Source organism: Microcaecilia unicolor, chromosome 11 (assembly GCF_901765095.1).
Source record: "Microcaecilia unicolor chromosome 11, aMicUni1.1, whole genome shotgun sequence".
Lineage (NCBI taxonomy): Eukaryota > Metazoa > Chordata > Amphibia > Gymnophiona > Siphonopidae > Microcaecilia > Microcaecilia unicolor.
In genome coordinates, this window is record NC_044041.1 from 69003168 (window position 1) to 69075256 (window position 72089).

The following is a 72089-nucleotide window of genomic DNA, read 5'->3' on the forward strand; positions in this document are numbered from 1 at the left end:
TCTTAGAATGGAGCCTTGAGGAACAGAATAACAGAACATGATGGAACAACTTTCATGTGCTGGCCCTTCCGGAAGGATCCGAAAGACAGGACATGTCTGCGATTTTCGTCAAGTTTTTGCCGCAACTTTTAAACTTGCAACTGGATCAGCCCTTGGAAATAGAGTGGGCTCACAAATCTGCTCCACACGCACCATACATTCAGTGATACCTACAACCAGCTATCATTAAGCTATTCCGATACCCTCAAGTGTGGCAAATCTTTCAAGCCACCAAGGCCAAAGCCCCCTTACAATATCAAGGGCATAGAACTTTGATTTTTTTTCCCCTAACTTTAGCCCTGCGACTCAAGAGCACAGGCAACAATTGCTGGCATTCGAGATCAGCTTAAGGCGGCCAGTGCAAAGTACGTTTTTTCTACCCAGCCAGACTCCGTGACAATTTGCACAACTGCAGCAAAAAAAAAATTGAAGATCTTGAGGCAGTCCGCTGGTTTCTCAAGAAATCCATTGGTGAGACTATAGACTATAGAAACTGCCAAGTGAGTATCACATAAACTGAATTGAACCCTCTGGGGATTATTACTGCTGTTATGGCTTAAATCCATCTTAACATCAGAATTATTTATCTTCTTCAATATGATACTTTCACAATATATTGGTGACCTCAGTGGTGCTCATTGCTAAAGTTTAAGTATATAAGTCCACTAATAGCAAATTGATCTCTCCTGTGATACTTATGTATTCTTATATGTATCGAGGAAAAGGCTTCAGATACTCGGTTTAGGTAACACTGTTTAGTCCCTTAAACCGTGACGCTCAGCGCTTACTTTGGAATAATCCTATTCCTTTAGTTAAACCTGCTGGCGAGTATCCTCATGAGTCTGAAAAACCTCGGTATACTTTTTTCATTTAGAATGTTATTAATAATGTAGAATAACTGGTACTTAGCTTCTGTGTAGCCACGAATTTGCTGGGAACGCCCGACAGTGAGCTCCTGTTTTGCAGATCCTTCTTAAGGAGCTGAACCCAACCATTCTCTACATTATCTTGAAATTAAATCAATATCAAACATTAAGTTTTTCTGAGAGATTGGAGAGACCATGGGACTGGCTGCTATACTGTAAAGTTAGTATTTCTACCTAATTCGTGAGTCAGCTTGAAGTGTGTCTGACTTCAGAAAAAAATGGTGGCAGCGTTTTTAAGTATAACGCCATTAAAGCCAACCAATCAGGCTGAACAATTTTCTTAATTTTCTTAATATGTTAGTATTACAAAAAGCTTTGTGCATTGGTGTTACAAAAAAACTTTCCACTCTACTCGGTTGTTTAACCCTGTCGGGGCTAGAGATTTCAATCTGTATATCCATCGTTGTTCCTTTTGTACTAATTGTCTATCTCTATCACCTCCTCTTAATGCTTCAGGATGTGGTCAATCACTAAGCATTTATAATGCTCAAATTTATGTATTTTTTCAATACTGTGAGCGACTACCGGGGCTTCTAAACGTGAGTTCTTGAGGTTATGTCTTTGTTTAAGAGGTCTTGCCGTTTTTCCTACATAGATCTTTGGGCAAGTGCACATCAAAATATACACTACATGTGTAGTCGTGCAGTCAGTGTTAAATCTGAGTTGGTATTCCTTTGTATCTGCCGGATTGATGAATGATCTTTTTGTCATCATCGTCGGGCAAAAATTGCATTTCATACATTGTCCATGTCCTTGGATCTGGTCTGTCTGTGTGGACTGTGGCTTTTCTCGAAGGATTTTCTTTAGATTTTGATTACGGGTATAAGCTATTCTGAGTCTCTGATTCTGGAACACAGGGTGCAATTGCAACATCTTCCAGTGTTTTTTGATTATCTTCACTGCACGTGCTGTACCTTGTGTGTACCGTATTATACAGGTCTGCACAGCTTCTACATTAACCCTCTTATTATTTACGTTTAGTAATTGATCCCGGTGGTTATATTGGGCACGTGTGTATGCTGTTTTTACTATGTTATCTGGATATCCTCGGGATTTAAACTTTTGTATTACTGATCTTGATTGATTTTTAAACAAAGCTGTATCGTTGCAGATCCTACGATATCTTATGAGTTGGTTTGTGAGAGTATCGCTCTGCTTGATATTGTACGAAGGCAAGCAGATCTCCGTGCACCCTGACTGGATAGTACGATGGCGCAGCATATTGCTTCCAGCCTACAGCCGTATGCATTGTGCTACACTTCGTGACCCCTGAGGCAGGCGCTGTGCGCCGAAACACGGACCATGACGGGCCCATTCTAGGATTGTGTCATCCAACTTTTGATTAAAGTTTTTACCCCCTTTTTTTGAAGGCTCCTGGTACTTTTTGTTTTGTGGTTTGGACTTTCGTTTGGACTTTGCTCCCTCTCTTTGCTATACTGTGGGTTCTCAGGTGATGGCATGAGATAAAACTATTGCTTTCTTTTTATAGGGGAATATCCTTGAGACAGCTCGCTTCTGAGCGAAACATGCATGTCGGACCCATCATTCTCGGTGGGGATTTTAATTTGGTACAAGACTCGCTTCTAGGCTGCGGGACCATGTATGCTGCACTGCTTTATATTCGTTGCTTAAGACTTTGAGAGTAGAAGACCCCTGGCGATTGCTCCACCTGACAGATAAAAATTATACCTTCTAATTGCTATCACATGACTCACACTCCAGACTAGATTATTTCCTTGCCTCCAAAAGTCTTCTGCTCTGTTCTTAACTGGTGGGATGCCTTTAACACTGTCCTTAGAGAGCAGATTTTGGCTTATTCCATCCAACAATGTAAAACATGGGATGAAGAATTACAGCAACTAGAAGCTGAAATCTCTTCCCTGAAACAGAATCGTAGATGTCTTGATGCCATGTCCCTCCTTCAATTACAGGAATTGAGATACTGATATGGGACATTTGGAGGGTCTGGAGCCCAAAGTGGGAGGGCACAGTTTGGCCCGCCTCCTTGCCGCAACCCCTGCCCCACCACAACCCCACATAGCTTGGCTGGTGGGGGTCCCCAACCCCCACCAACTGAAGCCTTTCTCCAGCGCTGTTCTCTGCACATTGCCTGCCCTGCTTCCTCTCACGTCACGTGCATGCTCAGTTTCACTAAAGCCGAGCATGCATGTGACGTGAGAAGAAGTAGGGAAGGCAATGCGCAGAGAACAGCGCTGGAGAAAGGCTTCAGCTGGTGGGGGTTGGGGACCCCTGCCAGTCAAACCAGAGGCCCCAGATCCAATTTGGGGGGCACAGGCCCCTCTGTAACTACGCCACTGACTGATACAACCAGCACTGCAGCATGATCTTCGTTATGTACACAATCAGCCTCCTATGAGAACTCCAACAGAGCAGGTCACTTGCTGGTCCAATATCTACAACATAATAAGTACCAATGTATTCCTTTTATTTTGATAGCTGAGGGGGTATCGATGACATCTGACCCTGACATATTAGCACAGTTTTGGATCTATTCTTCTACTTTGTATAACTCTACAGCAAGTGCCCCTCCTTCTCACCTGGAAATCTTGCTCCAGATTATACTGCACTCAGCCCTCTCTGCAGGAACTCTTGGAGGGCCCCATCACTGAGGATGAGGTGTTGGCTGCCATGAAACGCTTAGCCCTAAATAAGTCCCCAGGTTCAGATGGCATCCCAGTGGAATTTTATAGGCCCCTTGAGCCCCTTTTGCTGACGATCAAGGCGAGTTCGACCATTAAGGGAGTAAATACATGACGTACACAGATGATTTGTTAATATTACTGGAAAAAGACTCGGTCTCAGCTTTGATGCAGCATATTCAATTGTTCAGCGTGCACTCCAGCTATGCAATCAACTGGCAGAAATCAGAGATAATGCCACATCATAAATATACATATCTTGATAATACTTATTTACAATCCTTTTGGGTAAAACATTACAGCATTTCAAATATTTTGGTATCTGGTTATCACCAAATTTGGAAGCTACCATATCCAGTAACATAACATAGTTAAAAAAAATGCTTGGTCACCCCTATTCCTCTCCTGGTGGGGAAGACTGGAGACGATCTGCATGGCACTGACACCTAGGATTTTATATATATTGCAGATGCTCACAGTTCTACAGCCTGACTCTTTTTACAAATTCCTAGTGTGCTTATTGACACACATTGCACTAAACCCCATGAAATTGCCTAGGTAGCAAGGAAACCTTAACTTCCCAGATTTACACATTATCACATGGCTTTTCTCAGGGGCGTAGCCAGGCAACAGATTTTGGGTGGGCCTGGGCAAGAAGTGGGAGGGCACCAAGTGTTCTCCCTCCCCCACCACCACGAAAAAAATATCTCAGCTGGTGGGAAAACACTTCTTTCCACCTTGGCCGTCTGCAGCAGGCATACGCTGAAAACAGCATATGCAGGTGCTAGTATCATGGAGAGTAGTGTTTTCATTACCATCAGGGGGAAGTCTTCAGCTGGTGGAGCTTGGGATCCCCACCAGCTACTGCTAAACATGTGCTACTCATGGGTGGGCCTGAGCCCTACCCAGGCCCACCTGTTGGCTACGCCACTGGCTTTTCTACTCAGACAGGTGGTGGTGGGGGGGGGGGGGGGGGGGGGAGGATGGCAGTGTAGTGCAATCACGACTTCCCTGACACATAGAGGGGCATAATCAAACGGGGCGCCCAAGTTTTCCTGAGCGCGTCTTCGCAGGATGTCCCCGCGAAGGGGCGGGGAAACCCGTATTATCGAAACAAGATGGGTGTCCATCTTTCGTTTGGTCCAATGAAGACTATCTCAAAATAACCTGTTCATTAGCTGGGCCCTAGTATTACCATATTGAAAATGCGACCATATCATGCCTCTGTGGTTATGCTCCACTAATAAGTTAAATGATTGACTGGCTTTCTTGAAAGGACGCCCAAATCTCAACATTTAGGTTGACCTTAGAGATGGTCGTCCTTAGAGATGGTTGTCCCAGGTTTTCGTCGATAATGGAAACCGAGGATGCCATCTCAGAAACGACCAAATCCAAGCCATTTGGTCGTGGGAGGAGCCGGCATTTGTAGTGCACTGGTCCCCCTCGCATGCCAGGACACCAACCGGGCACCCTAGGGGGCACTGCAGTGGACTTCAGAAATTGCTCCCAGGTGCGTAGCTCCCTTGTGTGCTGAGCCGCCCAACCCCCCCCCCCCCAAACCTACTCCCCACAACTGTACACCACTACCATAGCCCTTAGGGATGTGGGGGGCACCTAGATGTGGGTACAATGCGTTTCTGGTGGGTTTTGAAGGGCTCACACTTACCACCACAAGTGTAACAGGTAGGGGGTGATGGGCCTGGGTCCACCTGCCTGAAGTGCACTGCAGTACCCACTAAAACTGCTCCAGGGACCTGCATACGGCTGTAATGGAGATGGGTATGATATTTGAGGCTGGCAAAAAATGTTTTTATTTTTTTAGGGTGGGAGGTGGTTAGTGATCACTGGGGGAGTAAGGGGAGGTCATCCCTGATTCCCTCAGCTGGTCAGTTTGGGCACCTTTTTGAGGTTTGGTTGTAAAAGAAAAAAGGACCAAGTAAAGTCGCCCAAGTGTTCGTCAGGGACGCCCTTCTTTTTTCCATTATCGGCCGAGGACGCCCATGTGTTAAGCATGCTCCAGTCCCGCCTTTGCTAATGCTTCCAACACGCCCCTATGAACTTTGGCTGTCCCCACGACGGAAAGCAGTTGAGGACGCCCAAAATTGGCTTTCAATTATGCCGATTTGTGCAACCCTGGGAGAAAGACGCACCATCTTCCGATTAGTGTCAAAAGATGGGCGCCCTTCTCGTTCGAAAATAAGCCTGATAGTGGATTAGATCGTGGAGATTTGAGTAACCTCTAGCCCTTGCATCTTGCTCTTATTAAAGCCACAGCTCTCCCACATGCTGGATCCATGTTAAATAAATATTTACATTATTCCAAGAAGGCTTCCCTGGTCGGACTGAAACAGTCCTCTGGGTACACCTATCGGAGCTAGCTCCAGCTCAACTGCTGGGGGTCTGAACGCACTCCCTTCACCCCTCTGTGTACTGTTTTTCATTAGCTAAAATTTGTAAACAAAAAATATAATGCACCAACTATGCACTACTTTTGAATTTGCTGATTGTACAGTGTACTATGTTTTCATGATTTAAAATTTAGAAAAATTAGGCATTTGCTGTGGCTTTCATTGGACTTTGGGAACAACGGGGTCGATATTTAAATAGTTCGTGCGGGGCTATCTGAGGATATTCAGTGGCTGGTAACCAGATAGTGTTGCTGAATATCCTCTCTAACCAAGGAGGCTTAATAGACAGGAGTGGAAGTGAAGCCTTTGTACTCCACTGTAAGCAAGGAAGCCAATTAGGTTAATCTGTTTCCACTCCCATCATCTCTAGGACACTCAAGCAAGCAAACTTATGAGCTGCTGCATCCATGTTGTTGTTCTTTATTATTGGTCCATCTGTAACAAGTTTAAAGATGTTTCAGTTGGATAGGCAGTGACTTAAAAGGTGGATGATAAAAAGATTTTTGTTTAACTTATTGGACAGTTTTTTAATTTCTTTGAAAGCAACAGTTGAATATCTCTGAAACAGCTTTAAAATATTAAATCTGGTAGAAACAGCCATTTTAAATTCTGTATTTTGTGTTCTCTTTTTTTTCTACACTAAAATCTAAATAAATAAATAAATACATTGTATACAATACAGATGGCCAAATTTCACTGAAGATATTCTGTTTCCTGATTGGTTCATCTTAACTGTTGTTGTAATTTGCCTTGGGAAGCTTGGTGTTATAAAGATGATGGAATATATTGAAATTAAATGGAAGTAAAATTAAACTCTCCTTTCATTGGGGCACATGGACTCACATCTTCATCTGTTTTGTAGAAGTTTACCTTTTAGATACACAAATGGATTATTCTGTTTTTTTTTAACATAATTCGGGGACAAGTCAAAATAAAAAAATGTTTTGTTTCATGCAGATCTCTTTTGTTTACACATAATTAATGGGTTTTCTTATATTTTGTTCTTGTGATGACTTTTACTGTGCCAAAACTGAAAACTCTTATCTCTATCTGGTCGATAATAAAATGAGCTCATTGGGAACACTATTCACCCTAAAAGGTTGTTTGTGGCTGTTGAATAAATAAGTGTACCTCAAGCTACTAGCTGAGCTGATTCGGTCAATGGACACTCAGTTCTACATCTATGTGGATGATGTGCAACTACTCATACCCATTGAACCTGACTTACCTACAGCCTTGAATAAACTGATTACTTGTCTAACATTAATTCAAGAATGGGCTAAACACAACAAACTTTGCCTGAACCCAAGTAAAACCGAGCTTCTCTGGGTCCCTAACACAAGGGGATACATACCTGACATCAAAATCCCTTTTGGGAAGTACGACCTCCCCCTCAAATCACAAGTCAGGAACCTTGGAATACAGTTAGATTCAACACTTAATCTGATTCCCCAAATCCAAGCAACCTTCAAGAGCTGCTTCTACTATTTGCAACAGCTACGCTGCCTCTCTCCTTACATCGAGAAGGTAAATCTTGGGGTCACGTGATGGTGCTAGACTGAGTGGACGCTCGATGGCTCGGCTCCCCTCCCTTCATTGCTTAAAGTTTATTTAACTGACAAATTTTGTGTGGATTGGCTTTATAATTACCTGTGGGAGCACCTGAACACCGGTGGTAACTTTTGAGACGGTCTGGGGCTTCGGCGGGGCTCCTCTGGGATGCCGGTGAAAACTTTGAGGCAGGGGAAAGAGAAGGGCAGCGCCACGCAGAATAAAATGGTGTCACCAACCCTACCCCAACAACATCAAGCCTCCCTGTAGGACGATATGGTGCAGGTGTCTATAAGGCACCTGTCGCAACTCCTTGATGACAAATTAGCCAAATTAAATGTGGGCATGGAAGAAATTAAGGACAGTATTGCTGGCCACGCTGTAAGGATCCAGCAGGCTGAGGAGCACATCTCTGATCAGGAGGACCGCATGGCCATGACGGAGGGGCGAGAGGGGGAACTGGAAGCCCGGATAAAATCTCTCCTGGACAGAGTGGAGGATCAAGAAAACTGCAGCCACTGAAATAACCTCCGGTTCATCGGAATTCCTGAGGCTGTCACAGATGCAGAGCTGAGGACTTTGGCAGAGCAATGGCTTCCGAGGCAATTGGGGCTTCCTGCAGAGGTTGGCCTGGTTCAAGTGGAGCAGGTGCACTGTATCGGGACGCGGAGGGACAATAACAGAAGACCATGGCCGTTTTTAGCGCGATTCCTAAACTACGCCATTAAGGGAAAGCTGCTTGAACTTTACAAGAGACAGCGTCTGGTGGAATATAATGGATCCCGGCTGATGGTGTTCCAGGACTTTTCAGTGAGAGTGATGGAACTGAGAAAGCTTCTGGCCCCATATTGTTCCCAACTATTTGAGAAAGGCATTAAGTTTCCCTTCCAGTATCCAGCCTGGGTGAGGGTCACTTTTGAGAACCGAACACTAGTTATGACAACGCCGGATGAGCTGAAAGCCATCTTGGAGAAAATCCCATCTCTCTAGAAAGGCTCGGGCTGCAGTTGGGATCAGGGCTACAGTAATCTGGAGGAGCCCGCTGCAGGATGCACTCATGCAAGTACTTAAGGCCACGCACCTTGTGTTTTGGACCTTTTGAGCATGTAGACCATGTTGGGGTGTGTAGGATCTGTTATTGAACTTGGGAGACCAGACTGTATTAGTGGCGGCCCAATGAGTGAACACTTATGCTCTGGCCTTGGTTTTGGGTGTGGAAACTGTGTGTGGTGAAAGTACGAGGAGAGCAAATCTGGACCGGATGGTATTCACCCTAGGGTACTGATAGAACTAAAAAATGAGCTGGCAGAGCTACTGTTATTGATTTGTAATTTATCCTTAAAATCGAGCATGGTACCGGAAGATTGGAGGGTGGCCAATGTAACGCCGATTTTTAAAAAAGGTTCCAGAGGAGACCCGGGAAATTATAGACCGGTGAGTCTGACGTCGGTGCCGGGCAAAATGGTAGAGACTATAATCAAGAACAAATTACAGAGCACATTCAAAAGCATGGACCAAGTAAAGTCAGCCAAATGCTCCTCAGGGCCACCCTTCTTTTTTCCATTATCGGCCGAGGACAGCCATCTCTTAACCACGCCCCTGTCCCGCCTTCGGTACACTGCCGACACACCCCCTTGAACTTTGGCCGGCCCTGCGATGGAAAGCAGTTGAGGGCAGCCAAAATCAGCTTTCGATTATACCGATTTGGCTGCCGTTAGGAGAAGGCCGCCCATCTCCCAATTTGTGTCGGAAGATAGCCGCTCTTCTCCTTCGAAAATAAGCTGGTTCATCTCCTGTCTATTAAACCTCCTTGTCTTTAACTGCCTATGCCAAAGCTAGCAAGTTTGGGGGTGGTCTGGGGGGCAGAATTGGGGCACAGCCAAAATTTAGCCAGTTAGCAGCGATTTTCAATCAGCTGTCCTAACTTTATGCGGCAAGTTAACCTGTCACCAGTCTGAATATTGGCCAGTGCCCGGTTAACTGCCAGGTTGGTGGTTATACCCGGACATTCATAGCTGGGAACCATGTATGCCCTGGAATTGAATAGCCATGGTTAGTTCCACTGGTGGCCAGAAGCAGCTTGCCAGCCACTTACTGTCGCAGGCTGAATATCGGGCCCAATGGATTTTCAAAGCAACACACTGCCTCCCTCATATAGTCCATTGCTCCAAGGATGTAGAATACATGGCCACAGCTGCATAAAAAGACCTCAGTACTGGAATATCAAGGGCGGATGCAGGTTAGGAGTGAAGTGCATGGGTAGAGCTATATATGAGGGTCTCGGAATAGCAGAGGATGCTGCAGGGTGCACTGGCAGAAGGGTTGGAGTGAGGTGCACAGGCAGAGCTATATATGGGGGGGGGTCTCAAAATTGGAATAGCAGGGGCTGCAGTAGGGTAGGAGTAAGGTGCACTGGCAGATTTGTCTTTTGGAGGGTCTCAGTACTGGAATTGTTGGTGGTGCTGCAAGGTAGGTATGAAATGCATGGACAGAGCTAAATATGGGAGTCTCAATATTGAAATAGCAGGGGATTCTGCAGAATAGGAGTAAAGTGCACTGGCAGAGCTCTGTGTATGGAGGGTCTCAGTACTGGAATTTCAGAGGGTGCTACAGAGGTGGGAGTGAGGTATACTGGCAGAGCTGTGTGTGAGGCAAGCTTAGTAGTGGAATTGTAAGGGGTGGTGCAAGGTTTGAGTGAGGTGCATGGTCAGAGCTATATAGAAGTGTCTCAGTATTGGAACAGCAGGAGGTGCTGCTGAGTAGGAGTGAGGTACATGTACATAGCTGTATATGGAATTCTCAGTGTTGGAATTGCATGGGGTGGTGCAGGTTAGGAATGAGGTACATGGACAAAGATGTGTATGGGGGTCTCAGTATTGCAGTGGCGTTCCTAGGCGGCTGACACCCGGGGCCGATCGCCAATGCGAAACGAACCCCCGGCGAAACGAACCCCCCCGAGTGCATTTTTACCTGCTGGGGGGGGGGGGGGGGGGTGCTGCGCGCCTGTCTGCTTCGCTCATTCCATGCTCCCTCTGCCCTGGAACAGGAAGTAAACCTGTTCCGGGGCAGAGGGAGCACGGAACGAGCGGAGCCGACAGGCACGTGGCACCCCCCCAGCGGCGTGCACCCAGGGCGGACCGCACCCACCGCCCCCCCCCTAGGAATGCCACTGCAGTATTGGAATAGCAGGGGGTGCTGCAGGAGTTCCTCAGGGATCTGTCCTTGGACCCCTTCTTTTTTCAATCTACACCTCTTCCCTGGGCTCCCTGATCTTATCTCATGGTTTCCAATATCATCTCTATGCCGACGACACCCAGCTTTATCTCTCCACACCAGACATCACTGCAGAAACCCAGGCCAAAGTATTGGCCTGCTTATCCGACATTGCTGCCTGAATGTCCAACCGCCACCTGAAACTGAACATGGCCAAGACAGAGCTTATTGTCTTTCCACCCAAACCCACTTCTCCTCTCCCTCCACTTTCTATCTCAGTCGATGGCACCCTCATCCTCCCCGTCTCATCTGCCCCCAACCTCGGAGTCATCTTTGACTCCTCCCTCTCCTTCTCTGTGCATATCTAGATTGTAAGCTCTTTGAGCAGGGACTGTCCCTCTATGTAAATTGTACAGCGCTGCGTAACCCTAGTAGCGCTTTAGAAATGTTAAGTAGTAGTAGTATATCCAGCAGATAGCCAAGACCTGTCGCTTCTTTCTCTATAACATCAGCAAAATTCGCCCTTTCCTCTCTGAGCACACCACCCGAACTCTCGTCCACTCTCTCATTACCTCTCGCCTTGACTACTGCAACATACTCCTCACTGGCCTCCCATGTAGCCATCTATCCCCCCTTCAATCCTTTCAGAACTCTGCTGCACGTTTTATCTTCCACCTGGACCGATATGCTCATATCACCCCTCTCCTCAAGTCACTTCACTGGCTTCCGATCGGGTACCGCATCCAGTTTAAGCTTTTCCTACTAACCTACAAATGCACTCAATCTGCAGCCCCTCATGACCTCTCTACCCTTATCTCCCCTTTCGCTCCTACCCGAAACCTCCGCTCACAGGACAAATCCCTCCTCTCTGCACCCTTCTCCACCACCGCCAATTCCAGGCTCCGCCTTTTCTGCCTCGCCTCTCCCTATGCTTGGAATAAACTTCCTAAGCCCATACGCCAAGCCCCCTCCCTGCCCATCTTCAAATCCTTGCTCAAAGCCATAGGCGTAGTTTGACTGTTTCATTTGGGGGGGGGGGGGGGCAAAGAATGTGCGGAGCATATTAGCATATCATTTGCATATATACATATGCAAATGAATATGCTAATATGGAGGAAGGAAATGAAATTTACAGGCAAAATATCACAGATGCACATTTCAAAAAGCTGACACATTTCAATTAATAAATTATGAATAAAATACTTTTATTTACCTTTGTTGTCTGATCATTTAGTTTTTCTATTCGCTTTGATCCCAGTGTCTTCTTTCCAGTAGGCTTCCCTCTGCTCCCCACCCTCCCAGTCCCATCCATCTCTTGCTCCTTCCCTCTGCTCCCCACCCCTCCCAGACTAGTTCCATCCATCTTCTGTTCCTTCCCTCTGCTCACCATCCCTCCGTCCCATCCATCTTCTGCTCCTTCCCTCTGCTGTGCCTGACCTCTCCCAATCCCATCCATCTCCTGGTCCATCCCTCTGCTCCCCACCCCTCGCAGTCCCATCCATCTCTTGCTCCTTCCCTCTGCTCACCTCCTCTCCCAGTCCCATCCATCTCCTGCTCCTTTCCTCTGCTTCCCACCCCTCCCAGTCCCATCCATCTGATCCTTCCCTCTGCTTCCCACCCCACCCAGTCCCATTCATCTCCTGCTCCTTCCCTCTGCTTCCCACCCCTCCCAGTCCCATCCATCTCTTGCTCCTTCCCTCTGCTCCCCACCCCTCCCAGTCCCATCCATCTTCCCTCTGCTCCCCCCCCCCCCGCGAGGTCCAAGATGGTGACTCCGTTTACCCCCTCTCTTCCTCCCTCCCTCCCTCCGGTGCAGGCAACAGTCTTCAGCTTTTTCAGCGTTCCTGGCAGCGGTAGCGATGTACACGCTGCCTTCGGTCTGCCCCGGAAGCCTTCTCTTCAAGTTCCTGTTCCCACCTATGCGGGAACAGGAACTTGAAGAGAAGGCTTCGGGGCAGAGCCAAAGGCAGCGTGTACAACGCTACCGCTGCCAGGAACGCTGGAAAAGACTGCTGCCTGCGTCGCGGAGGGAGGGAGGAAGAGAGATGGGTAGACGGACAACAGCTCCTCTCCGTCCGCTTGGCTTCCCTGCCCTCTCTGTCTGCGTCCCGCCTTCCTCTGACGTCAGAGGAAGGCGGGACGCAAACAGAGAGGGCAGGGAAGCCAAGCGGATGGAGAGGAGCGCGTGCCTGCATGTGTTTTTTTTTTTTAACTAATGGCGCGGCGGTGCCTCGCGTCGTTTGGGGGGGCATTGCCCCCCCTCGCCCCCCCCCAGTCTACGCCTATGCTCAAAGCCCACCTCTTCAATGTTGCCTTCGGCACCTAACCATTATACCTCTATTCAGGAAATCTAGACTGCCCCAATTTGATTGTCTGCACATTTTGTCCATTAGATTGTAAGCTCCTTCGAGCAGGGACTGTCCTTCTTTGTTAAACTGTACAGCACTGCATAACCCTAGTAGCGCTTTAGAAATGTTAACTAGTAGTAGTAGTAATTGAGAAGCATTGGAATCTCCTCTTCTCTGTTTTTATAGATCTCCCCCACACCTTCTCTCTCATATCAGATTATTTTCCCAGTTCTCAACTGCATGTTTTATTCCTGGTACTGCCAATGAACTTGTTCCAAGGATTTAAATGCCAAGTGACTATCGGCAGCTGGTATTACCTTTCACCCGCTGGCCTCTTTAGTAGCCTGACTTCGCAAAGTGGAAGGAAGGAAGAAGAAGGAGGAGGAGGGAAGCGTGTTCTGCAAAGTGGAAGGAAGGAAGGAAGGAGAAGGGAAGCGTGTTCTGCCTGCGAGATGTGGACATAATGGCCTCAGTGTTCTGCTGGGCCTTTAGTAGCCCTCTCAGTGGCTGCAAGCCCAGCAGAGTTTCCAGCCATTCCCATGGCAACCAGGTTTATGGGAATGAATGAATATCTGTACTCAGACAAGGAGAGGTCCGAGGTGGGGGGTGGGAATGCAGCTAAGATTGGTGCCAGATTTTCTGCAGACTTATGTACTGAGCTACAGTAATGGTTGAGGGTCTTGCTGATCTGTTACCCCAGGGAGACAGGAATCATGATGGTTGCTGGGGAAAGCCTGGGAACAGTGGTGTACCAAGGGGGGGGGGGGCGGTGGGGGCGGTCCGCCCCGGGTGCACGCCACTGGGGGGGTGCCATGGCGCTCGCCTGTTGCCCTGTTTCAGTCTGATTTCGCAATTCGCATGTGTTCACTGCTCCCTCTGAGTCTGCCCCGGAACAGGAAATTCCGGGGCAGACTCAGAGGGAGCAGTGAACACATGCGAATTGCGAAATCGGATTGAAACAGGCAACAGGCGCGCGCCGCAGCACCCCCCCAGCGGCGTGCACCCAGGGGGGGTGTCATTTCGCCGGAGGGGGGTCGCGCAGCATCAGGGGGGTGCATCGGCGATCCGCCCCGGGTGTCAGCTAGGGTCGGAACGCCACTGCCTGGGAATAATCTCCATGAAGGAAGAGAGGCACCCAAAACAACAATCTGGTTGCAGCTCCTGTTTATGTTGTCCCTGCTGGGGTGGTGAGAATTAAGCTCAACTGGTGGAGTGGAGGAGTTCGCTAATGGTTAGAGCAGCAGCTGCAAAGCAGAGAAGCCAGGGTTCAAGTCCCACTGTAAATCCTTATAAACTTAGGCAAGTCATTTCATCCTTCAATGCTTCAATACAATCTTAAGGCCTGACACAGTAATGCATACATCACCTTTTCCCTTCTCTTCCCCCACCCAAGCTTGAACTCTCTCCATCCTGCTCCTTGTGTCTCCTCTCCCTCTCCCCATCCCCACACTGATCACCACAAGAGGAAAAGGAGAGCATCAGACCACATATTTATGTTTATTCGTTTCTATATCCCCTTTTTAAGGCTATCTAGGGAAGGAAGGTTACTTACCTGTAATGGGGGCTCTGCGTGGACAGCAGAATAAATCGGCCAAACCTAGGTGAATAAGAAGAGGGATGACCAGCAGGAAAAAAAAGAGGTGATAGTGCCTTTATACAAGTCTCTGGTGAGGCCCCATGTAGAATACTGTGTACAATTCTGGAGACCGCAATTATGGAAGGATATAAGCAGGATGGAGTCACTCCAGAGGGCAGCTACAAAACTGGTCAGTGGTCTCAGTCATAAAACATATAGGGACAGGCTCATGAACCTCAACATGTATATGCTGGAAGAGAAGCGGGAGAGAGGGGATATGGTAGAGATGTTTAAATACCTCAGTGGTGTTACTGTACAGGAGGTGAGCCTTTTTCAAATGATGGAAACCTCTGGAACAAGAGGAACTAGGCTTAGGACGAATCTGAAGAAACACTTTTTCACGGAAAGGTTGTTGGATGCGTGGAGACGAAGACTGTGTCAAAGTTTAAGAAGGCACGAGACAGACAAGTGGGATCTCTTAGGAAAAGGAGTTAGTGGTTACTGAGTAAGTGCAGACTAGATGGGCCATACAGCCCTTATCTGCCGTCATGTTTCTATTGTCCGATGGTGCTAGGGACAGAACACCTTCCTACAACTCAGAAAAGCCTGATTTAAGCCATCCTGAGCATTCATCAGCTTCCCTTTTCTTAGGACAGCCTGCCCATTTCCGGCTCAGTACATCCTCAAGCTGGTAAGTGGGTACATCCTGTTGGGGAGCATGGTGTGTATGTGTGGCTAACTTATCCTGCTGTCTACAACCTCCATTACAGGTAAGTAACCTCACTTTCTCCATTAAAAAGCAGGATGAGTCAGCCACAGACTCCTTAGCCAGGAGTGTGTGGGGTTAATGCTCTATATGGCACATCTGTACAGATATGTGCCTGACCTTTGTGTAGGACTCCTTCATAGCACATGCTCATGCTGCAGTAGAATGTGCCCATTTACCATGGTTGAGTCAGCCATTACTAGAGAAAAGACTAATTGAGAGATTCAGTTCATGCAGAAAGATTAGAGCATATAGTTTCTTCTTTCACACATGCAACAAACAAATGGGAACTGAACAATGAATAGAACCATGTGATCAACACTATCGAACCATGTAACAAACACTGGCTATAACACAGTGTGGATAGACCATGAGGAAGTACCATTAAAAGGAAGTAACATGCTGGAATTTGTTAAGGACCATGCATTGGGGGTGTCAGGCTGTGAGGGTCTAGCCCAGCCAAAATCTGTTGATTGAGGCAGTAGTGTCTTGTGAAAGTTTGTATGGAAGACCACGTCATGGCCTTGCAAATGTTCTCTACAGGGATGAAATGAAGGTTGGCCATGGAGGTCACCACAGTCCTGAGCAGAGATGTAGCTAGAACAGGCACAAGGGAAGCAACTGCTCCCCCAAATGGGCTTCCTATGAAAATGGCACCTATGTGATTTTATATACCTACTCGTACTGGAGCCTATTTTTTTACATTGTTTGCTCCTCCAACGCCAAAACTTGGCTGTGCTTCTGGTCCCGAGATGATGGGCATGGACCTTGCCAGTGAGTTGTAGGTCAGCTTGCTTGTAGAAATTGTGAATAGCATTGTTTTTAATAAAGGACTTTCGTAAGGACTTTGAGTTGCACACTGTTGGTTCTTGCTAAATTGATAGTTTAGTTATCTCCATTGGGTTTTTTTTTCTGAGGTACCCCCTAGGATGCCCCACTGCTCTGCTGGGAAGTCTGTGTGGCCAGTCTACTAAGAATGCTGGCTCCTCCTAGATCCCAATGGCTTGATTTTGTGCTTTTTCACTTGGACGTTTTGATCCATTCTTGAAAAAAAAAAAACAAGAACATCAAATCTAACTCATGAATGTTCATTGCAGATATCCTGAAAACCTTACTGGATGCCATAGAGCATAGGGTTTATTTTATGAAAAAGCATCTATATGAAATGTTCAAAAAAACACTTATTTTATAAAGGCAACATAAGCACATATATGGCTTTATAAAATAGAACCACCCCAAGCAGTGCAAAAATCCTCATTCACAAATTTACACCTCAATGGATAAGGGTTGACAGTGGGGTTCCCCAGGGGTCTGTGCTGGGACCACTGCTTTTTAATATATTTATACATTTTTTATTTATTTATTTATTTGTTACATTTGTACCCCACATTTTCCCACCTATTTGCAGGCTTAATGTGGCTTACATAGTACCGTAAAGGCATTTGCCAATTCGGTTGATAACAAATACAAGGTTCTATTGTGGTCAAATGAGGTAAGTGTGAATCGAGCATTATGAGGGTCGAAGGGAATGAAGATTGTAGATTGTCCAGTACGATCATTGGTTATGCTGTGTTGCTGGGTGTGGGAATTTAAGTTGGATCGGTGGGATAGGCCTTCTTGAAGGGGTGGGTTTTTAGTGATTTCCTGAAGTTTAGGTGGTCTAGAGATGGGAGTAACAAATGAGATAATTAAATTTGCTGATGACACAAAGTTATTCAAAGTTGTTAAATTGCAAGAGGACCTTATGAGACTGGGCAGCCAAATGGCAGATGACATTTAATGTGAGCAAGTGCAAAGTGATGCATGCGGGAAAGAGGAACCCAAACTATAGCTATGTGATGCAAGGTTCCACATTAGCAGTCACTGACCAGGAAAAGGATCTAGGTGTCATCGTTGATGATACGTTGAAACCCTCTACTCAGTGTGCAGCAGTGGCTAAGAAAGCAAATAGAATGTTAGGTATTATTAGGAAAGGAACAGAAAACAAAAACCAGGATGTTATAATGCCTTTGTATCCTGGAGTGGAATGAGTAGACGTGAATCACTTGTTTACTCTTTCCAAAAATACTAGGGGGCACACAATGAAGCTACAAAGTAGTAAATTTAAAACAAATCAGAGAAAATATTTCTTCATTCAATGTGTATTTAAACTCTGGAATTCATTGCCAGAGAATGTGGTAAAAGCAGTTAGCCAAATCTTTTTTAAACCCCGTTAAGCTATCTTCCTAAAAGAAAAGTCCATAAGCCATTATTAAGATCTACTTGGGGAAAATCCACTGCTTATTTCTAGGCTAAGTAGCATAAAATGTATTGTACTGTTTTGGGATCTTGCCTGGTACTTGTGACCTGGATTGGCCACTGTTGGAAACAGGATACTGGGCTTGATGAACCTTCAGTCTGTCCCAGTATGGGAACCCTTATGTTCTTAAGAAGATGAGAATGTGTGAACCCATGTCTTTTATAAAATGCTTGCGTATATTTGCAACTCCACCCACAGGAATGCCTACTTGTGATCTTGTCAACAGATATCTTATGCCCGTATTTGGCCACACAATTAACAGAAAAGCCATTTTCTTCATGTAAAACATACTTTACAAGTGAAAAATCTTGTATAAAATCAACTGCCTTATAATCAAGATAATTTGAAGCACTATTCGCCTCTGGAGTAAAGGGGTACATTAATAAATTTTGTGACTCTGGAAATTCGTTCTTGCCAAGAAAGGATAGGGGTTGGCAGCCAAGTAGAAGGATGTGAAAGCACCAGAACCTCTAAAATTGCTCTGAGATATCTGAACAAGAACAATAAAAATCTCTCTCTGAAGGATCCCTGCTTGCTATGCAGACTTAAGGAGCATTGATGCACCAGAAAACTCCTATAACCTGCACCTCTTAGCTCAGTCTTCTCTACCTAAATTTTGACTACTTATGTGTTGTGTTTATAAACAAAAAAGAATAAAGAGTGGACAAATGTAAGATGAAGAATAAGCTCATTTAAATGTGTATTATTAACTGAGTTTTAATTGAGTCCAAACTTAGAGCCTACCTCTTTACCACTGCTTTTGACTCCTAACCTCTACTCACTTGCCCTGTCCTTTATACTCACCTATTTCTTCCCTTACCCTTAATTGTTCTGTCTGTTTACCTGTCTTATCTAGATTGTAAGCTCTTTGAGCAGGGACTGTCTTTTTTGTGTATGGTGTACAGCGCTGCGTATGCCTTGTAGCGCTATAGAAATGTTAAATAGTAGTAGTAGTAGTTTTAGAAACTTGCCGTCTTATTCAGGAATGTATCAGAAATATGAATGTTTCTGTGGAAGGTGAGCACAGAATTGTTCTGTTTGGTTTTTTTTTTCTCTTATATTAGAAATGTGATGGCATCATGGCCCATCCAGTCTGCCCATCCTCAGTAACCACTAACTCCTCCTTTTCCTAAGAGATCCCACGTCTGTCCCACGCTTTCTTAAATTCCAGCACAGTCCTCGTCTCCATAGTCACTGGGAGACTATTCCATTCTGTGAAAAAGTATTTTCTTAGGTTACTCCTGAACCTTTAACCTGTTAACTTCATCCTATGCCCTCTCATTCCAGAGTTTCCCTTCATTTGAAAAAGGCTCACCTCCTGTACATTAATGCCATGGAAGTATTTAAAAGTCTCTATCATATCCCCTCTCTCTCACCTTTCTTCCAGAGTACACCTGTTGAGGTCTATAAGTCTGTCCCCATACACTTTATGACAGAGACTACTGACCAATTTTGTAGCCGCCCTCTGGACTGACTCCATCCTGTTTATATCTTTTTGTAGGTGTGGTCTCCAGAATTGCACACAGTATTCAAAATGGGGCCGAGACTTATACAAGGGCACTATCATCTCTCTTTTTTTTTTTCCTGCTGGCCATTCCTCTCCCTGTGCACCTGAGCATCCTTCTGGCTTTGCCCATCACCTTTTCTACTTGTTTGGCCACCTTAAAATCATCAAATAAAATCGCCCCAGAAGTATTTCACTCCTTAAACTATACCGTTCCCTTGGATTTTTGTAACCCAAGTGCATGACCCTGCATTTTTTAGCATTAAATCTTAGTTGCTGATAATTGGACCATTCTTTAAGCTTTGCTAGATCCTTCCTCATGCCATCCACACCCTCCGAGGTGTCCACCCTATTACAGAGTTTGGTATCATCCGCAAAGAGGCAAACCTTACCAGACAGCCCTTCCACACTATCATGATATATATATATATATATATATATATGTATATAAAATATTTTATATATATTTTTGAAGCGTCTTCCAAAAAATTATTTATTTATATAAGTGCATCAGTGACCAACATTGCATCACTGATCCAGTGTTCCATGGTTTCTCTGTGAAGAACCATTGTTTGTTCCTCACTCTTCTAGTTTTCTCCAGATGGCAGTGCGACAGGTCTACAGCCTGAGACCTGAGAAAAGAAGTGTCACAGAGGATGGTCTGAGCTAGCCCGACTTCTCACTTAATGCCAGTACAAATGCTTTAGAGAAGGCTGGTAAGTGGAGGACTGGCTAGCAATGTCCCTTAGGGTTCAAGGAGCAAGGGGACAATGCATAAACACACAAGCCCTCTGCAATGAGCGAAAGAGACAGGATGGCACAGAGCCTTCCTTGATACTTGTAGGATATCTTGCAGTGTTAGCATTTCTGTAATAACAGATTTCAAATGTAGGGAAACGTTAAGGTTTGGTGGCATCTGGCTAGCTGTAAATCACCCAGGTTAATCAACAGCATTTTGTGACCTCCAGGCTTCTGGCAACAACTGGACAAAACTGATACCAATCACTGACTTCGCCCACCCCCACCACCCTGGGAGGCATAAGGGCTGAGGAGTCACATCCTAATTATGGGAGGAGAGAACCTGATGTGCCAGATAAAGCTATAGTCAAAGCACACACCCAAGACATACACTGGCAGCTAGCCCTGAGCAGGATGGGGCCAAGTGTCAATGATAGAATTCATGGGATTTATGCCCCTCCTCAACTATTCTGGGATTAGTGCTCACATTTTTTTTTCTGTTCTGTTTCTCCTACCAAGCAAGCTAGGACCACAAGTTCAAGAGTTCCTTGTATGGGCCTTTCCTTATTGGCTAGAATAGGACACCTGGTGCTCTTTGATTGGTGAATCAAGCTTCCTCTTTGCTTCTTGTTCAGGTGAAGAATGAGTGAGATTACGTACCTGTAATGGAGGTTCTCCATGGACAGCTGGAGGAAAGCTTCACCACTATTCCTTCCGCTCTCCCAGATAATCTCTTTTCCAGCTATATTATGAACTGAAGGGAAGGATGTGGTTGCTGGTGCAAGAAGCCCTCACACAGGCTCTCCCGAGCTTGTAGAGGAAAGACTGTCTAGCTCAGGAGCCATCGTAGATGGCACCATCCATAAGTATGGCTGCTTTCCATGAAGAATCAAAATTTCCTTCCCAGACATTTCCTGCAGATTTCTCATTCTTATTTAAGCATTCATTAGCAGCTTCTAACCAGGGGACTGCTGAAGTGGCTTAAACAGCTTTGGAGGTAGCATTATGACAAAACAACAATAATAAATTAACAGAAATAGGAATTCCACCCCAAACTTAAACACGCACTTTCTGGGATGTATACGTATGGATCTGAGGACAAAACCCACCCTTATCAGTCCTCAAGCCCCCCCCCCCCCCCCCCCATATCCTGTTGACAGGTTCCTTACTGCATTAGAGGAAACTAGCAGGGCCGCCGAGAGGGGGGGGGGCAGGGGGGACAAAATTCCCCAGGCCCAGGCCTCCAAGGGGGGCCTGGTACCACAGCCCCCGGTCTCACCCGCCCGCCCTTGGCTCAGTCGACAGCCCCTCTCTGTCCGCCACCGGGCCCCTGCATTCAAATTGGCAGCGCCTCACTTCCATGTAAAAGTGCAGCGGCAGATCGCCTCCCTTCGGGCCTTCCCTCCCTGTGTCCCACCCTCGTCTGATGTAACTTCCTGTGTCCACGAGGGCGGGACACAGGGAGGGAAGGGCCGAAGGGAGGCGATCTGCTGCTGCGCTTTCACACGGAGGTGAGGTGCTGCCGATTTGAATGCAGGGGGCTCGGTGACGGACGGAGAGGGGCTGTCGACGAGGCTGGGATTGGGCAGGTGGAGACTGGGGACTGCAGCGCCGGCGGCCTGTGTAGCGATTGGGGGGTGGGTGGCGGCAGCCCCGGGCCCGGCTCAGTCTCTCAGTGGCCCTGGAGACTAGAACAGAAGTAACTGTTGCAGACACTAGCAGAAGTGAAATTCTTAACAATCATAGACAACACCAACCATTTATAGCCAGAAGTAGTGTCTCCCTCTGCATCTAATACAGAGAGATGTCGTTTCAGGCCACTTTCCATGTCTTCTTTTTAAAATATCATAATCCAAGCATACCCAAAGAATGCAGCCCAGCTATTTTGAATGTTTTTCTCTGGCTCCTATTCAAGGCAGCCTTGGTCCTGCATATGTCATGTGCTGTTTGTTCCAGTTTTGGCACCCCAAGACTTAGAAGAGCATTGTAACTAGTAATTTCAGAATGATAGTATGATTTTAGATCTGTTTGTGGAAGTGACTCAGTACCTCTGTCAGCACGTGGGGCACATCACATATAGAATGGATCCTCCTAGGGTTATCATTACCACCAGTATGTCTGCCCTCATCATTGTAGAAAAGTAACGCAGTGAATGTCAGCAGATAAAGATCTGCATGGTCCATCCACTCTGCCCAACAAGATGGCCAGAGCTGAATCTAACATTCTGCACAGGTTCCACTTCTTCATGAATAAACACTGGTATACTTAATCTTTATCACTTCCTGCCAATTTTGAGACACAAACTGTTGAAGTCTGCCTGGTACCAGTCCTACTTCCCCAACTACTGAGGTTGAAATTGAAGCCCACTCCAGCCTAAATCCTGATCTGTTTTTGCCATTTACGGGACCCAGACCGTAGAAGTCTGCCCATCATTGGTCTTACTTCCCAACCTCTGAGCTATGAGATCATTTAAGTTTTGCTTTAATTGGATTTCATCCTTTTTCTATATAGTGATCCCTCTGTGTTTATCCCACGCATTCTTGAATTGATAAGTACATAAGTATTGCCATACTGGGAAAGACCAAAGGTCCATCAAGCCCAACATCCTGTTTCCAACAGTGGCCAAATCCAGGTCACAAATACCTGGCAAGATTCCAAAAAAGTACAAAACATTATATACTAATTATACCAGAAATAGTGGATTTTCCCCATTTAATAATGGTCTGTGGACTTTTCCTTTAGGAAGCCGTCCAAACCTTTTTTAAACTCCGCTACGCTAACTGCCTTTACCACATTTAATTACATGTTGAGTGAAGAAGCACTTTCTCTGATTCGTTTTAAATTTACTACATTGTATCTTCATCGCATGCCCCCCTAGTCCTAGTATTTTCAGAAAGTGTAAACAGACACTTCACATCTACCCATTCAACTGCACTCATTATTTTATAGACCTCTATCATATTTCCTCTCAGCCGCCTTTTCTCCAAGCTGAAGAGCTCTAGCCGCTTTAGCCTTTCCTCATAGGGAAGTCGTCCCATCCCCTTTATCATTTTCGTCGCCCTTCTCTGTACCTTTTCTAATTCCACTATTTTTTTTTTGAGATGCAGCGACCAGAATTGAACACAATATTCAAGGTGCAGTCGCACCATGGAGCGATACAAAGGCAATTCATTGAAAAACATCACTGTTTTTGTCTTCACAGCCTCTCATGGGAGGGCATTCCAGTTTGTCCACCACCCTTTCTGAGAAAAAGTACTTCTTCATATTGCTCCTAAGTCTCCCACCCTCCTTCTTCCTGCCGCATTCCGCCTATGTGGAAACAGGAAATTACTTCATAGGAGGTGGGACGTGTCAGGATGAAGGACTCGTGGCCAGCAGAGTAGTGTCTCTTGATCACTGCTGCCTGCCATTCAATGACTCCAGGCAAGTAGAGAACGGGGGGGGGGGGGGGGGGGGGGGGGGGGGAGACGAATTGGAAGGGAGGGAAAGATGCTGGATCTCACCTGGACTGTCAGTGCTGTGCCCCCTTGGAGGCCGAGCCTGGAAGAATCCTGTCCCCTCTACCTACTGGAGATAACTTCGGCCCCAGCCTGCACCCTGAACTGAAACAAATTTTGTGTGGCCTGACCCTGTACATGCTGTGCCAGGAAAGGGACTGGCACCTGGGACATTATTCCACATGGGCCAGGGTTACATATATTTTTATGATATATGATCTGCCTTCATGGTGGTGACTGTGCTGTTTTAGGGTGCCCATCTAATATGGGCAGGGATATGCCTCAGACCTACAGGATCGTTGTTCTTTCTGCCTATATTTCTGTGCCAGTGCCCCTCTCCCCACCCTTCATGGAAGAGGGGAAGAAAAAAGCAAAGCAGTCATTTTGTCTCAGGGCTTTTGCTTCCAGACAGTTCCATATTTGTACAGGCTCTGTCTGCTTATAGTGAATTGCTCCAGAGAGTTAACGGCAAGAATTTGTAAACATCTCTTCTATAAACACTGAAAGCAGAGCACAAGGCAATCTCTGGGTGAGATATTAGGTGTTTCCGGGATCATTGTTCCTGAATGTTCACAATTTTGGAGTCCCTTTCCCATGCTAGGTTACTGGACTATGACAGCAGAAGGATACCAAAGGACCAAACAAGATCCCCACAGAATCCAGACCTATACAGCAATATTTCCAGTAGCAAAAAATATCACTAGAGCTGGAAAGTGAAAAATAACAATATTTTGGGCCAAAAAATGAGGAATACAGGGCCGGCTCAAGGCATGGACCAGGTGAGCACTGGTTCAGGACATAAAAAGCCTGCTTCACCCGGTTTCTTGCAGTGGCCAATTCATTGCTCCCTCAGCATTTCTCTTTGTCCCCAGGTCCAGCAAACCCTCCCCCCCCCATGATCCAGCAGCTCCCCTGGTGTACCTTTGAATGCTTTTCACTCTGCCCCAGCACTGGCAGTGGTAGCATTCTATATGATGCTGCCTGTGCCAACTCTGCCTTCTCCCATCTGCGGAAACAGGAAGTTTTACCAAAGGGGGTGGGGAAGATACCAGAGCCAGCACAGGCAACATTATGTAGAACGCTACTGCTGTTGTTGGTGGGGCAGAATAAAAAGAATTAAAAGGTACACTGGGGGAGCTGGTGAATCACGGGGAGGGGGGAGGGGATGGAGGAGCAGCTGCAAAGGTCAAAAATTTACATCAGGTGTGGATACTGTTCAAAAATACCATCCTGGAAGCCCACGCCAGTTATATTCCATGTATTAAAATAGACGAAAGGAAAGACAAATGACAGCAGGCATGGTTAAAAAGTGAAGAGAAGGAAGCTATTAGAGCTAAAAGAAAATCCTTCAGAAAATGGAAGAAAGATCTGACTGAAAATAATAAGAAACAGCATAAGGAATGGCAAGTCAAACGCAAAGCGCAGATAAGGAAGGCAAAAAGGGACTTTGAAAAAAAAATTGCGTTGGAGGCAAAACACAAAGTAAAACCTTTTTTTAGGTATATTAGAAGTAAAAAGCCGACAAAAGAATCAGTTGGACTGCTAGATGATGGAGGAGTAAAAGGGGCATTCAGGGAAGACAAAGCCATAGCGGAGAGATTAAATTAATTCTTTGCTTCAGTCTTCATTGAGGAAGATTTGGGAGAGATACTGGTACCAGAAATTATATTCAAAGCTGACGAGTCAGAGAAACTGAATGAAATCTCTGTAAACTTGGAAGATGTATTAGCACAATTTGACAAATTGAAGAGAAGCAAATTACCTGGACCAGATGGTATTCATCCCGGAGTACAAAAAGAATTGAAAAATGAACTTACAGAACTATTGTTAGTAATACGTAATTTATTTTTAAAATCAAGCATGGTTCTGGAAGATTGGAGGGTGGCCATTGTAATGCCAATGTTTAAAAAAGGTTCCAGAGGTGATCCAGGAAAACAAAGTTACTTACCTGAGACAGGAGTTTTCCCGTGGACAGCAGGATAAGTCAGCCACAGATAAGTCAGCCACATATGGGTGATGTCATCCGACAGCCCATTGGACGGAAATGCTCTCCAATAGCTCAGAGAGATTTTTTTTTAATCCCTCTGAGCATGTGCAGTATGTGCCCCTACTGGGCGAGTCCCCTCACTCCCACTTCCTGCCTCAGTCAGTCCCTAGCAAGGGCCGATCCTCCTAAGGGGAGGTGGGTGGGTTGTGTGGCTGACTTATCCTGCTGTCCAGGGAGAACTCCTGTTACTGGTAAGTAACTTCGTTTTCTCCTAGAACAAGCAGAATGCGTCAGCCACATATGGGTGACTCCCGAGCCAAGGAGCATAAGGAGGGTTAGGTGCTCCGGTAGGTTTTTGGTCTTTACGGCCCTTGATGTGCTGTGGTAGGAGGGTCCGGCCCCAGTTAGAGGAGCAGGGAGTGAAAAAGGGAGTCGATCATACCAGGTTTGTTGGCAGTAAATGGTCATGAAGGTTTGCAGTAAACATGGTGCAGTAAGTACACTGGAGTGTCAATGGTTTGTGGAAAAAACAAACAGCCTGACTGTAGGTACATAGTTCATATTATGGTGACCGCCATTGGTAGTGTACGCATGGTCCGTATCACGGCGACTGGCAGTGATAGTGTAACATGTAGAAGTGAAACAGGGATAACACTGCATTGTGGAACAGGAATACAACATGTTATTATTCTTATTCCTATGTGACCGCTAGTGGTAGTGTAGGCACGAAGTCCATATCAGGGCGACCGGCATTGATAGTGTAACATGTAGAAGTGGAACAGGAAGAACGTGGCATTGTGGGACAGGAATACCATGGGTCATTCTTCTTCATCGCCTTAATTTTATTAATTTATTTATTTGGATGAATGCTGGTGATCTGCAATGATGAGTACCAGAACCGTTAGACCGGAATACCCACGACACCTCAGTGTGAGGACCACCGGGATGGGTGGTGGTAATGAACTCTGGAGGAGAAGGTCGGGGAACCACAGAGCTCTGGGCGGCATGGTATGCAGTTGATTTGGTCATGAAGAGTTGAAAGTTGATTTTGCGGTACATAAGTAATGCCACACTGGGAAAAGACCAAGGGTCCATCGAGCCCAGCATCCTGTCCACGACAGCGGCCAATCCAGGCCAAGGGCACCTGGCAAGCTTCCCAAACATACAAACATTCTATACATGTTATTCCTGGAATTGTGGGTTTTATCTTTTTCTTTTTTTTTCTGGAGATAGTCCTGAACTCTCATTAGTCAATATGAGAGCAGATGGAGCATGTACGAAGTGCCTAGGACATAGCACAAAAAGCTTTGGGGCATATGGAACCCAGCACGATGATTGTGTCCACATCCAAAGATGTGGGGGCTATGCTGTTTCGTGATCGCGGTATAGGAGGTAGTGTTCTATTGTGGATTAAAAACTGATTAAAAGAAAACAGAGAGTAGGGCTAAATGGTCAGTATTCTCAATGGAGAATAGTGGGGTTCCACAGAGGTCTGAGCTGGGACCGCACATTATAACATATTTATAAATGATCTAGAGGTGGGAGTAACTAGTGAGATAATTAAAATTGCTGATGGCACAAAGTTATTCAAAGTTGTTAAATCGAAAGAGGACCTTACGAGACTGTGAGGCTGAGCATCCAAATGGCAGATGACAATTCATGTGAGCAAGTGCAAAGTGATGTATGTGGGAAAGAGGAACCCAAACTATAGCTGCATGATGCAAGGTTCTACATTAGGAGTCACCGACCAGGGAAGCGATCTAGGTGTCATTGTTAATGATTCGTTGAAACCTTCTACTCAATGTGCGGCGGTGGATAAGAAAGCAAATAGAATGTTAGGTATTATTAAGAAAGGAATGGAAAACAAAAATGAGAATATTATAATGCCTTTGTATCACTCCATGGTGCTACCGCACTTCAAATACTGTGTGCAATTCTGGTCACCAAATCTCAAAAAAGATATGGTGGAATCAGAAAAGGTACAGAGAAGGGTGACAAAAATGATAAAGGGGGTGGGACAGCTTCTCTTTGAGGAAAGGCTAAAGTGGCTAGGGCTCTTCAGCTTGGAGAAAAGATGGCTCTTGAGAGATATGATAGAGGTCTATAAAATAAGGAGTGGAGCGGAATGGGTAGGCATGAATCGCTTGTTTACTCTTTCCAAAAATACTAGGACTAGGAAGCATGCAATGAAGCTAAAAGTAGTAAATTTAAAACAAATTGGAGAAAATAGTTATTCACTCAATGTGTAAATAAATTCTGGAATTCATTGCCAGAGAATGTGGTAAAAGCAGTTAGTTTAGTGGGTATAAAAAAAGTTTGGATAACTTCCTGAAAGAAAAGTCCATAAGTCATTATTAAGATAGTCTTGGAGAAAATCTACTGCTTATTTCTAGGATAAACAGCATAAAATATACTGTTGTGGGATCTTGCCAGGTACTTGTAACCTGGATTGGCCACTGTTGGAAACAGGATACTGGGCTTGATGGACTTTCGGTCTGTCCCAATATAACAATGCTAATGTTTCTATGGGAGTAGGGAGTTGGCTGGGGGAGGGGGGGAGATACCCAACCCAGGTATGGAGGTTAGGAGAGAGAAGGAGGATACCCAACCCAGGGACAATGGGGTTAAGAGAAAGGAGGGATACCTGATCAGGGCATGAAGGAGGGGTTAAGAAAGAGATAAGGAGATATACCCGACCTGAGCATGGGGGCCTTAAGAGAGAGAGAGAGAGAGAGGGGGGGAAAACATACCTGACCTAGGCACAGAGAAGGGGGTTGAGAGAGAGAGAGGGGGGGGGTTAATACCCAACCCAGTCACAGAGGAGGGTTTAAGAGAAAGAGATGGAGAGATATTCAACCTGAAGAGGGTTAAAAGAGAGAGGGGGGAGGGAGATACCTGACCCAGACATGGAGGGGAGGGTGAAAGACATGCTGGACAATAGGGAGGGGAGGAAAGAGATAGGATATGGTGGTCCTAGACCTAGAGGTGGAAGAGAGGGAGATGGAGAGATGCTGAAAATGGGAGGGAGGGAGAGAGGAAGGAGAGATGGAGGAATGTTGGACCCCAGGGTGGAGGGGAGGGAGAGAGAGATTTTGGACCCAGAGGTAGAGGGGAGGAAGAGATGCAGGACACTGGGAGGAACATCTGCCCTCTTCTTTCTCTCTTCCACAGAAGGAATATTGGCCGGGAGTTGGGACCCAGATAACTATATTTTAGCTGGGAAGTACCCTTGATCCCCTTCCTAGCCCCCAAAATAGTCCTCCTTTCTTACCCCCTTAGACCACCAGACACCCTAGAGGGAGTGGAAAACATGAAAAAGGATCTGCAAAAGTTAGAAGAATAGCCCAATGTTTGGCAGTTAAAATTTAATACAAAGAACTGCAGAGTGATACATTTGGGAAGTAGAAATCCAAGAGAGCTGTATGTTCTAGGAGGTGAGATCCTGATATGCACAAACAGGGAGAGGGACTTTGGGGTGATAGTGTCTGAGGATCTTAAAATAACAAAACAGTGTGACAAGGCAGTGGTGGTAGCCAGAAGGATTCTGGGCTGCATCGAGAGAGGTGTAACCAGCAGGAGATGTTAATGCCCCACTTAGAGTATTATGTTCAGTTTTGGAGGCTTTATCTTGCCAAGGATGTAAAAAGAGTAGAAGCGTCCAGAGGAAGGCAACAAAAATGGTATGGGGTTTGTGCCAAAAGACGTATGAGAAGAGACTGGAAGACCTGGATATGTATACCTAGAGAAAAGAAGGGACAGGGGAGACATGATACAGACATTTAAATGCTTGAAAGGTATTAATATAGAAACAAATCTTTTCCAGAGAAGGGGAAACGGTAAAACTAGAGGACATGAATTAAGGTTGCGGGGCAGTAGACTTAAGAATAATGTCAGGAAATTCTTTTTCACAGAGAGGGTGGTCGAAGCCTGGAATGCCCTCCCAAGGGAGGTGGTAGAGACAAAAGCGGTAACAGAATTCAAAATGGTGTGGGATGAACACAGAGGATCTCTAATTAGAAAATGGATGGTATAAAAAAAACCTAAACTTAAATGACTGCATGGGTACGGATGTGTTGAGTGATGCTTATATGGTGACTCTGGCTGTGATGTTGCCAGGCGTTTGTGACCTGGATTGGCCACTGTTGGAAACAGGATGCTGGGCTTGATGGACCTTTGGTCTTTCCCAGAATGGCAATACTTATGTACTTATGTATGTACTTATGAACTAGGGATAGGGCTGGGCAGACTTGTACGGTCTGTGTCCTATATATGGCAAATTCAGAGGAAATACAAATACGCAATAAGACAGACCAAAAGGTCATATTACAAAATTAAAATAGGGCCTGATTACAAAGACACTAAGAAACTATATCAAATCGTAAATAAACTGCTAGACACCACCTCAGTCACCACAACCAACACAGACATCCCATCCGCAGACAAACTTGCGAAATACTTCAATGAAAAAATTGAAAACCTAAGCAATACGCTCCTTCACAACAATACTGACATTGAAAACTTCAACAACGGTATGGACTCAACCTCTGGAGAATACCCAGCGGACCAAACCTGGTCAAATTTTGCTCTCCTCACCACCGAAACAGTTACCCAAGCGATTCATAGATTCTCCGATACTCACTGCAAACTGGATACGTGCCCCAGCTACCTAATAAAATCCGCCCCCAACCGCTTCATACTAGACCTCACATCCCACCTAAACTACCTGCTCCAACAAGATCTCTTCCCCAAGGAAAAGGGCAACATCCTACTCACCCCAATATCAAAAGTTCCCCCCCCCCAAAAAAAAAAAAAAACAAGTGAACTTACCAACTACCGCCCAGTAGCATCGATCCCACTAGTAGTCAAACTAATGGAAAGCATGGTAACCAAACAACTCACCGAGTATATAAACAAATTCTCAATATTGCATGAATCACAATCAGGATTTCGCTCCCTCCACAGCACTGAAACAGTACTAGTTACCCTCCTGGTCAAATTCAAGCAGGAAATAGCAACAGGTAAAAGTATACTTCTCCTTCAATTTGACATGTCCAGTGCATTCGACATGGTAAACCATAATATACTACTAAAACTCCTAGGCTACTTCGGCATCAGTAGAAACATACTAAGATAGATCAAGGGCTTCCTAACTACCAGAACATACCAAGTGAAATCAAATTCTAACATATCATCACCGTGGAAAGCAAATTGCGGAGTACCTCAAGGATCATCACTATCTCCAACCCTTTTCAACCTAATGATGACCCCACTAGCCAAGTCCTTATCTGATCAAAGTCTCAACCAATTCATCTACGCAGACGACATTACAATATACATACCCTACAAACATGAACACATGGGCAAACACATTTCAACTAAAACTTAATACAGAAAAAACCCACTGCCTCATTCTTTCATCCCATCACAATACGTACAAACCCACAAATATAAACATCCCAGACCACACCCTTCCTATATCAGATAGCCTGAAAATCCTTGGCGTTACAATAGACCATAACCTCACACTCGAGAGCCAAGTGAACTCTACTACCAAGAAAATGTTCTACTCAATGTGGAAACTTAAACGTGTGAAACCATTCTTCCTGAGGGAAATATTTTGCAACCTGATACAATCAATGGTACAAAGTCATGCAGATTATTGCAATGGAATTTATGTAGGTTGCAAAGAACAACTCACAGAGAAACTTCAGACCGCTCAAAACACAGCAGCCAGGCTTATATTTGGAAAAACGAGATTCGAAAGCGCCAAACTGCTGCGGGAAAAACTACATTGGCTCCCAATCAAAGAATGCATTGCCTTCAAAATCTGCACCCTGGTCCACAAAATTATCTACGGCGAAGCCCCAGGATACATGACAGACCTCATAGACCTACCACCAAGAAACACAATCGGATCAGCACGATCATATTTAAATCTCCACTGCCCAAGCTGCAAATGACTCAAATACAAATTAACCTATGCATCCAGCTTCTCCTACATAAGCACACAATTGTGGAATGCACTACCAAAAGCCGTGAAAACAACATATGACCACCTAAACTTCTGGAAATCATTAAAAACCAACTTGTTCAAAAAGGCATACCCCACTGATCCTACCTAACTGCCTAAACCCTGCTACACAACGAAACCAAAGATTGTATGAACATTACATAACTCATCCTAACTGTGATTCCCCTATGTGTCTATAACACATGAACCCTATTCGACCACAACATCACTTTGTATCTGTTTCTTTACTGGAGATGGTGAACGCCATAATGGTACTATGTAAGCCACATTGAGCCTGCAAATAGGTGGGAAAACATGGGATACAAATGAAGCAAATAAATAAATAAATAAAGGATGGGCTGGAAAGGGCTTTGACAGCAACTTCAGTGGCCAGAATCTGAGGAAAGTGTTGGGCAGACTTTTACTGTCTGTGTCCCGCAAATGACAAGACAGATAGGCTGGAGTGGGCTTCAACAGCAACTCCAGTAGTTGGAACATAAGGCCAGGGTCGGGCAGACTTCTGTGGTCTATGTCCCAGAAAGCCAAAGAAAGACCAGGATCAAGTATTTTCCATCACATTAATTGTTGATTTAATCATGAGTGTGACAGGTGGGCAGACTGGATGGACCATTCAGGTCTTTATCTGCTGTCACTTACTATGTTACTATGCTACTAATAACCCTCTGGTCTACTGGCAGGGCCACTGACTGGCCTCCTGTACCGCCTCTGACCTGCCCACTTCTTCTGGGGCCAGTCAGAAACAATATTTAGCGGCACTGCCCACTTTAATGCCGCTGAATATTGGGAGTTAGGTGGCAACAGGAGATTTAAGCAGGCAAGAGCTTTTGCTTCCCGCTTAAATCGCTTTGAATATCAGCCACAATGAGCATATGTGTACATATATGTATATATATATATACTGTATATATATTCGCACAATATATTACTACTGGATACCAATAATTTCAATATAGTCACTATAATAACATCAAATATTTTAGGCAACTATCAATAGATAGGACAAACAGATGAAGAGTACAAGAGATAAAGAGGTCATGGATGTAGGAAAGTTTGTTGCAGACAGAGCTGGCATTCCACAGAGCACATGAGAAAGGCAGAGAAAAAGGGGACAGGAACAGAAATTAGATTGGAGACATCACTGTGTGACCTGCATGAATAGGGTGAAAGCTGATGTGGAGAACCAGGATTGGGATTGATATCCCCAGCGGAGAGCAGGATAAGGAGCAAGAGAGTACAGAGAAGAGTAGGAGAGGCATGACGACAGCGATGAAGATGAGATGTACTCAGACAGAATGGAGATGGTTGAATGAAAGGAAGGAAACATTGAAGGCTAAGAGCTGAGAAGAAGGGAGAAGACAAAAGGGATGATGAGATGATGATGAAAGCAGAAGGTAGGCAATGTGTTCCTGCAGTATACAGTGGTTTCAGATAAAGAAAGAGATTGAGAAGGGAAAGTGCCAAGAAGAGGAACTGTACTGGAGCAAAGAGAAAAAACAAACAATTTGAGAAGATGTTTCCTGGAGCAAAGGTCCTGGAAGGATTAAGGTGGACCTGGGAGTCACCCTGCACTAGGATGTGAGGATATGCAAGTACCTGAAATGGGGTATGTGATTTCTGGGGTTAATTACTTTTTTATTGATAAACGTTTCTCATTTTAAAAGACATAATTAGTCCATACCCAAGGCTGAAATTTTGCAGGATTAGATATGATGCAATCTTGGAAAAGTGGTTTTAGACTTTCAACTACAGCATAGTCACTTTCATTATCAATACTTGATTAAGCCAACACTCCAATGATGTTGCTAATGAACAACATCTTACTAGCAATTTCAACCTTAAGATGTGTTCCTGTCCCCTATTGAGATACACATAATTCATAGTATACCATGGGACTTACTTGTATGAATTTAAGAAACTTACAAATGTTACAAAATACAGTTTGGTTGTTAGGGAGAGCTCATAGATTTGAGCATGTCTCACCTTTGCATATGTGCTATTTCACTTAAATTGATGGTGGTTACCCACAGGCCCTCAAATTCTATATATGGTGGTCATATTCTGCACACAACTTAACTGATTAACAAGCCAATCAGCACCAATACTTGGTACTTAACAAGCAATTAGCAGCACTAATTGGCTTTAATTAGAATTTACACGCACAACTTTATAAGCGTATTCTATAATGAGGTGCACGTTAATTCTAATGTGTGCTGCCAAAAAGGGGGTGTGGAATGGGTGGGTCGTGGGTGTTTCACAAAACTATGCGTACTGTTATGGAACACACACAATCTGTGCCTAAGTTAGGCGCAGGTATTTAGACCTGGTTTTAGGTAGCCTAAATGGGTGCACCTAAATTTTAGGCGCAAGAATGACACATGCGCACATTCTATAAAGCGCACATAACTGTAGGCGTAGCTTATAGAATAGCGTAAAGCACGTGGGTTTTTTTAGCGCTGATTTTTCAGGTACCATATATTTGGCCCAGGGCGAATAATGAAAAAGTTCCTCAAACTCTTTCTGGATTGATTCAGCCCAGTGGCGTAGAAAGGGGGGGCGGTGTGACGGTCCGCCCCGGGTGCACGCCACTGGGGGAGTGTCGGCTCCGCTGGTTCACTGCTCTCTCTGCCCCGGAACAGGTTACTTCCTGTTCTGAGGCAGAGAGAGCAGGGAACCAGCAGAGCCGACGCAGCTCCCAGCAATGTGCACTCGAGGTGGAGCGGCCCTCCCGCCCGTCCCCTTTGGTAAGAATGCGCTCCGGGGGGTGCGTGCATGCACTGAGGGGGGGGGGGGGGTGCGCCGTGCTGCACCCGGGGGGGGGATACTACTACTACTACTACTACTTGACATTTCTAAAGCGCTACTAGGGTTACGCAGCGCTGTACAATTTAACATAGAAGGACAGTCCCTGCTCAAAGGAGCTTACAATCTAAAGGATGCGCAGCGGCGAACCGCCCAGGGTGTCAGCCGCCCTCACTACGGCACTGATTCAGCCATATATATCACAAAAGACATTGCGCTCTCAAGATGGGCTATTGCTGGCTAGTAGCTCAAATTCCCTTAATGACTACGAGAGAGGGGGCTTATTTTTATTTAGCACCGTTTTTGTGGAATGCACTTCCTCTGACATTATGGGCAGAGACGTCCTTGCAGCGTTTTAAACAATTACTTAAGGCTCATTATTATATTTTGTTTTGGCATTTGGAAGTGATCTCACTGAGACATGAGTGGAATAGGGCTCTGGGTACCTGCAGTGTTTTTCTGTGTGTTTGATCTTGTGTGAATGATGCTTTCCTATTTGATTTTTTGTTTTGTTTTGTTACATTTGTACCCCGCGCTTTCCCACTCATGGCAGGCTCAATGCGGTGGGCAATGGAGGGTTAAGTGACTTGCCCAGAGTCACAAGGAGCTGCCTGTGCTGGGAATCAAACTCAGTTCCTCAGTTCCCCAGGACCAAAGTCCATCACCCTAACCACTAGGCCACTCCTCCACTCCCCCACTTTTTCTGATTTGTTATTTTAATATTGTACACCACTGTGATCTTTTTGTTTCATAAAAAGCCTAGCAGTATAGCAAATGAGCATATGTGTACATATATGTATATATATATATATACTGTATATATATATTCACACAATATATTACTACTGGATACCAATAATTTCAATATAGTCACTATAATAACATCAAATATTTTAGGCAACTATCAATAGATAGGACAAACAGATGAAGAGTACAAGAGATAAAGAGGTCATGGATGTAGGAAAGTTTGTTGCAGACAGAGCTGGCATTCCACAGAGCACATGAGAAAGGCAGAGAAAAAGGGGACAGGAACAGATGTAATCAACTGTAAGTGTATGAATGCGATATAAAATCCACATAGTTGATCCTGATTTGTCTTTCCCATTTTTGGACACAGATCCCAACGAACCTGTCCTATATAAATAGAATATGGGCAACATATATATCATAAAATATTGGCAAAGTTGTGGAAAATGGATGATTTCCACAACTTTACCAGTATTTTATGATATATGTTGCATGGTTCCTGGTCAAAATGGCCCCCGACAAAAAGCTCCCGACATAATAGCCCCTGACATAACAGCTACTGTCAAAATGGCCTACCCACAATATAGGACCTTTCACTCAACTGGAGACTAAATAACAATACTACAGTATATAGAAAAGTTATTAGGTATGCCAAAGTGGTTTATAAATAATGTAGTAATCGATCTTTATGTATGATGGAGGAAAAAGCCTCTGTGACCCCGGTCAAAATTTATGATCTTATGACTCACGGGGTGAATTCTTCATCAACTTGGAAAAACCTCCAAAGTTTAAGTTTTCATTTGCAATTCAACTTTATAAGTTATACGTGTGCCATTATTGTATGGAAGCGTAAAGCGTAAAGCAGTTATCTTAGTCGTCCGACGGGGTCCCGTTTTGCCGTTTGGGATTTGTCTCACCCACAATATAGCCCTTGACAAATTAGCCCCCCGACAAAAGGGCCCGATCAGGTTGTCCGGAATATGGCACTGCATTTGTTTCCTAATAATCTTACCTTGCCAAACAGGATAAGATTGGTAAAACTATGAAAATGATGACAATATTGTTGTTTTTTTTTAATTAGCATGTTGATGGAAGAATAGTTTCCTTAAACAGCAGAACAGATCATGAATACCAGTTGGTAGCTATAGAATTTTGTTTATTTATATATGCTTTATACAATGCAATGCTGATAGGAGCTTTTATCAGTGAAGATTTCACTTGCAGTGTATCATCTTTTTTTTGTGATGTGTTATTTTTTTCTAGGGGGCTATTTTGTTAGGGGCTGATTTGCCAAGGGCTATTTTGTTACAAGGCTGTTATGTCAGGGCTATTATGTCGGGGTGCCATGTTGCACACATTCTGTCTATTTATATAGGGCAGGTTCATTGGGATCTGTGTTCATTATTACCTCCCCTTTGGTTTTGGTGTTTTGTCTTTCCCATTTTGGGGGCACAGACGTCTGCCCAGTACTGGCCCTTACCTTCCCAACTATTGGAGCTGCTGTCAAAGCCCTGTCCAGCCCATCCAGATCTGTGTTGCCTATTCCAGACACAGCACATAGAAGTATGTCCTGTCTTGTCATATTTGGGACACAGATTGTAGAAGTCTGCCTGGCACGGGACTTAAACTTCCCCACTACTGGAGTTGCAGTTTAACACCACTCACTTTTGTTTTGATTCCATCCTTTTTCTCTATAGGGATCCTCTGTGTTAATCCTACACATTTTTGTATTCTGCCACTGGGAGGGCAATCCAGGCATTCCCCACCTTTTCCATGAAAAAATAGTTCCTGATGTTACTCCTAAGTCTAACACCCTTAACACCCTGTAACCTCAATTCATGTCCTCTGGTTCTACTTCTTCCCTATCTCGGGAAAAGTATGTAAACATCTGTATCATATCTCCCCTCTCCTCCTTTCCTCTCTCTATATATATATTCAGATGATCAAATCAGGGCCGCCAAGAGGGGGGGGGCAGGGGGGCAAAATCCCCGGGGACTTGGCCTCCAAGGGGGGCCTGGCGCTGGGGTCTATCTATCTCTCTCTCCTGCTCCTGCCGGGACCCGAGTGATCACGTCCCGACAGGAACAGGAGAGAGAAAACTCTGGCGCTGCAGCTGGGTCCCCTCTTTGGAGGCTGGGGAGGACCCGGAGGAGCAAGTCCAGCACTGCTCTTCTGCCCAGCTGAGCGGCTGCTCTTCCTCTCAGGGTGCATGCCCCGAGAGAAAAAGCAGCCACAGAGGCAGGCAAACATCAGAAGAGCAGCGCTGGAAGACGTCTTCTGCTGGCATGACCCCGAGATCCCCTCCAGCCAATATGGTATTTTGTGGCAGCGATCTGGGTAGGGGGCGACCGCAATCCAGGGGGAGCAGCGGCGGCCCTGCCCCAGTTCAGTCTCTCGGCGACCTTGCAACAAATCTCTTCTCACATGTCTTTTGGCACAAAAACCATACCATTATGGTCAACTTTCTCTAAAGTGCTTCATGTCTTTTTATGTCCTTAGCGAGATACAGCATACAAAACTGAACTCAAAACTCCAAGTGGGGGCCTCATGAATGACCTGTACAGGGGAATTAACACCTCTTTTCTTCTGCTGGTTATATCTCTCTCTATGTAGCTTACCATCTTTCTGGCTGTGGTCACCATCTTTTCACATTATTTCTGCATCTTGAGATCCTCAGACCAGGGGTGTAGCCAGACTTTGGCAGGAGGGGGGGTCCAGAGCCCGAGGTGAGGAGGCACATTTTAGCCACACACCCCCGGTGCTACTGCCCCTCCCCTGTCCCTTTCGACCCCCCCTCCAGCCAACCCTTCCCCGCCACCGCCAGTTATTTTTGCTGGCGGGGATCCCCAACCCCCACCAGTCAAAGTCCCCTTCAGTGCCGGTCTCAGAGTCCGGTGCGTTCGCTGATCTGGATTCTGTTTCTGTGAGTCCTGACGTCACCGCTCCCCCTCACCTCCTCGTCGCTCCCCCTGCAAAAGCAAATACCTTTGCTGGTGGGGGTCCCCAACCCCCGCCAGCCAAAGCCTTCTTCAGTGCCAGTCTCCGGCGCAGCCACGTTCGCTGCCCGGCTCTTTCTTCTTGCTGACATCTTGTGCACGCTCCTTCACATGAAACTGAGGAGCGTGCACAGGACATGAGCATGGTCAGATATGTGCCTGCTGCTGACCTGTATGCTATAGGGTACATGGGTAGGTGAGGTGGTGTTTGGTCAGATGTGCACATGAGTACATTGGTCACACTTCACCACATGCTCAAATACAGACACAGCCCCCATCAATATGTGAACAAGTGTTAGCTAGTGAGTGTGTGTGTGTGTATGTACTCATATCTGAACTCAGTGAAGCAGATCTGATGCCTCACTATACAACCTACAGAACAGCATACATGGATGGATGCTCTAGTTCCACAGATTACTATATTTGTCCTTGGTTTGGGCATTAAACTGACAGCGATGTGCAGAAAGGGCTTCTTTCATAATGCAATGGAAGTGAAAGCACAAAGGCAACTGTCTATATCCTATTTCATACTGTAACTGCTTCGAGAGGATTATGTGAGATGGAATTTGAATTTCATATTAAAAGGGAGGTTAAGATGTTTTATCTTAACCACTTCAGAAACTAAAGCCTGTTCACTCCTCAGATCAATGAAGCGGTGCTTCCGCGTGCAGGCTAGCTCATCACATTGTCTTGTCCCTACCCTGTCCTTGGGCAGGACAAGAGCAGCTGGGGGGGGGGGGGGGGGTTCCTGCTCAGCCTGTGGAAGATGCTCCTGCCTCCATGACAGCGCCGGATATTAAGTATGCCACTTGGCATTGGCTGTCTGCTGGGCTTGTGTCTCCATCCAGCTGCAGACAGACTTGATTTCTCCTGGAGCTGGACTGTGGCCCAAGCCTTTCTTGCTGAGGGCTGTAGATGCAGCAGGCCTTGTGAGCTGCGGCAGTGGGAGCAGGTGTTCACAGCTCCCAGTAATGTGCACCCGGGCTGATTCTTTGCCAAATCCTGTCTGGGATGGAAGTGAGAACACAGAGGCAGCCCCACACGCACATATGACGTGTAACCCTGCACTCAATATCAAATCTTAATGCTGCTGCTGCTGCCGGAAGATATTTAGAAACACTGACAGAAGATATTTAGAAATAGCAGGGACAGAATGTTCCAAACCACATTCAAGGTTTGGAAGAGCTGTATCAAAACCAGTCACAGATCTGTAACCCACAGACAATTCCAAGAACACAGAAATCTGCAGTTCAGGGTCTCATGGTGATTTCACGTGGGGTCAGGCCATTTGGGAGAATCACACATTCTTACACCTTGTGGTGACATCACATGTGGTTTTAGGCCTTGTGGAAATATCGTATATTGAGGTTGATTCACTATAGCTAGTTACTGCACATTTTTAGTGAACTGGCCCTATAGAGAAAATGGGTGGTAAAGGAAAAGTTTGCCTTTTTACAGATGCCATGAAGGTTTGCAACAGAGTGAACATCCCAGAGGGACTAGACGATAAAAGTGACCTACAAAAGTTAGAAGAATGGCCTAAAGTCCGATAGTTAAAATTTAACATTGAGAAGTATTGAGTTGGGGGTGTAGAAATCCAAAGGAGGTGTATAAGACAGGGGATGAGAGGCTGACAAGTACAATTCAGAACAGAGAACTTGTGATAGGGTCTGAGGCAGGGACGTAGCTAGGTGGAGTCACGGGGTCATGGGCCCCCACAGATTTAGCCCTGACCCCCCCCTGCTGCCGACCCTCCCCCGCCACATTCGACCCAACCCTCCCCTGCCGTGGGGGAGTGAGGCGGCGGAGCAGCAGACTAAAATGTGCCCCCCCCACCACCACCATGGGCTCTGGCCCCCTCTCACTGTGAGGTCTGGCTACGCCCCTGGTTAGGATGGTGGATGATCAGTCAGAGGCTGTGTGCAGTGGTGGTTCCTTGCACAGATATCCACATGCTCCCATATACCATTCACACACCACTAACCTGGGTACTTAGATGGGGTGATGTATAATAGGACACAGAGAACCACCACTGCACTGTGCATATATAGTGATATGTGCATAGAGCTACATCTGCCTCTTGGGTATTTGCTTTCCTCAGTACCGTTTCACTCAGAAAATATTTTGCATCAATATTTTCTTTGTGGATTGTATGTTTGAAAACTGAAAGCAGGGTTTGTGGCTGTGTAACTGAGCAGCACTTTCTGCGCAGCAGCAATATGTACTGTATCTGTGTCTCGTCGTGAGTTACTGGGCAAAGTGCCAGAACTGGGGTTCATGTGTGCTGGTACAGAGCTTATCATGGCCCAACCGCTACCTCCTTCACCCTCTGAGGTTGGAGTCCAAGTATGCCCTTCTTATATTTAGGATTACCACTCCCTGCTACAATACAGACCCTGCACGGGGGAGAAGAGGGGGGTAGGGGCACATTTTAATCAGCAAACTCCAAGAAAATATAGTACAGTCTTGATTATCCAATCTTCACTAAACCGACCATCCAGCATAACTGACAGATCCCCCCCCCCCATGACGTCATCACATTTATTTCTATTAAAAATCTTTGGTTTGGAACAGTTTTTGAAAATCGGGAACTCTGTACCTTTGTTTATGCATTGTTTGAGGGGTCTCTGCAGTGTTTTCCGTATTATCTGACTTTTTACTTATCCGACAATGGGTCGGTCCTGTTTACGTTGGATAATCAAGACTGTACTGTAATGGCGGACATTTTCCATCTTTGTCATTAAAACCAAAGTCATATTCTAGAGATGAAATAGAATTGGGGATAAAATGAACTGGAATTTTTGGGTCTGCAAGCATACAGCTGAGGTCAGCAGTGAAAGGCCTCAAAATCTGAATAAGGAGACATGGGAAGGCTAGTATCAAAGAGGATTATCCCATCAGGGCTGCTAGAGTACGACTTCCGTTGCTGCTATGGAGTCGGACATCTGTGCAGACCGGATGCTTTTAGATAAGTTTGTATACTTTTTATCATGTTCTTTATTTTTATATTTTTCCCTTCTACAGTTTTTGTTGTGATTTTATGTACTTATTTATTGCACCTTTATTTACTGTGTTGAGCATCTCAGTAAAAAGGCAAGTTAAACCTGGTGCATAACAGACCAATACTGAGTAGCTCTTACCTGGTTAAGGAGCCCTTTTACCAAAATGCGGTAAAAAGCATCTGTAGTGCGTCTTTAAGAAGGCCATCCCAAATACTAAGGACATTTTTTCCCCAGGCTGATTTTTCTATTTTCACTATTAATGGCCATGTACTAATTTTCCCATTAGTGTGTGAGTCTCTACTGCCACCTATTTTGTAGGCGGTAAGGGCTCATGCGCTAATCAGTAACGAGTGGCACTGTAGTTGTGCTGACCAATTAGTGCAGAACAGGGGCTTAGCCAGACTTCGGCGGGAGGGGGGTCCAGAGCCCGAGGTGAGAGGGTACATTTTAGCCACCCCGGCACCGCCGACCCCCTCCCCCGTCATTGCCGACCCACCACCGCCACTGCCGCCACCACCACCAACAACTTTGACCCCCCCTGCCGACGACCCTCTCAAACCCCCCTCCCGCCGCCAACCCTCCCCCGCCATCGCAGTCGCCTACCTTTGCTGGCGGGGGACCCCAACCCCCGCCAGCCAAGGTCCTCTTCTTCCTTTGTTCTGTTTCTGATTCTGACGTCCTGCACGTTGTACGTGCAGGACATCAGACTCAGAAACAGAACAAAGGAAGAAGAGGACCTCGGCTGGCGGGGGTTGGAGTCCCCCGCCAGCAAAGGTAGCAGATGGCGACGGCGGGTTGGCGGCAGGAGGGGGGTCAAGAGGGTCATCGGCAGGGGTTCCAGGGCCAAATCTACGGGGGCCTAGGCCCAATGGCTCCACATAGCTACGCCCATGGTGCAGAACACACCCACTCTCCACCTCCAGATCTGCCCCCAGAGCTTTAAAAAAAAATAATTTTTTAGCACGTGGATAGCAAGCGCACATCCAAAAATTACCGCGGGATGCCTCAGCATGCCCTGCGGTATGGCATTGTTGGCTGCGGTAAGCATGCGTTAGGGCTTATTGCAGCTTAGTAAAAAGACACTTAAGCAGCTAAAGTTATCTGGACAACTTCATGGCTGCTATTCCTGTGGCTGATTTAGCTGGAGAGTGCTGAATATCAGAACCTTGGCCCCAGCACGTCCCCCTGGGCTCCTCTGCTTAACCAGACAAAACTGAGCTGATCAGCAGGGTATTTTATTTATTTATTTATTTATTGTTCATTTATATCCCACATTTTCCCACTCATGCAGGCACAATGTGGCTTACAAAAATTAGGCAAATATACAACCAAACAGAAATACAGTGCAGAGGAGACAGAGGATAGACAGTGGGAAAAAAAATAACTAGCAACAGAAAGCTGAGCAGGAAATGATTTTCAAAAAGACTGATATGTCTTTGACTTATCTGGATAAAACTTTTGAATAGCAACAGAGGCAAACTGACAAAGGTCTGCGCCTCCCCCCCCCCCCCCCCCCCCCCCCCCCGCAATAAGGATCATGGGCCCTTAACCACCTATCAAAAGTGATTAAACTAAACGGAGGCTAGGGGAGAGTGGGCCCCAACTGCTGCGGGCCCTCAGAGACTGCCCTATTGTCCCAGTAGTCAGTCCACCTGTGGTATCAACCTTTAAATAAACAAACCCTGAATGGTATTTTCATGAATATTTTGGTTTCCATTATTAGGATATGAAGTGGTCTTGGATCCTTGAACAACAAAGTGTCTTGTGTCCTTCAATCCTCACTGGCTGCTGAGATTGCATAGTCTGGTGACAGCAGAAAATCTTGGCCTTCTCTCAATAGAAAAACCTGGCAACTGAAACCACAAATCCATTGGTCTCTGTCCAGCTGCACAGGGCAGTGAGTGTGCTTGCCTATGATCAGGTGGCAAACTCATGAGGGCCCTTTATTATTTTATTTACTTGGATTTATTTACCACCTTTTTGAAAAAAATTCACCCAAAGTGCAGTACGTTTTGCATACACCATGTTTTAATTGCAAATAGTAACACATGATAAGTGCAAAAGCTGATTGTACACTAGGGTCAATATTCAAAGCGATTTAAGCAACTAGGAGAGGCTCCTGGCCATTTAAATCGCTTGTCCAGGGATACCCATGAGAGTGGAGGGGAAGTGGAGTGAAGTGGAGGAGTAGCCTAGTGGTTAGAGCAGTGGTCTTAATGCCCAGAGGTGGCTGGTTCAAATCCCACTACAGTTCCTTGTGATCTTGGGCAAGTCACTTAATCCTCATTGCCTCAGGTACAAACTTAGATTGTGAGCCCTCCAGGGACAGGGAAAATACCCAAAATACCTGAATGTAACTCATCTTCAGCTACCACTGGAAAGGTGTGAGCCAGTGGCGTACCAAGGGGGTGGGGGTGGTCCGCCCCGGGTGCACGCCGCTGGGGGGGTGCCGCGCGCCGGTCAGCGTCATTGGTTTCCATGCTCCCTCTGCCCCAGAACAGGAAGTAACCTGTTCCGGGGCAGAGGGAGCATGGAAACCAACGACGCTGACCGGCGTGCGGCACCCCCCCAGTGGCGTGCACCCAGGGGGGGGTTCTTTCACCGGGGTGGGGGGGGGTCATGCTGCACGGGGGGGCGCTGCACCCAGGGGGCAGGGCGCATCGGCGATCCGCCCCGGGTGTCAGCGCCCCTCGGAACGCCACTGGTGTTAGCAAATCTAAGTAAACAGATATTCAGCAGCTGCTGAAACCCATGGTTAGTACCTAAGCTGAAACCAGCTAATCTGAGTCAGCACTTACACAGTTATGCATTCACCTTACACAGTTAAGTGCTGAATATTGCACTTAACTGCTGCATATGCCCAGCAGCCAAATAAAATGCTGATTGTCACTAGCTGAATATTTACCCCTGTTGGGTGGGTGGGGGGGGGGGTTGTTGCACCAAAGCATTCTTCACCACACATTACAATTAGTGCAGATGCATTTAACACCTCCTCTTCAGGGGTCCTTTCACCAAGCCACGTTAAAAAATGGCCGGCGCTGGTGTCAGTACGTGGGCTTTCCACATGCTGTGGCCACTTTTAGTACGGTGGTAAAATGGCCACCTTCCCCATTAGTGCATGGCCATTACCACATGAGCCCTTACTACCACCTATTTAGGAGGTGGTAAAGGCCCTCATGCTAATCGGGTAGCACACAGAAATGTGCCCGTGCTACCTAAGTAGCGCAGGCATGCCTACTCTCTGCCCATGGGCACGCTTCCTGCACTGGAAAATTAAATAAATATATTTTCCAGTGTGAGATTAGCACATGCTAAATGGAAAACTGCCATGGGATGCCTCAGTGTGTCCGACGGTAGTAACCTAACGCACGGTAGGCCTGTGTTAGGCCTACCATGCCTTAGTAAAAGGGCCCCTAACTGCACAAGTGACAGCATGCAATAAGGACCATGTGTTAATTGCTCAAATCTTGTCTAATTTATTACTTATATAGATTTAGAGCTTCTATTTAATGTACATTTCTTGTCAGCATGTTTGTTGGTTAGGTATATAAAAGGAGAAATTATTGTTATAGACATTGAATGTTGCTCTTGAAGAAACTTTGCTTTTCAAGGTTTTTATGTGGGTAAAACTCTATTTACCAATTACCCCAGCAGAAAAATAGGTTTGAAAATTCACCTCTCCCCCCCCCCCCCCCCCCCCCCCCGTGCAGTTAAAGTGAATGGCATTTCCCAATACTTTGCATTTTGAGCAGCAAGGGGAGATGTTCCCAGGGGGTGTTTTTCTTTTCACCTGGAATATGTTTCATATACAGAAAATGGTTCTTATAACATTTCACAGAAGTGCACCTGCTGACAAGAATACGCAAACCGTTAAATGGGCCCTGCATAGGTGTTCCCAGCACACACGGATGATGTAAAATCCTATATAATAAAACGCACCTCCAACATTCTGAAGCTGACTGCATGGCTGAGGCATTCCTGCTCTCTGTATCCATCTCCTGGATTGACATCACGTACTTCCAGGTTCGTCACAAGCAGAAGTGACCAACCACACGAGATTTCTCGGCTTCAGAATGTTGGAGGTGCATTCTATTAAATAGGATTGGTCAGTTCCTTGAAGCACAGCCAGAGCTCAGCGTCCTGCACAGTAACACTCAGACACCAGAGAGTGAGGGGGGGGGGGGGGCCTGACACCAGAGAGAGGGAGGGAGGGAGGGGAGGCTTGACACCAGAGAGGGGGGGGGGAGGTATCTCTGTCACACACACACACACTCTCTCTCTCTCATAGTCAATGTCTTTGTCTCTCTCACTCTCACACACTGTCTCTCACACACTATCACATTCACTCTCTATGTGTCACAGTCACACACACTCTCTTGGTCTCATACACTCAGTCTCACAGAGAGTCTGTGTCTCACACACACTCTCTCGCACACACTGTATCTGTGTGAAACACACTCTCTCTCTCTCACACTGTGTCTCACATACGCACTTGCACACACTCTCATTCTCACACACACTGTCTCTCACAGACACACTCGCACCCAGACTCACTCTCTCTCACACACACACACACTCGCACATTCACTCTCTCTCACACACACTCTCACATACACTCTCTCAAACATACACACTCCGAGGAAAACCTTGCTAGCGCCCATTTAATTTGTGTCAGAAACAGGCCTTTTTTACTAGTATATACATAAACCATAGCTGCACCTGCCTCAGAATAGATGTAAACTTGTGCAGAAGCATTTCTGTGCTACTGAAGCTGGTTCTCAGAGCTTATTTTACAAAGGCACAGGGCGCTTATGTTGCTTTATACAATAGATGCTTTTTAAAACTTTATTCTAGGTGCCATGTTATACATCCTTTAAAATTGTATTTGAAATCCAAACACATTGTTTTTCATAGAAGTTTTAACCACACACAAATCAGATGCAAAGTCCATAATAAGTATGTTCCCTTTCAGAATGAGCTACATGGTCGGAGGGTTCAAAGGATTGGCAGACTTTGACCGCTCAGCATTCAATAAAGCATATGGGGGCTGCAGCAGGTGGTGGGAAGGAAGGAAATTCACAGAAATGCCAAAAAGAAATCCCAAGTGCTATTCAGTACCTCAGGTCCTTCCTACTTTGGGGAAGAAGAGAAGGAAAACTAGAGCAAACAATGTTCTTTCTTTGTCTTCTTTTCCTCATGGGGGGCACAGAGAAATATTTAATACCCTCCTGCAGGGTTCTCCCCTCTTCTGGCACAGCTCTGTGGGCAGGAAGACCAGGCACAGGGCAGAGATGCAGGGAGCCAGTTACTGTGTGTAGGTCGGAAAGAATGTTAAAAGCAGGATAGTGAAAAAACTAAAGAGAAAGGATCTGACAGTGAGTGTGAAATCAGCGCCCACACACCGCACAAAGCAGCAGCAGCCACTGCAGCTTGTCTGTGCGCAAACCTCCATTCAGCCACCCACACACCTTACAGACACCGAGGAGATCTCAGCAATTCCCAGGCACCTGCTTACAGGAAAGCAACCTAACCAGGCCAGCTCAGCTCCCTCACACAGACTCTGCTGATCAGAGCTGTGGGCTAAACCCATTAAGATAGTGCTCCAGTCCCATTCCCTACAGCACCTCCTGCTGGGAGAAGATGGGCCTCCATGAGCTGTGAGCTCCCCTCTAGCCATTCCCTGCAGCAACCCTTGCTGTAAAAGATTAGAACTCCATGAGCTGTGAACTCCCCTAAAGTACACCCAGCACTCCTCTCTTGTTCCATTCCCTATAGCAACTCCTGCTGGAAGAGACTGGAACTGCAGGAGCTGTAAGCTCCCCTAAACCTAGTTCTATTACTCTACACCCAGCATTCCCTATAGCAAGTCCTGCTGGAAGAGACTGGGATTGCAAGAGCCTTTGTTCCATTCCTTATAGCAACTCCTGTTGGGAGAAACTGGAACTGCAGCAGCTGTGAGCTCCCCTACACTCAGGACACCTGTACTATTCCTTACAGCAACTCTTGCTGGAAAAGACTGGAACTGCAGGCGCTGTGAGCTCCCCACCCCAGGCACTTGTGCCCTGTTCCCTACAGCACTCCCTGCTGGAAAAGACTAGACTGCAGCAGGAGCTGTGAACTCCCCTACACCCAGAACTCTGACCATTCCTCTTGGTGTTTCCTGCTTTGAGATGATGGGATTGCAGTAGCTGTGAACTTCCCTATACCCAGTATTCCTGTCCCAATTGCCTTAACACATCCTGGAAGAGACTGGGACTACAGGAGCTGTGAGCTCCCCACACCAAACACATCTGTTCCATTCCCTGCAGCAACTCTATCTAGAAGAGGCTGTCTATATATGAAATATATTAATTCTTTGTTAAATGTTTTGCTCTAACTCTCTGTACTGAGGGTCTCTCTTCAACAAGAGGTTTGTGCATGAAGCTGTGATCCTGGTAGGTGGCACCCCATCTACTATTTGGTAAATTACTACATGTCCCTTTTCAGAAATGGTAAGCTCTTTGGGGAAGGGAGATTGTCAGGGCTAGTCTGCCTAGGGTAGCACAATTTAGAGGGTGGCACCAGCACGGTCTCCAGCATTTCTCCCCCCCTCATCCAATCATGGTAGCCAGCATCCCTCTCCTTCCTTCCTTCCTTCCACCCCGAAGTGTTCAGCACCTTGCCAGGGAAGCAATGTGGTAGTCAACATCTATAGAAGATATATCATGCCTAGCACGGGACCTTGAACATTTGTGCATGCTCAAGGCCTGCCAGCTCCCACCCCCTGAGAAATAGGAAGTTCAGAGGGGGCAGGAGCCTGCAGGTTTTGAACATGTATAGATGCTCAAGGCTCCATGCCAGCCACAATGTATCTTCTATAGATGCTGACTGCCACATTGCTGCCCCACAGGAAGGGAAGTAAGCCGCTGAACACCTTGTGGGGGAGATGGAAGGAGGGAGAGAAGAAACGAACGAATGAGAGAGATGCCGGACACCTTCAAGGGGGGAAGGATAGAGAAGGAGAGAGAGGCTGGACACCACAGAAAGAGTGAGAGGTAGGGACAGAAAGAGATGCTGGTGGGAACTTGAATACGCGTTGGTTAGTTGCGCAAGTGTTCATGGCCAGTAAATTAGTATTGGTGGTGGCATGGAAGCAGCGGTCTTTATCTGGCCTTCCTGTAATACTACATAAGCTGGATTATATCCATTTGATGTCTAAGCTTACAGCTATGTGTATGGGCAGTATATTGTCCTATCACCGCATTTGGGATCCATATGTTTTGTGAATGTCAGTTATCTGCCTATATTATCTTTGTTCATTATTGTGAACTTAACCTGCGGTTGTTTCTGCTGTTGTATTTACTAAGCTTTATTATATTTCAATAAAATAAAAAATAAAAAAAAAAGGAAATAGTAGTTTGGACATTGGTGATTCTGTTGATGTTGCATAAGACTTTCTCTCTGCCGAGGTGGCTACCCTCCAGAATAAGATTTGCTGCTTTGGCCCTTCCTGTCTCCTTGTTTAAATGTACAGAATTGCAAATAAACTGGCATGTTACAATTGGGGCGAATGGTAGCAGCAAGTTTTTCTTACTTTCTTTCCTATCTCAGCTTCTCACTGCTGGCCCTGAGGAAACGCACCTGGTACTTGGTGTAACAGCTATTTGAGGCACATTCCATTTCTGATCTTTCTCTCCCCATCTTACTGTCTTTTCTGGTTCTCTGTTTTTGGTTTTTTTTTGCCATTATCTCTGTGTCCCTGACCTCTCTCCCACACCCCACCCCCATAGTTCAAGGTTAGATCCTCTCAGTCTGAGGTGAGGTGGGTTCAGAGCTACCCTCTTTGGGACTTCTGGCCCCTGAAGAAGAGAAGTTAAAGGTCTTGTAATTGCTCAAGCTCATTTGCAGTGCAACTGAGGTATCATGCCTCACATGTAGGGCCTGTCAGAGGCAGAGCCCAGGAGAATCACAGGAACCCTGCCTGGCACAGGGCTCAGGTATTTCACGCCAACATGAGATCAGTGGAGTGATTGCAAACAAAGGAGGCTTGTAGTGCACCATGGGGGTGGCTGGAGGTCAGGGAGGTAGGACCACAAGGTCTAAAGGAAAAGCAAAAGAAGAAGCTCTTTTAAAGTCTTTGTTTTGTGTGTGGCAGTGAATAATGGACCCTAACTAAAGGAGCACAGGTGTGTGGTGTGCTGGAGCCGGCTCACAAGAGCCGGTTGTTAAATTTTCTAAGATCTTGCGAGCCGGTTGTTCTGCACGGTGAGCCGGCTTCAGTAAACGAGGTAAGCATGGCAGGAGGGCGCCACAAGCCATGCTTACCCCACTTACCTCACCTCCCACAGCCTTCGTTTGCCTGCGCCACCCTGGGGGGTTTAAATCTTTTATTTACTTTCGTTGCAGCGGCTGCATCATTGAAAGCCCTGCCCTTCTCTAGCCTTCCCTTTGTGAGTTCATTCCTTCAAAGCCCCACCTTCTTCTGACATCATTTCCTCTTTCCGAAAGGGCGGGACTCTGAGGGAACGAACTCACGAAGGGAAGGCTAGAGACAGGCAGGGCTTTCAATGACGCAGCCGCTGCGATGGAGGTAATAAAAAAGATTTAAACCACGCAGGGTGGCAGAGGCGGGCAGGTGGACATGAATGGGAGGGGAGGATGGGGGTGAAAGAGAATCGCTGGACATGGATGGGAGTGGGAGGGGAGGGCAGGGGAGAGAGGAGAATCGCTGGGTATGGATGGATGGAGGGGGCAGGGGAGAGAAGAGAATTGCTGGATATGGATGGATAGTTTGATGGAGGGCAGGGGAGAGGAGAGTTGCTGGACATGGGTGGATGGAGGGGAGGGCAGGAGAGAGGAGAGTTGCTGGACATGGGTGGGTGGATGGATGGGAGGGGAGGGTAGAGGAGGGTTGATGAACATAGGTGGATGGAGGGGAGAGGAGAGTTGCTGGACATGGGTGAATGGAGGGGAGAGCAGGGAAGAGAGGAGGGATGCTGGACATGAATGGATGGAGGGGGGCAGGGGAGAGGAGAGTTTCTGGACATAGGTGGATGGAGGGGAGAGGAGAGTTGCTGGACATGGGTGGATGGAGGGGAGGGCAGAGAGAGAGGAGAATTGTTGGACATGGATGGAGGGGAGGGCAGGGAAGACAGGAAGGAGATGCACATGGATGGAGGGGAGAAAAAAGAAATTCTGGGCACGAATGGAGGGGAAGGAAGACAGAGAAAGGAAATGCACATGGATGGAGGGAAAGAGATAGAGAAGAAATGCTGGACATGGATGGAGGGGAGGGAAGAGAAGAGAGAGGAAGTGAGATGAACATGGATGAAGGGGGGAGAGGAAAAATGCTGGACATGGATGGAGGAGAGGGAAGGGAGAGAGAAGAAATGCTGGACATGGAGGGAAGAGAGAGGAAGGAGATGAGGGAAAAGGAATACAGGAGAAAAACTGCACATGGATGGAGAAAATAGGCAGAAGCTGGATCCACTGGACAGTCAAGTCTGAGGAGGACCCAGCTTTTACTTATGGATGTAGGGCAAGAAATGAAGAAAAAAGGAGGATAGTAAAGAAATAAATGGAAAGGAAGCCCTGGAAATGGAGTTAAGGGGACAGATAGCAGCAGAATCAGATACTGGACCAGCATGATCAGAAAAACAAAGTTACCAGACAACAAAGGTAGAAAAAAATCATTTTATTTTCGTTATAGTGTTTGGAATATGTCCACTTTGAGAATCAGGTGCCCAATGTTAAAAGTTTATATTTATGTACTTATTTATGGCATTTTATCCCACATTAAACATGAATTAGATTGGAACCTGGGAGCATTTAATTTTTTTTTTCCTAGAGAGAGTAACGCATTGCCACCCCCCCCCCCCCCCAGGCTCTCTCCCCGGCTATAGCCAGCTCTGCAATTTTGGGGGGAGGGGTGTGCAGAGGTGGGCGGGGTGGACAGGGGCACAGCAGAGGTAGACCGGGGAGAAAGCCTGTTGCTAAACATTTACCAGCACACCACTGGACATACTTCTCTCCTATGTAAGAGCTGTGTTCATGTTTCCTGCTCCTCTAGTAGACAGGTGTAGCCACCATACAAAGACTTCTTTTGTAGATCCCCTATGAACCTCTGCTCCCCTTCCAGTTCTTCCTCTTGAGATTTTAGCTTACTGATTGTCTGTCTATTTCCTGCAGCTAAGAAAGCCCTTATTGTGCTGCCTGGATCTGACCCCTTTCCTAAACTGTAGTGCAACCTGAGAACTAGCTCCCACACAGCTCTGCCCTCTGGCTAGTTCCTGGGGCCACCAAGCACTCTCCCTTCCTGTCATTGCCCCTTTCAGATTGGCTTTCCTGCAGTCAGAGGTGCAGATTAGATTCTCCTTCTGTTCTCACTTACCCAGCCTAGTCTATGCTGCATGTGTACTTGTATTGCACGTATTCACAATAGTTATTTTAAGCGTGTAAATCATGCAGAAAATGCATTATAAGATTTTCCCCTAAGGCAGCAATTTTCAGAGAGCCCAGGCAGCTTACAAGTCTATGGGAACTTTGTATTTGGGGACTTGGGACTGTGTGGTGTTGTTCCCAGCGCACACTCTGTGGGTACAAAATACTTGTAGATGTTGCACCAGAACATGAGAGCTGTGGGCACTTGCTCGCCTATGACCAAATTCCAGGGCAGGGTTGGCTCAAGGTATGGGCCAGGTGAGGCACTGGCTCAGGGTGCCAAAGCTCAAAGGCACTACAAGCCTGCCTCACTAGTGGGCCGATGCTAACAACTCCCGCGGTAAAGCCAACAGCGCAGAACCCATAGCGCCAGAACAGTGCAGAAAACTATCTCACCAATGCTCAAAGGAAATAGTATTCAAATTATACGTGCACTGTAAAAGCAAAAGCAACGGGAGAATGTGCTTGGTGCATGCGCAGAAGAGTTTCGCAGTAAGCTCAGCTCTTGTGCACATGCGCCAGGCAAACCCAAAAGTGATACACACATTAGCACCTATTTTCTGCACCTTTAAATATAAGCTTTTCAACTTTTTTTTTTTTACTTGGAAAGCTTATATGTAAGCGCAGAAAACAGGCGCCAAATGTGTGCGTTCACTTTCGGGTTTGCTTGGACTCACACACATTTATTTCTTTGTACCGACACTTACAGACTTGCACAGGCTTTCTTCCACTTCCAAAAGAAATCAAAGCCAGCACATTTTAAAGGAAGAATCGTGAGAAATTTCTCTCTTCAAACACCCTAACGCCTGCTCCGAGCTGGCATTAGGTTTTCAGCGGTAAGGGCAGCTTTGTTTTGTGCACTGTTCTCTGAGCATTGGGAGGGAATAGGAAATGACCTCATTAACATCCTTTTGACTACATTTGCATGCTTTTTGCACTAATCTTTGGCGCACATTGTCTCCATGCTAGAGCCCTCTGAGCATTCTGTGCTCACTAACCAGGGGCATAGCTAGGTGGGGCCACCGGGGCATGGGCCCCTGCAGATTTGGGCCTGGCCCCCCCGCCGCCAACCCCTTTGACCCCCCTCCCACCGCCGGGTACCTTTGCTGCACATAACGTACAGAACGTCAGACTCACAGAAACAGAAGCCTTGCAGATCAGCAACGCAGCCGCACCAGAGAAGAGTACTTCGGCTGGTGGGGGTTGGGGACCCCCGTCAGCAAAGGTGCCCAACGGCGGCGGGGGGAGGGTTGGCGGCAGCAGGAAGGGGGGTCAAAAGGGTTGGTGCTGGGGGGGTCAAAGGAGGTGGTGGCAGTGAGGGGGATCAAAATGGCAGGGGGGGGTTGGCGCCACCGGGGGGGGGGGGCTAAAATGTGCCCCCTCTCACCTCGGGCTCTGGACCCCCCCTCCCGCTGAAGTCTGGCTACGCCCCAGTCACTAACACTGGTGCTAGTCCGGTACTAATCTCCTCTAGTGCTAGCGTTACATTTTGAGCATTGGCCTGTAACTCTGCCTTTGGCGTGACAAGAGCATGCTTTGCTCACACTGCTGTACTCTCTTCTCTGCACAACCACCAGCATTGCCTCAGGTGTAAACTCGAGAACAGCTGCCTTCTGTTCTCCATTTAAATCTGGGATGGTGTTGGCAGCTGAGCATTAAGAGAGCACAATGGGGACAGCAAAGTGACATGCTCTGCGTCTGTAAAGAGGAAGTAGAGTCAATGCCGGCAGGAAAGGGGGGGAGGGCACCAATGCAAATGAGGGCAGGGCAAGGAGACATAGATGCAGAAAACGGGAGGGTCAGGGTGAATCACAACAGCAGCAGGGCACCACAACCCGTTGAGTCAGCACTGCCCAGGGGTACAAGCAATGTGAAGCCATGTCACACAGGCAAACATGTATTTACACTCTGAAAATGGTCTTAGGAAGATCACTGTTTATTTACATTCATTTTTTAAAGAGGTTTAAGCAGAAACCACCCCGAGCATGTTGAGATGAAGCGGCGAGCACAGCTGTCTTAGCTCAAGAAGTGTACAGCAGGTCAGAAGGCTTAAAGGCTACGGGGTCATCGGTGATTTTTCCCTTCCCCTGAAGGGGGGCCTCTGTTTCCAGCCAACCTCAGTCTACTAGAGAAGAGCAAGATACAGCAAGAGCACTTTGCCTGCCACCCACAGGAGCTCCAGCAAAGCCAGTTCCGTGGGCGAGCTCCTTAAAGAACTCTGCAGCACTCCACACAGCTCAAGACCAGAAAAGAGAAATCTCTTTCTCCTCCCTCCAAAGTACACCTTCCTCCTTTAATATTCTTCTTGAGTTGGGGTGCTCTCGTCCTCCTCCTCAAGCTCCCTCCCAGTCCCAAGGTCAGTTGTTTAACATGCAAATCTCTAAATGCTTCCCCATTTAAGATTTTAGCACCTCCTACTTCCTGAGCAGCTGCTAAGTGAAAGGAAACCTCACCTTGGGAGCATGGTCACAGCGGGCAGAAAAGGGTATCTCACGGCGATGGTTAGTAGTACACTGCCCATCTCAGATCTACAAAGTGACATGGAACCAGGGGCACTGTTTTTAGGTAACCTCGACCAGGTTAAACTAGAAGGAAGTTATGGATTTTAGGAGTCAAACTTCAGGTAACTTGTAGACTGCAGTTTTCTCATTTCAGACCGCTGATTTTAATTATGCATTCAATCAAGAGGGAGAAAATAACTACCCTCATTCCAAACATTCCTATAATTTTAGAGAATAAGAACAGGAGAAACAGAAGGGACATAGGAGAGGATAGAAAGGTGAGGGCAGAGCCTTGGTTTGACATTAAGATATAGAAACAGAGAAAATGCTGGCAGATAAAGACCATCCTTTAGAGGCCCTACCTATACCATCCACTGTCTCTTCCTCGCCCTTAGATCCTATGTATTTGTGTCATGCTTTCTTGAATTCAGAAACAGTCTTTGCTCATTCCTCACAATGACCACCTTTTCCATAAGGTAATATTTCCCTAGATTACTTCTAGTCTATCCCCTTTTACTTTCATCCATTGCCCTCTCATTCCCAATATTCCTTTCATTTGAAAGAGATTTGTCTCCTGTGCATTTTTATTTTTCTTACATTCTCACTCATGGCAGGCTCAATGCGGCTTACATATTGTATGCAGGTACTTATTTGTACCTTGGGCAATGGAGGGTTAAGTGACTTGCCCAGAGTCACAAGGAGCTGCCTGTGCCTGAAGTGGGAATCCAACTCAGTTCCTCACTTCACCACCCTAACCACTAGGCCACACCTGCACCCTCTGTTACATTTCCCCTCTGCCACCTTTCTTCCAAAATACACATGTTGAGATCTTTAAGTCTGTCCCCATACACTTTATGACAAGCACCACCTGAGTAGCTGACCTCTGGACTGACTCCATCATGTTTATATAGTTTTGAAGGTATGATCTTCAACACTTGCACATAGTCCTTAGGTCTCACCAGAGACTTACACAAAGGCACAGCCACTTATTTTTTTTTCCTGCTGGCCATTCCTCTCCCTATGTACCCGAGCATCCTTCTGGCTTTTGCTGTCGCCTTTTCTACTTGTTTAGCCACTTTAAATCTTGCTCCATTTTTGTGCACAGAAGTACTTCACGCCCCCCCCCCCCCCCCCCCCCCATACAGTACTGCTCCTTCAGGTTTTTTTCAGCCCAGCTGCGTGCCCTGCATTTTTTAGCATTAAATTTTAGCTGCCAAATACTAGACCACTCTTCAAGCTTTGCTAGATCCCTCTTCATGCTATGTACACCCTCGGGTTTCTACCCTATTGCAGATTTTGGTATCATCCACAAAGAGGTAGTGGAATTAGAAAAGGTGCAGAGAAGGGCGACGAAAATGATAAAGGGGATGGGACGACTTCCCTATGAGGAAAGGCTAAAGTGGCTGGGGCTCTTCAGCTTGGAGAAAAGACGGCTGAGGGGAGATATGATAGAGGTCTATAAAATAGTGAGTGGAGTGGAACAGGTAGACGTGAAGCATCTGTTTACGTTTTCCAAAATACTAGGACTAGGGGGCATGCGATTAAGTTACAAAGTAGTAAATTTTAAACGAATCGGAGAAAATTTTTCTTCACTCAACGTGTAATTCAACTCTGTAATTTGTTGCCAGAGAATGTGGTAAAGACGGTTAGCTTAGCAGAGTTTTAAATAGGTTTGGACGGCTTCCTAAAGGAAAAGTCCATTGACCATTATTAAATTGGGGACAATATTTGTGGGATAAGCAGCATAAAATGTTTTGCGCTTTTTTGGGGATCTTGCCAGGTATTTGTGACCTGGATTGGCCACTGTTGGAAACAGGATGCTGGGCTTGATGGACCTTTGCTCTGTCCCAGTATGGCAATACTTATGTACTTATGACCTTCCACAATGTTACTCATGAAAATGTTAAGAAGAGCCAGACCAAAGACCAATCCCTGGAGCACACCACTGATAACATCCTTCCCCCCCCCCCCCCCCCCCCCCACCACCCAAGTGAAAGAGAATTTAGATCTTACCTGCTAATTTTCTTGCCTTTAGTCACACCAGATAAGGCCAGAACTTATGGGTTTGCATCCATCTACCAGTAGGTGGAGATAGTACAGACTGTGAAGCTCAGACAATTCAGTATTAGATAACAAAACAGTGGAAAACAGTTGTTGAACTAATGCAAAAACCTTTGCTGAATGCAATGCTGATGTAATGTGAAAATGGTTGCTCAACAAGAGAAATGGGAAGTTAGCAAAAATAAAAACTCTGCTTTAATGATATGTAGAAACAAATAAGGGCAGATAGCTGGGCAAGTCTTGTGTAACTAAGGGAAAGAGAATTAGCAGATAAGATCTAATTTCTCCTTCCTTGTCATGCACACCAAACACATCCAGGATTTGTGGGATGTAAAAAAGCAGTCCTCAAGATGAGAGGGGTACAATTGCCTTCTTGATACATCAGGACAGTTCTCCACTTATATTATTCCAGTTCACAGCAGTATTATGCAAATGTTTGCAAAGGGCAGGATACAACCCTAACAACTTTGGGACACATTCATTCAGAATAGGCACCGCTACCAATACGATAGCAGAGGGGCTTTCTCCTGTGGCGATAAAGAGAATAGGTAGATGGAAGTCAGAGGTGTATAAGACTTATGTGAGAGCTGAGCTCCCTGATGGCTCCCAAGCCTCTGTTAATGTAACCTTGTTTGTTTTATTGCAGGGATTGCCTTTGAGGCAAAAACTGTACAGATTGTTGGGCATTCTTTTGTCAAATGGGCTACCTGCTGAGCTGAAGCAAGACCTTATGGCCCTCACCTTGGTCTGGCTCCCAAGGGTATGAGAATACACAGGATGGGGATTGGGGGGATGAGATGGGCTTACCTCAGCCCATTCCTCCAGCGCAGATTGGCTAAGCTGCCCTCCCCGAGTGTCATTGTCATACATCTAGGTGATAAGGACTTGGAAGCCCAGTCTTGCAGACATGTCAAGCCCAGTCTGGCTAGACATGACTTGTCCTTCATTTCACAGCTTTTCAACTGCACCCTGATTGTGCCACAAACAGTTAAGGCTATGAGGGAGAGGAAGAACGAAAGTTAATAGACAGATTGAAACATGGGTTCTCCAGTTTGGGGGGCCTACACATATCATATAGATGGGGCTGAGGAGCTCTGCAAAGGTTTTTACTGGAAGAATAGTGTTCATCTTTCTGACACTGGGAATGATTTATTTAACAATGATTTGCAAAACATACTTGAGGATGTATTCTTGGCCACAACTGACCGCAGCTGATGGGTAGTTGACCCGGGGCAAGTGGCGGATGTATCCAAGCCTAAATTGAGAGGAAGTTTGTAGCTGAGATAATTGTGCCTATGTTGAAGCTGAGAAGCTTTTAGTTGGCTCGGGTGCCCTATCTTCATAAACAGATTGTTTTAAATAAAGCTGCAGCCAAGTTGTTGACATTTCAATCACATGAGTTTGTGTGCTTGTTTATACAAATATATAGAGGTATTGGGACAAGGTTGAGGAGTCACATTTGCCTATGTTAGTAACAAACAAAAACCAAAAAATGTAGTAGAGGATTCTCTCGGAGTAACTCTTTAACTTGATTGTATGTAGGGTAGAGTCTCATGAACACCACGGTTGGTTTCACTTTACTCCCTTGGTGAACCTCTGTCCGTGTATATTTCTAATCATAGACTCTTCCCCCAACCTGCCTTTACTGAAATAATTTGCACTGTTACTATCTTATTTATTCTTATCATTGCATTGGCAGATAACATTAGTGGCTGCGTGACACTTATCTTTGTAAACCGGTGTGCTCATAACCCCCGACAGGTGCCTGTTTCGCAATTTAAGCTTTGTTAAGGGGGAGTCATAGCACTGGATCTGTAGAAAACAAGGCAAAGTGCACTTAGGGTGTCGTGCACCCAATGAGCCTATTCCGGGAGGGTCAGCCGGGGTGGGTGCTGAATGGCAGGGGAGTTTTCCCACTGCACACTAGCACTTCATGGAGGGGGCAGAGAAAGAGAGAAGGGGCTATTAAAGCCCAAGGGAAGACCCAAATGCCATGTTCCATTGGCGTTCAGGACAGCACATAGCTCCCTCCCCAATTACTTTGATACAACCTTCTTTCTATAATGTCACAGCTTCAGAGGCAATCACCTTTTTTAAGTTCCCAGCCCAAACCCTTCCTTGTATGCAGAGGGAAGGCTCTTGTTGGAGGAGTCCTCCCACTGCAAGTTTTAAAAAAACATCCTGTTCAATTGGACAAAGGCAGGGCAGGAGGCAGGAGAAAATTCCCAAGCCTTTCATCTGCTCAAACTTCCCCCCCCCCCACCCCCGCTGGCCTTTGCAGCAAGGCTCACATAAAGCCCACCACTATCACCAAGACCCTAACCTCAGGGGTGAAGCTCACCCCCGCCCTCCTTTTACCAGTTGGGTTCTGTACACGCCGGTCACTCTTGCAATCTAACAAGGAATATGAGACAATGTACCTCCCTTGCTCACCATCCCTCATATCATTCTCAATACACAACTGCAATAATTTTAATTACTTAAGAAGAACAGTCAGACAACTGAGTGTAGTGAAAACAGGCCATAGCTTTGTTTATTGGTGAAGATTAAGTAACTCGAGCAACAGTGTAAACTTTATTTAATACAAAACCAAGGGGCTTGCCTGCAATTATCAGCAAGGTGTCCATGTAAGCAATAAAAAAAAAAAAGCATGCCCCACCATAAATAGCTACAACAAAGCCAAGCCTGGACCTGCAGGACAACATTGTGAGCTTAGGCCTAACATTCAGTGCCTTGGAAAAACTCTTACTTGGCAAACAAAATATACTGGGTCAATCGTGAGTCTAAGGTTTCAGACTCCAACCCTTCCGAACCCTGCAGGAAAGCCTCCACATTATCAAGCCAGTGTACAGCACTGCGTACGTCTAGTAGCACTATAGAAATGATAAGTAGTAGTAGTATAAGACCTCCAAATAGATGGTGTAATAGATTTCTTCAACATTTGCCAGACTGCACCATTCCCAAACTCCACAAATCAAGAAAGCATCAGGGTTCACTCCTGGTCTGTATTCGGTGCCAACAACCGGAACTGCTGAAATTGGAAACGAGACAGCAATGAGATTATGAACACTCAGCACTTGGCGAGCTTTAAATGATATATTCAAGGTCAAAAATCTAAAGATGATCTCTCTTTTTAAGGAGTTATCCCTCAATCAATGGGCAGCTTGCCTATTCTCTACCTCGACCACTCCCTGTCACACCAAAAAAGTACTTGCTTATTTTTTGATCTGTCAAGCCATAGCTCACATGCAACCAAAATGGGAAACAATTCAAGGAATGTGATTTTTTTTTTTTTTGTCAAACCCTCCACAGCCCACTTGGGTTGCCATTGAGTAGCATACCGCCTTGGCAAAATATCCCAAAACCCACACCACCATCTGCATCAGAGAAAAGTTCTAAATCAACATTTGAAATTTCAGCCTCCTTGAAAGACTGAACACAGGAATCGGACCCAAATATCCAGATCCTGATGAATTCCCACCGACAATCTTATGAAATAAGGTCTAGAAACTCTAGAAGTAGCTGCAGACAACCAGTGAGTAAAAGCACACCCCATGGGAATCACTCTACAGGCAAAATTTAAACTACTTCTTAGCAGCCCATACATGAGAATCTAGCTGTAAAAGACCAACAACTTTGTCTTCAGGTAATCTGGTATCATATGGATCGTATCAATCTCAGTACCTAAGAACGTCAGGACCCTCAGTTTTTAATTTCAAGAGTGCAATACCAAATTTTTCAGTGACTCCCATAAAGACAGCCATCAGCCTATTGCAATCCTCTGAAGCCTTGGGACAGACAAAAAGGAAATTGAGGTAATGCAACAAGGTGATAATGCCCAACCTACACTCCATTACCCAATGCATGAATGTACTAAAACACTCAAAGTAGGCACAGGAAACAGAGCATTTATCAAAATAGAAGAGACCTGAAAATGAAATCCCAGAAGCAGAAATTACTCAGGGTGGACAGGTAATAAACGAAAGGCAGATTCCGCATCAACTTTTGCCAATAAAGCACCCTGACCACACCTATGGACCAGCACCACAGCCTGGGCGAAAGACGCGTACTGAACCATACAACATTCCCACAGGATGATAAAGGGGATGGGACGGCTTCCCTATGAGAAAAGGCTAAAGCAGCTAGGGCTCTTCAGCTTAGAGAAAACGGCTGAGGGAAGATATGATAAGAGGTCTATAAAATAATGAGTGGAGTGTAACAGGTAGACGTGAATTGCTTGTTTAATCTTTCTAAAAATACTACGACTAGGGGCAAGTAATGAAGCCACAGAGTAGTACATTTAAAACAAATCAGAGAACATATTTATTCACTCGGTGTGTAATTAAACTCTGGAATTTGTTGCCAGAGAATGTGGTAAAAGCAGCTTAGTAGGGGTTAAAAAAGGTTTGGATAACTTCCTAAAAGAAAAGCCCATAAGCCATTATTGAGATGGACTTGGGAAAATCCACTGCTTATTTCTAGGATAAGCAGCATAAAATGTATTGTACTGTTTTGGGATTTTGGCACGTAGTTGTAACCTGGATTGGCCACTATTGGAAACAGGATGCTGGGCTTGATGGCCCTTTGGTCTGTCCCAGTATGGCAGCGCTTATGTTCTTTTGTTATTAACTGAGGCATGTGGAGGATGGGATTAATTATGGATAAGGCAAAACTTCCCAGGATCTTTCTTAGGAATGACCGCCAAGGGAGAAAGTATCATGGCAAGGAAAGGTCGGGCCACAAAAGGGCCAGTAATATAGCCCAGCGCAATTTCCTTGTGCAGCTTCTTGAGGACGACCTCAGCCAAATTAGTGGTAGAAGGAGAATTCCAAACCATGTTGGTAGAAATGGAATGAGAAAGCCAAGAGAAAAAACAGACAACAGCATACCAGAAGAAGAGGAAGAAGACACTCTACCTTTATGCCCCCTCACTTTCCTTGACTTAGTGGAAGACTTAGGCTTTTTACTTTTTTGCTTTATTAATGGACAGCGCAAGGGAAACATCCTCCACAGGAATGGCCAAAGCCGCCACTCCAACCTCAACTAGAATTCCAGCTGTCTTAGGAGTCACAGTAGATATAGAAGCAACTGTCACCATGGAAGGGCCTACTGCCATGGGATGTCCTGCTGTAGAAGAATGGCCCGCTGGAGATGAAGGATGACTGGTGTCAAAGAGCCTAGTAAAGAGCATCTACAGGGCCATCCAGTGGAACGCTGCACAGCATCATCTTGGTCTTCTGCCTCAGACTAGAGAGAAAGAAGTGGGAACAGGATCCTGGTACAAGCAAGGCTGCCGTCCCAACCTACCACCAAAACAATGCCCACGCAGCCCCCAACGTTCCCAAGGAGGAGGGGGTAGTCCCACTCCAATCTCAATACTGCCCTGGTCTAGGGTAGTCCCACCATGAAAGCACTGGACCCCAGGGACAGGAACCCCAACCATGGCCCCAAGAACATGGAGTCATGTAGTTCTGATGAACGCCTTCTCACTTATTTTATTTATTTATTAGGACTTATTTACCGCCTTTTTGAAGGAATTCACTCAAGGCGGTGTACAGTAAGAACAGATCAAACATGAGCAATAGACAATTACAGAAGTAACAATATTCAAAAACAATACAAAGTATGGCATTGTATACTATTTACAATGTCAACACAATACATAATAGAACATTATAAGTGATAGTGAAGGGTAAAGCAAAGATGTAACATATAGAAGGGTAAGAAATTAGGAAGAGTTAGAAAATAAGGTGATTGATTTAAAGAAAGTTGCACATGAGGTCAGAGAAATGGTTAAATGTTATCTCAGCAAGAGTAGGAGTGGATAAACATGTCCTGCTGCAGTATATGCAGCCTGAGTACTCCTTGTGTGTGTGAGTGAGACTAATGAGTTAGTTACTTCTTCTAGTAAAGGCCTGGTTGAAGAGCCAAGCTTTCACCTGCTTCCTGAAGTAGAGATAGTCTTGTGTTAAGCACAGCCTTTCAGGCAGTGCATTCCAGAGTGTGGGGGCTACTCCGGAGAAGGCTTACTTGTGGGCAGAGCCTTAGCGAGGGGAGCTGACACCTGGGGCGGGTCACCGCTGCGCACCCCCCCCCCGGGTGCAGCACTGCGCACCCTCTTCCCGCTGGAGCGCACCCTCCCCCCTGGAGCGCATACCCCCCCCCCGGAGCGCATACCTGCGGCGAGGAACGGGCGGGAGGGCCGATCCGCCCCGACTGCACGTTGCTGGGGTGTGTCGGCTCCGCGCTGGTTCACTGCTCTCTCTGTCCCAGAACAGGAAGTAACCTGTTCCGGGGCAGAGAGGGCAGTGCACCAGCGCAGAGCCAACACCCCCCAGCGGCCCCCCGCCCCCCCTTCCTACGCCACTGCTTGCGGGTATCGTATCCTGTAATGTCTTTTGGAGAGGGTGTGGTTAGTGAAAGTCCTTGGGAGGATCTTTGTCCTTGGCGGTGTGTGGAGGATCATCCTATTTTTCAGGTACTCAGGGCCATTTCCTTTCAGGTCCTTGAAGATCAGATACAGAGTTTTAAATTTAGCCAATGAAGTTTTTGCAAAAATGGTGTGATATGGTCACATTGCTTGCAACCTTCTTTGAGTCTTGCTGCTACATTCTGAATCAACTGGAGCTGGTGCAGGCCTTGCCCATCCATAACAAGGATAGGTTGAGGAAGCAGACTCTGAAGCACCATGACTTTATGCAGGTCTATTAAAATCCTGTGGCCTAACTGCAGTATCAGGCCTAGAGGGAACCTTCCCCACATTAGAAGCAACAGGCCCAGAAGCTGATGTCAAAGAAAGCCCCTCCCCCCCACCAGGAGAATCGTACCTGGCAGGCCACGCGATGCAGAGGAAGCATGGCCAGGGAAGGATAAGCGCTGTGGGTCATGTGGAGGAGCAGGTTCCGGGGGACGTTTTAGTTTTCTTTCGTTGCTGGCTGAGGAGCAATGTCCACAGCTAGTGCTGCACGCTCAGCCTCTTTAAAGAGGCGGGAGGGAACCGGAGCTAATGGGAAGGCTGGGTTGGGAATAAGAGAATCCCTTACCCGGTCAGAGGAATCATTGAGTGAATCGCTAGCAAGCAGAGACAACTCATGGGGATCCTTCACACCACTTTCCACTATAGTAAGCCAATGCTGAACAGTTTGCTGGCTGCCTCCGAAGAGCAAAAAGGAATCCTGAGCTTCAGTTGCCTTTTAAGCCAAGGCTCAAGCTCCTCCTTACAGGCAGAGGGAAGGCTCTTGGAGGAGTCCTTCCCACTGCAAGTTTTAAAAACTTATCCTCTCATAGAGTCTGCCACTATTGCCATGGCTCCAACTTTGGGGGTGAAGCTCACCCCTGCCCCCCCCCCCCCCCACTCTAGTTAATAGTCAGCCTCCATACATGCCAGTTGCCCTTGGGATTTAAGCAATTGCAATTTATCCTTATCAGCTTCTACATATTCCCCCCCTTCACAATGCCACTTTTGCACTTCATCCTATCACTAGCATATCTAAAAAAAAAAATGTCTTATCTGTCCATTTTACCATATTGGCTGTTTTTAATTCCATTGTTTTCCCGACTACTTTACCACTTTCTTTTAGCTTTTCCAAATATTGCTGCTTGTCTTCCTTTTTCTGTGATCTCTTGTAGTTTGTAAAAGTTAACCTTTGTGTCCTTATCTTTTCAGCTATAATTTTTGAGAATCAACGTGGCCTCCTTTTCCTTTTATTTACTTTCCTAAAAAAAAAAGTGTTGCCTTTAAAATAGCTCCTTTCAATTTTGCCCACTACTTTATTTATTATGACATTTGTATCCTGCATTATCCCAAACAGAGTTCATTGTGGCTTACAATCAAATTATAAACAGGTACTATCTCTGTCTCTAGAGGGCTCATAATCTCGGTTTTTGTACCTGAGGCAATGGAGAGTTAGGTAACTTGCCCAGGGTCACAGGGAGCTGCAGTGGGAATCAAACCCTGGATGCTGGGATCAAAGTCTGCTGCACTAACCATTAGGCCACTCCTCCATGCCACTTCACTTTTCTACTTTCCCTAGATATTCCCATCTTTGAGGTCAGTAGCGCAGCCACAGGTGGAGCTGGGTGTGCCGGGGCCCACCCAATTTGGACTCAGGCCCACCCAAAATCATGGCACTCTTGCTATGGCTGGCAAGGATCCATAAACCCTGCCAACTGAAGACTTCCTCCTCTTCAGGCAAACAGCGCAGCACTTCCCTCAAGCTGATGCCGACACTGGCCCCTCTGCAGATGCTCAAGTCTCGCGCATGCACGGCCTGCCTGCAGCAGCGTTAGTTTGAGGCAAGTGCTGCCGGCTGCTGTTTGGAAGAGTCCTGGCTGCCCAAGGAACAGGATGTCTTCAGCTGGCAGTGGTTGGGAATCCCTGCCAGCTGAGGACAGGTATTTAATATTTTGGGTTGGTGGGGGGAGGTAGAGTAGAATGGGGTCGGGAGGACAAATTCTGTGCCCACCCTACTTGGACAGGCCCACCCAAAATCAGCCATCTGGCTACATCCCTGCTTTGAACATAGAGTAGCCATACTGGGTCAGACCAATGGTCCATCTGGCCCAGTATCCTGTTTTCTAAACAGTGGCCAAGCCAGGTCACAAGTACCTGGCACAAACCCAAATCGTGGCTACACTCCATACTACAAATCCCAGGGCAAACGGTTGCTTCCCATTTCTGCCTCAATAGCAGACTATGGACTTTTCCTCCAAGAATTTGTCCAACCCTTCTTTAAACCCAGATACACTAACCGCTGTTAGAGGTATTCCCCCATCTTGTCAGAGTTAGTTTTTTTGAAGTCTAAAACTTTCACATGATTAAATCCTCTCCACATGAGTCCTAATATCTTATTTTATTTTATTGCATTTTTATCCCACATTTTCCCACCTATTTGCAGGCTCAATGTGGCTTACATAGTTTTGTTATGACATTGACATTCCAGGATATCAGATACAATAAGTGATGTGCAGAGATTAAGTAAGGAAAGAAAGAAGGAAGGAAGTGATTAGGGGTGTAGAGGTGGACTTTCAATGCTGGGTGGGTTGGTGAAGTGGATTAATGAGGTTATAGGTTCTCTTTGTAGGCCTTGTTGAATAAATATGTCTTCAGAGATTTGCGAAAATTAGTTATTTCATCGATTGTTTTCAGGTCTGTAGGTAGTGTGTTCCATAGCTGCGTGCTCGTGTATGAGAAGTGTTTTAATTACCCCTCTCCAGACCTCCGCTGGACCCTTGCCCACGGAGGTGAAGAGAGGGTTTCAGAAAGCTCAAAATAATACACCTTTTTGAAGGAGTTCACTCAAGGCGGTGTACAGTAAGAATAGATCAAACATGAGCAATAGGCAATTACAGCAGTAAAAATATTCGAAAATAATACAAAGTATGGCATAGTATACTAGCAATGTCAACACAATACATAATAGAACATTATAATTGGTAGTGAAGGGTAAGGCAAAATTTTAACATATAGATGGGGAAGAAAGTAGGAAGAATTAGAAAGTAAGGTGACTGATTTGAAGAAAGTTGCACATGGAGGAGTGGATAAACATGTCCCGCTGCAGTATGTGCAGCCCCAGTCACTCCTTGTGTGTGTGAGTGAGACTAACAAGTTAGTTACTTCTTCCATTAAAGGCTTGGTTGAAGAGCCAAGCTTTCACCTGCTTCCTGAAATAGAGATAGTCTTGTGTTAAGAGGAGCCTTTCAGGCAGTGCATTCCACAGTGTGGGGGCTACTCCGGAGAAGGCTCGCTTGCGGGTATCACATGTGTAATGTGTTTTGGAGAGGGTGTAGTTAGTGAAAGTCCTTGGTGGTGTGTGGAGGATCATGCTATTCTTCAGTTATAGCTGAGAAAGTAATAGAGCCCTTCTTGGGAGCTTGACACAGCTGTATAAGTAGGTTTTGTTTTCTTTCATCATTTTAGATAGATGAGTAGGCGGTTTCTATAGGGAAACCAAAATACAGGTGTCTATTTCTTTAGCCCTGCTCTTACCACTGTTACCCTTTCAGTCTGTGTCATGTAGGCTTAGACTTTGTCCGCGGTTTTGGTTACAGCTGTACCAGGAATCGACCACCACTTTGTCCATAAAGAAACATTTTCTCTGAGTCTTTTCAACTTTACAACAGACCAGTTGCTATTTATGATGCAGGTTTCTGTGAGGTGTGCTTACTGCTAGACTGTCTTTCTGCAGTACTGCAGTGTCCATCAGAATCCTAATGCGTGATATTGGCAGGCAGTTGCCTGACCCTGCTAGAAATGGGACAAACACTGCTGCTTTTGGCAGTGGCTTACAATTGATACTGTCCTGGACGTAGGAAAAGGATGATAAAGATACCCTGTCTGAAGCCCCAGCACATTCTGCCACTTGCATAGATAGCCCCCCCCCCCCCCCCCCCCCCCCCCGGATGAGCTGCCCTGTTTAGCTCTCATCACTCTTATGTTTTTTCATTTGGCTGAGGGCCCCGTACCTCTCTCCACATTTACAGCATATTTCTAGTTTAGTTATTTGAAAAGGTAAATGGATTCATCCTTCCTTCAGCATACTGAAGAGAAACGCTGCCCAAGGGAATAAATATTCAGAGGAACTGATAATGTGTTGTGTTTGAACTCCTTCCTCCCCTGACTACTAAAAGAAAGCAATCTCCTTTCAGCATCCAGGCCTAGTCCTCTCATCCTCTGATTTTTCATTTTACTTTCATGTGACACTAGATGTTTAATATCTTCCTAATAATCAGAACAGAGGGTACCACCACCCTTTCAGATCTCATATTTCTCCTCATATGCGCACGCAGACACACACACACACACACCACCCCCTTCTTTAAGCCCCCTTCCTCTGTTATGATTCTAGTCAACCTCTCCCTTGCAGCCTCCAGCAATCGCTGCTGGAGTCCAGAGCTATTTGTCATTGTCTTGAAGCTGCTGTCACCCTATGCCTCTGCAGGGAAGCAGACTCCCCAGGGAAGTGAAAAGGTTACACAGGCATCACTCAGCTAATTAAAGCTTCCTTGGAAAACAGGCCCTCTTGCTCCAGATAGACTGAAATTAAGCAGAAGCAGAGACCCCCATCTTGGCTTCCAGACAGGGTCTTGCATACACATAGGATATGCAGTCCTTCCATCCGTCTCAGTACTTCTTCAGCCAGGCCCCTTTCAGAGAACAATCCTTGTTAGCTAGATCAAAATTCAGTTAAAAGTACTTCTCCAGCTTTGTAGAACAAAGTCCGAAATTCAAAGCCAGCTGCTACTATCCAGATAAGCAGCCCTATCTGTGGATTTTCAACAGCACTATAGAGATGATGCTGCTGAAATCTTTTACAGACTGGGATCAAGGAGTGGACATTCCATCCAACAACTATTTATTTATTGGGATTTATTAACCGCCTTTATGAAGAGACTCACCCATGTTTAGCTTTTTTTTTTTTTTTTTGTTACATTTGTACCCCACGCTTTCCCACTCATGGCAGGCTCAATGTGGCTTACATGGGGCAATGGAGGGTTAAGTGACTTACCCAGAGTCACAAGGAGCTGCCTGTGCCTGAAGTGGGAATTGAACTCAGTTCCTCAGGACCAAAGTCCACCACTCTAACCAGTAGGCCACTCCTCCACTCCTGTTTGACATAAAACTTACAATTTTGTTAACAGCATAACAATAGTGAAATCACCAAATATAAGCATAAATACAATCAATGAGGTAAACTTGGAGATGACGAATTGAATCCCAGTAATAGGACTAATGAAGGATGGTAATATTCAGTCTATTATGGATAAAACTATCTGGATAAATTTAGGCCAGAAAAAAGGCTGCCCAAAATTTATCCAGATAACTATGGGGCTCATTTTTTGAACCGAAAAACATCCAAAAGTAGTATAAAGTAGCAGATGGAAGTTTTTCTTGGAAAAACATCCAAATAGCGATTTTCGAAATTCATATTTGGGATGTTTTTCTTTGCAGTTCATCTAAATTGCAAGGGTGCATGTTGGAGATGTGTTTTGGGCAGGAGGGTAGGCTTATGATTTGGATGTTTTTCTGCAATAATGGAATATGGACAAAACATCCAGGCAAAAAAAAAAAAAAAAGGACATTTTTGTCCAGATCAGTTTCAGTAACAACTAAGTGCTAAAAAGGTATCCAAACTGACCCGGATGACAATTGGAGGGATGATGGCACCTTTATCTCTCAGTGGTCACTGACCCCCTCCCACATTAAGAGGAGAAAGTGACAGTATATACCAGGCTGTATGATAGCAGTAGCTATAATGGTCATTCCTCTTAGAGCAGCAAGCAGGTCCCTGGTACAGTGGACCAACCCCATTCTAAATGGTACACTTGTGGTGGAAAGTGTGAGCCCTCCAAAAACCACAAAATACCTACTGTACCTACATATACCCAGTGTAGCTGAATGTAACTCACCTTGAGCTACTACTGAAAAGGTGTGAGCAAAATCCAAATAAATAAAATAAATAAATATAGGTGACACCTGCAGGCTTAAGGCTATTGTACAGTTTGAGTACAGTGCTTTTTTTTTGCTATTCCTGGTGGACTCACCATACAATATAAGGGGGTTGTAAGATGTGTAGCTAGGACTTTTGATGTGAAGTCCACTCCAGTCCCCTCCATACTGCCACACTGCTCTGCTGGGATGTCTGTGTCGTCAGTTTACTACAAATCCTGGCCCCCAAACATGCCCATGGCTTATTTTTGAACATTTTTCCCTAGGACTTTTTTTTTTTTCAAGAATGGTACCAAAAGACAGATGCACTGAGCACCAACACATCTACAAAACAGCTGTTTTTGAAATAAAAAGATTGCGATTTTCGAACCAGAAAGACATCTATGGGGCCATTTTACTAAGCCGCTTAAGTGTCTACTTGCGCCCAACGCATTCCAAAATGGAGTTGCCACACGGCTACTGCGTGGCTCTTGCGGTAATTTCATTTTTGCCACACGTCTGATACGTGCGGCTGAAAAATAATTTTTATTTTCTGCTGCGCGTATCGGACGCGTGCCAAGTTGCATTTGGCACGCGTAGGCTCATTACTGCCCAGTTACCGCTTGAGACTTTACCCACTAGGTCAATGGCTGATGGTAAGGTCTCAGACCCAAAATGGATGCAACATCAATTTCATTTTGCCGCACGTCGATTTTCTGCAAAAATTTTAAAAAGGCCTTTTTTACAGAGTTTGCGCTAAAAATGATTCTGTGCGCACCCAAAACCCACACCTACATAAGTAATGCCACACTGGGAAAAGACCAAGGGTCCATTGGGCCCAGCATTCTGTCCACAACAGCGGCCAATCCAAGCCAAGGGCACTGGCGAGCTTCCAAACGTACAAACATTCTATACATGTTATTCCTGGAATTGTGGATTTTTTCCCAAGTCCATTTAGTAGTGGTTTATGGACTTGTCCTTTAGGAAACCCGTCCAACCCCTTTTTAAACTCTGCTAAGCTAACCACCTTCACCACGTTCTCCGGCAACGAATTCCAGAGTTTAATTATGCGTTGGGTGAAGAAACGTTTCTCTGATTTGTTTTTAAATTTACTACACTGTAGTTTCATCGCATGCCCCCTAGTACTAGTATTTTTGGAAAGCGGTGAACAGACGCTTCACATCCACCTGTTCCACTCCACTCATTATTTTATATACCTCTATCATGTCTCCCCTCAGCCGTCTCTTCTCCAACCTGAAAAGCCCTAGCCTCCTTAATCTTTCTTCATAGGGAAGTCATCCCATCCCCGCTATCATTTTAGTCGCCCTTTGCTGCACCTTTTCCAATTCTACTATATCTTTCTTGAGATGCGGCGACCAGAATTGAACACAATACTCAAGGTGCGGTCGCACCATGGAGCGATACAACGGCATTATAACGTCCTCACACCTGTTTTCCATACCTTTCCTAATAATACTCAATATTCTATTTGATTTCCTAGCCCTAGCAGCACACTGAGCAGAAGGTTTCAGTATATTATCAACGACGACACCCAGATCCCTTTCTTGGTCCGTAACTCCTAACGTGGAACCTTGCATGACGTAGCTATAATTCAGGTTCTTTTTTTCCACATGCATCACCTTGCACTTGCTCACATTAAACGTCATCTGCCATTTAGCCGCCCAGTCTCCCAGTCTCGTAAGGTCCTCTTGTAATTTTTCACAATCCTGTCGCGAGTTAACGACTTTGAATAACTTTGTGTCATCAGCAAATTTAATTACCTCGCTAGTTACTCCCATCTCTAAATCATTTATAAATACATTAAAAAGCAGCGGTCCTAGCACTGACCCCTGAAGAACCCCACTAGCTATCCTTCTCCATTTTTCAGCACACCTTAGTAAAAGAACCCCTATGTTTGCCACTCGATTTTTGAGTATTTTCAGCAAAATGTCCTAAATCAGACTTAGACGTCATATCGAAAATGCCCCTGCTCTCAAGGATAGTGGACTGAATACTGCCACTGGCGTTCACCACTATTTACGTTTTTATTTTATTTATATTCTGCCTAGCCCCATTCAGTGCCATGCACTATCCAGGTAATAGCACTGATATATATGAATAATTGAAACACTGTCAACTCCAGCGTTTAAATATCCAGCCACCAGTCTCCATAAGTTCTGAGGAAAAGTATAGTATAAGAAGAGAGTGAAAATTTGGCTTTTCTATTGTGTTAGGTGCTTGATGTTGAGATGCAGAAATTGGATTTTCTTTTAGGATTATTGTATTTTAGATTATTGTGATTTTTGTGGTTTTTGTATTTTATTTTTTCTGCCTATACATCACTTTGGGTGATCCTTTTAAATCAGTACGGTAGTTTATAAATAAATAAATTGTGTGTGTGTAGTGGTTCCTCTGATACTGTAACTTCAGGGTGGCATCAGAGAGAGGGAGGGCAAATTGTTCTGGGTACCATAGGTGCCACTTCAGTGCATGCCCTGGCTGCTTGAGCACCCCCAGAATTGAGGAATTGAGTAAACTCCTTCTGTCAGTCCAGAAAGGGATCACGTGTGTTGAGTTTAGTACCAGCAAACATTTTGAAAATATGGTTTGTGTGCTGGGTGCTCATGCATTCTAGCAACTGTCGCATAATTTATATGATTCAATGATTGTTTTTATAAGACTTGATTGATGCTTTTCATCACAGAGTTTTGAGAACTATGGGTGAGAGACTATGAGGCCAATATTCAGACCGTCGGGCTGCCTCCCGCGGTCAGCAGCAAACCTGAAAATTCAGTGCCAGGCTGTATCCCATGATTGGCATTGAATTTCCTTTTTTCTTTATGGTCTGAACATAGCCGGGTCTAAATGGCCGCTAAACTTAGTTGGTCAGCCAATGAATACTGATGCTAACCGGCTATGTCACATAACATAGCCGGTGACCGGGCTAGCTACTAAGCGCCAATATTCAGACAAGATAGCCGGCTATCTGATGCTGAATATTAACGCTTAGCCGGCTTTAGGCTACTTAACTGGCCAGAAGCCATTCCTGGCCAGTTAAATAGCGCTGAAAATCAGACAGTATGTTTTCAAAGTGTTTTTAAAAAAATATTTGGCTAATGGTTTTAAGGGTACAGAGGTCTATTTTTATGCACCTTATTCCTCTAAATATAAATGTTATAAAGTTAGATGGACTATCATAACTTGGGGATTGGTGGAGTGATTCATGATCCTTTGATCAAACCTACATCTGATTTTGTTATTTATCTATATAGAATGTAATATAGAAATGTGATTGAAATATGAAGTCACACAGAGATGGTTCTTCACGGACCATCGAGTGCCCCAGGTAGGCACAATGTGTGCTGCCCACTAAAGGAATTTAAGTTTAAGTTTAATTTGCAAAATTGTTAGACTACTCTCTGGGGGGGGAAAAAAACAACAACATTCACATCAAAGTGGTTTACTTATGTCTAACAAGTAAACAATGAGAACATAAGTGTTGCCATACTGGGACAGACTGAAGGTTCATCAAGCCCAGCTTCCTGTTTCCAGCAGTGGCCAATCCAGGTCACAAGTACCTGGCAAGATCCAAGA

General features: G+C 45.7%; 1 long non-coding RNA gene across 1 annotated transcript; it reads right to left on the reverse strand.

Moving 5' to 3' along the window:
- Positions 1–3162: 3162 nt before the first annotated feature.
- Positions 3163–17324, reverse strand: LOC115479498. The gene is made up of 3 exons (XR_003943703.1): positions 17314–17324; positions 4531–4540; positions 3163–3264 (listed from the first exon to the last, which is right to left on the reverse strand). It is a non-coding gene; the product is annotated as an uncharacterized LOC115479498 (long non-coding RNA).
- Between the last annotated feature and the right edge of the window lie 54765 nt (positions 17325–72089).